The sequence below is a fragment of the Somniosus microcephalus genome, unplaced genomic scaffold, assembly GCF_052327205.1.
Source record: "Somniosus microcephalus isolate GS21.2 unplaced genomic scaffold, FLI_Smic_1.0 unresolved_chr7, whole genome shotgun sequence".
Classification (NCBI taxonomy): Eukaryota; Metazoa; Chordata; class Chondrichthyes; order Squaliformes; family Somniosidae; genus Somniosus; species Somniosus microcephalus.
In genome coordinates this window covers 6399086-6470222 of record NW_028225185.1, presented here as the reverse complement: position 1 = coordinate 6470222, position 71137 = coordinate 6399086, and the positions used below count along the sequence as shown (strand labels likewise).

The 71137-nt window shown below is 58.0% G+C and overlaps 1 protein-coding gene across 1 annotated transcript; it reads right to left on the bottom strand.

The window, feature by feature from the left end:
* Positions 1-15204: 15204 nt before the first annotated feature.
* On the bottom strand, positions 15205-50381 carry LOC147086431 (otoancorin-like). The gene is made up of 8 exons (XM_085978249.1): positions 50354-50381; positions 50057-50244; positions 49030-49185; positions 41453-41595; positions 38989-39125; positions 32205-32302; positions 28767-28917; positions 15205-16818 (listed from the first exon to the last, which is right to left on the bottom strand). Exons 1-8 carry the CDS (start codon positions 50379-50381, stop codon positions 16733-16735), a joined length of 987 nt encoding a protein of 328 aa, XP_085834375.1. The 3' UTR covers positions 15205-16732.
* Positions 50382-71137: the final 20756 nt, after the last annotated feature.

Genomic DNA, 71137 nt, shown 5'->3' with positions numbered 1-71137 from the left:
GTGTGTAGGGGCTGGAGGAGGTTACAGAGATAGGGAGGGGTGTAGGGGCTGGAGGGGGTTACAGAGATAGGGAGGGGTGTAGGGGCTGGAGGCGGTTACAGAGATGGGGATGGGTGTAGGGCTGGAGGAGGTTACAGAGATATGGAGGGGTGTAGGGCTGGAGGGGGTTACAGAGATAGGGAGGGGTGTAGGGCTGGAGGGGGTTACAGAGATAGGGAGGGGTGTAGGGGCTGGAGGCGGTTACAGAGATGGGGATGGGTGTAGGGCTGGAGGGGGTTACAGAGATAGGGAGGGGTGTAGGGCTGGAGGAGGTTACAGAGATAGGGAGGGGTGTAGGGGCTGGAGGCGGTTACAGAGATGGGGATGGGTGTAGGGCTGGAGGGGGTTACAGAGATAGGGAGGGGTGTAGGGGCTGGAGGAGGTTACAGAGATAGGGAGGGGTGTAGGGGCTGGAGGGGGTTACAGAGATAGGGAGGGGTGTAGGGGCTGGAGGGGGTTACAGAGATAGGGAGGGGTGTAGGGCTGGAGGAGGTTACAGAGATAGGGAGGGGTGTAGGGGCTGGAGGCGGTTACAGAGATGGGGATGGGTGTAGTGCTGGAGGGGGTTACAGAGATAGGGAGGGGTGTAGGGCTGGAGGGGGTTACAGAGATAGGGAGGGGTGTAGGGGCTGGAGGCGGTTACAGAGATGGGGATGGGTGTAGGGCTGGAGGAGGTTACAGAGATATGGAGGGGTGTAGGGGCTGGAGGCGGTTACAGAGATAGGGAGGGGTGTAGGGCTGGAGGGGGTTACAGAGATAGGGAGGGGTGTAGGGGCTGGAGGGGTTTACAGAGATAGGGAGGGGTGTAGGGGCTGGAGGCGGTTACAGAGATAGGGAGGGGTGTAGGGCTGGAGGGGGTTACAGAGATAGGGATGGGTGTAGGGGCTGGAGGGGGTTACAGAGATAGGGAGGGGTGTAGGGCTGGAGGGGGTTACTGATGTGCCTCAATGAATCCGAGACTCAACGTTAACGGAGCAAAGCAAGGCTTTTATTAACTCAGAAAGTAATACACAGTGGAGAAGTGTCTCTCATCCAGAGATCTGCTGTACTGCCTGTGAGACACGCTGGGGCCTGCTTAAGTAGGGGCCAGGTATGGGCGGAGCCCTACACACAATACAATACAGGTAAGGAAATGAAACTGAAACTAAACTCCCCTGTTTGTCACTGTCACAGGCACAATCAAACACAGAGAATACAGAGTGCCTGATGAATGGCATATTTCATCACATTCACCCCTTCTACAGATTTAGTCTGTTCGGGGGTTTGATAGTCCTCTGTGACCGACGTAGCTGTTGTGGTGCCGCGGGTGTCGGCTGGGTGTACCCGGTGGCCTCCTGGGTCTCTGCCGGGGGCGCCGCCAGGGTTGTTGAAGGGGTAGTGTAAGATTCGAAATTTTCCATAATTTAATCACGCAACAAAACAGGGTTAATAAGACAGTTTATTGACCAAGAGAAAGCTTGTACAGAAAAACCTTTGATAAAAAGGGGCATACAAAATGGCCGCCGGACCTCGTGATCAGTTTCTGGGACCATTTGATTTCTGTTACTGCAAGCCAGACAGGCTTGTGGATTGAGGACAGTAAACCCGCGAAAGCCAGTATCGGGAAACCGAAACTCAGGGAACTGAGCATACATATTAATTGGATTCTAAGTACAAGACAGTTTCAGGTAACAGGATGGGGCCCATCAAGAAATGGGCGGACAATTGAATGAACACTTAAACCCATTTACTGTACAAAGGAAAGACCGTTTAACAGCCATCAAGGGCAATCTCCAGACCGATCAATATGCGAACCGAGTTACGGTGACAAAGTAAAAGACATTATCGGCCAGGAAGGCCAGTTAAGCTATCACCGGCTCCCGTTACAAGACAAAGCGCCCCTGCAGAGATTTCTGCCCGCCAAAAATATTACAAAGACTGGACTATGATTTGGCGGGAGATAAGACTGTCCCAAAAGGGTATAACTATGGATTGAAAAGTCCATCAGGACGCTTCGCTTCACGATCCAGGCTTCACGCTTGGGGAACACGATTCAGCAATTGCGATTCAAAACTTCGGGACGGACTCTTCGGTTAAGCACTTCGGTTTCGGAACGTGGTCGGTGTTCGGCCAGGCAAGGCTCGGCCACGACGAGAAGACGACGAGGGTGGCCCGGGTACTTTTGTCGGGAGATCATCGACGGCCCAGGCCGAAGAAGAAGACACCCTCTGGAAAACCGACGATCCAGGCCGGAGAAAAAGGACATCCCGGGCCTAGCCCTCCAGGGCCTCAACATACCATTCGACCAGGGATCGGTGACTGAGTCCCCCATGGACATCCAGTTCTTCAACAACTGTTAACGGATTCAGTCATGACGAGCGCTCATCGAGGCTGTGTCCGCTGCCTCATCGCCTGAGAGAGAGAAAAACAAGCTGCGCCAGAAGTTTCCAAATCCACGTGACGACGGAAAGCTGTGCCGAACGGGCTGCGAACCCCCCTCTTTTGCGAATCTGAAAGTGGTGAGCATGATTCCGAGTTCCTCAAGTCGAAACTTAGTCTAGGTCTAAGGGAGGGGGTAAGGGTAATCGTAATGTGTTTCCCCTTTTACGATGTGCCGTGTGTTCCCCATTTCCATAGAGTTAAGTTTATAGATATGTGTATGCTTGTAGTTACATTAATCTGTGCTTATGACATGTATTTTATAATGCTGCAAATTGTTTAATAATAAAAGCATCCATTTCGTGCTATTCAACCTGGTCTATTGAGTCTTTCTCTGCACTACAGTTCTCTGCATCTAAGTCCAAGGTCTAGAACCGTAGGGGAGAGTGGGTCGAACCACTCAAGGGTAATTATTGCACGAAGCCTGGCAGGAGACCAGAACGAGCAAGAGAAACCCCCTACAGTAGTTGGTGGGGGCACCGTTGGTCGATGTTCTTCCGGGGGTGGTGAAAGGATAGTGGGTGGGTAAGAGTTGCTGTGATCGTTGTTGCTGTTGTTGTCGTGGTTGTTGTCGTTACCGGCTGGGGCGACGTCTTTTATGGACACGGTGTCCTCCCTTCCGTCGGCGTGCCGGACATACGCGTATTGGGGGTTGGCGTGGAGTAGGTGCACTGACTCCACGAGAGGGTCCGTCTTGTGGCCCCTCACATGCCTTCGTACAAATACCGGACCTGGGGTGGAGAGCCATGACGGCATGGATACGCCTGAGGTGGATTTCCGGGGAAAGACAAACATTCGTTCATGAGGCGTGGCATTAGTGGCAGTACACAATAGCGACCGTATCGAATGGAGCACATCTGGGAGGACTTCCTGCCAGCGGGAGATAGGGAGGCCCTTGGTCCTTAGAGCTAGAGTGACTGCTTTCCATACTGTCCCGTTCTCTCGCTCCACCTGGCCGTTACCCTGGGGGTTGTAGCTGGTGGTACGGCTCGTGGCGATCCCCCTGGACAGCATGTACTGGCGTAGCTCTTCACTCATGAAGGACGCCCCCCTATCCGTATGGATGTAGCTCGGCATACCGAACAGGCAGAACAGGCTGTTGAGGCATTTAATGACCGTGGCGCTGGTCATGTCTGGGCAGGGGAAGGCGAATGGGAAACGGGAGTATTCGTCCACAATGTTCAGGAAGTAAACATTGCGGTCGACTGACGGGAGGGGGCCCTTGAAATCTAAGCTGAGCCACTCAAAGGGCCGTGTAGCTTTGATTAAGTGGGCTCTCTCAGGGCGGTAGAACCGAGGCTTGCACTCAGCGCAAGTGCGGCAGTTCCTGGTCAGAGACCGAACTTCCTCAATCGAGTAGGGTAAGTTGCGGGACTTTATGAAGTGGAACAGCCGTGTGACCCCTGGGTGGCAGAGGTCGTTGTGGAGGGTCTGTAGCCGATCCCCGGTGGCGCTGGCACACATCCCTCGTGAGAGGGCGTCGGGGGATTCGTTAAGGGCCCCTGGCCGGTAAATGATGTCATACTCGAAGGTGGAGAGCTCGATCCGCCACCTGAGAATCTTATCATTTTTAATCTTCCCCTTCTGTTTATTATTAAACATAAACGCTACCGACCGCTGGTCGGTAAGTAGGGTGAAGCGTTTGCCGGCTAGGTAGTGGCGCCAGTGGCGCACTGCCTCCACGATGGCTTGGGCCTCCTTTTCCACGGAGGAGTGCCTGATCTCGGGCCCTTGGAGGGTCCTCGAGAAGAAAGCTACGGGCCGCCCCGCCTGGTTGAGGGTGGCCGCCAAGGCAAAGTCAGGCGCATCACTTTCCACTTGAAAGGGAGTGTTCTCGTCCACTGCCTGTAGCGTGGCCCGTTCAATATCCCGCTTAATGCTTTTGAAGGCGGCGTGGGCCTCAGCAGAGAGCGGAAAAGAGGATGCTTTCAAGAGGGGGCGGGCTTTGTCGGAGTAGTTGGGGACCCATTGGGCATAATAAGAAAATAACCCCAGGCACCTTTTCAGGGCTTTGGGAGTGTTGGGCAGGGGCAGCTCCCGTAGGGGGCGCAATCGGTCGGGGTCTGGTCCGATTTCCCCATTCTCCACCACGCTGCCTAGTATGCAGGGGCGCGTGGTGTTGAAAACGCACTTGTCCTCGTTGTAAGTGAGGTTGAGTTTTTGTGCGGTTTTCAGGAACCTCTCGAGGTTTGAGTCGTGATCCTGCTGGTTGTGACCGCAGAGGGTGACGTTGTCGAGGTAGGGGAAGGTTGCCTGCAAGTGGTGGTCATCGACCATGCGGTCCATCTCCCTCTGGAAGACCGAGACCCCATTCGTCACCCCAAAGGGGACTCTGAGGAATTGGTAGAGGCGTCCGTTCGCCTCGAAGGCGGTGTACGGGCGGTCCTCTGGTCTGATAGGGAGCTGGTGGTACGCTGACTTGAGGTCGATGGTGGAGAACACCCGGTATTGGGCGATTTGGTTCACCATTTCTGATATGTGGGGTAGCAGGTAGGCGTCTAGTTGGGTGTACATGTTGATCGTTTGGCTATAGTCGATCACCATCCGTTTCTTCTCGCTACCCCTCACCACCACCACTTGGGCGCGCCACGGGCTGTTGCTGCGTTCAATAACGTGCTCCCTCAGCAGCCTGTCTACCTCGGTCGCGATAAACCGCCTGTCCTCCCAGCTGTACCTCCTGCTTTTGGTCGCTATTGGCCGGCAGTTGGGAGTAAGGTTCGCGAATAGCGAAGGCGGCTTTACCTTCAGGGTAGCCAGACCGCACACTGTGAGGGGCGGCTGGGACCCACCGTAATTGAGCGTGATGCTTTGGTGGTGGCACTGGAAATCCAGGCCCAAGATCACGCTCGCACATAGACTCTTCATGATTAGTAATTTAAAATTATCGTATACAGTTCCGTTAACGGACAATTGTACCGTGCAGTAACCCATAATGGTCGATGTCTGGGTTTTATCAGCCATAGAGATGGTGCCCCGAGCAGGGACCACCGTTAGAGAGAGTTGTTGTACTAGTTCAGGGTGAATAAAACTCTCCGTGCTTCCACTGTCAATTAAACATTTAACCCCGCACCCGTTTACCTCGATGTCCACCATTGATTTGGATAGCGGGTGCGGTCTGGTCTGGTCCACTGTGACCGATGCCACTGTAGGGCCCTGATCGAGACAAGATGGCGTCCACGCTGTCTGCTCACAAGATGGCGGACCCCACGAGGTCGGGCAAGATGGTGTCCAAGATGGCCGCTCCCACGGCGCACACGCGGCGGTGGCGGGTTTTCCAGTGGGGTTCCCTCTGCACACCTTCCCGAAGTGCCCCTTCTTACCGCACTTAAAGCAGGTGGTGCCTTTCGCCGGGCACAGGTTTCTGGTGTGTTTCGGCTGCCCGCAGAAGTAGCAGTTGGGGTCCCGACGCGTCGCGGCTGTCGTAGGGCTTCTGGGGGGAGAGCGGGGCCCCGACGGTGTCGGGCTGCCGGGCGGGGAAGATGCCTTCCAAGATGGCGGCGCCCTTGGTGCACACGTGGCGGTGTGGGCGGCGCGGGCTGAAGAGTAGGCGTCCGAGTTTCTCTGGGCCACATCCAGGGATCGCGCTGTGTCCACAGCCTGTTTCAGGGCCAATCCCGTTTTTTCCAGTAGTCTCTGCCGGATGTAAGTGGAGCTGAGGCCTGTGATAAAGGCATCACGAACAAGCTCGTCGGTGTACACTGCGGCTTTTACATCTTGGCACTTGCAGTCTTTGCCAAGTGTTTTCAGGGTGACTAGGAACTCATCCAGCGATTCCCCAGGTCGCTGTGTGCGAGTAGCGAGCAGATGCCTAGCGTACACCTTGTTCGTAGGCTGCTGGTAATGCGCCTTTAGGATGTCGCAGGCGGCCGGGTACGTGTCGGCGTCTTGGATGAGGGGGTAAACCCGGTGGCTTACCCAATTCCGCAGGATTCCGAGTTTCATACTTTCAGCGTCCGTAGCGCCTGTGATGGCTGCGGAATTGTCCAGGAAGAATTCCATACACTTAAACCAGTGTCCGAATCGTGCCGATGCGTCCGAAGCATGCGGGTCCAAATCCAAACGTTCGGGTTTCAAGAGTTGATCCATTGCGTTGAAAATTGAGTTAATAAAACTGATGTGCCTCAATGAATCCGAGACTCAACGTTAACGGAGCAAAGAAAGGCTTTTATTAACTCAGAAAGTAATACACAGTGGAGAAGTGTCTCTCATCCAGAGATCTGCTGTACTGCCTGTGAGACACGCTGGGGCCTGCTTAAGTAGGGGCCAGGTATGGGCGGAGCCCTAGACACAATACAATACAGGTAAGGAAATGAAACTGAAACTAAACTCCCCTGCTTGTCACAGTCACAGGCACAATCAAACACAGAGAATACAGAGTGCCTGATGAATGGCATATTTCATCACAGTTACAGAGATAGGGAGGGGTGTAGGGGCTGGAGGGGGTTACAGAGATAGGGAGGGGTGTAGGGGCTGGAGGAGGTTACAGAGATGGGGAGGGGTGTAGGGGCTGGAGGGGGTTACAGAGATAGGGAGAGGTGTAGGGGCTGGAGGGGGTGACAGAGATAGGGAGGGGTGTAGGGGCTGGAGGGGGTTACAGTGATAGGGAGGGGTGTAGGGGCTGGAGGGGGTTACAGAGATGGGGAGGGGTGTAGGGCTGGAGGGGGTTACAGAGATAGGGAGGGGTGTAGAGGCTGGAGGGGGTTACAGAGATAGGGAGAGGTGTAGGGGCTGGAGGGGGTTACAGAGATGGGGAAGGGTGTAGGGCTGGAGGGGGTTACAGAGATAGGGAGGGGTGTAGAGGCTGGAGGGGGTTACAGAGATAGGGAGGGGTGTAGGGGCTGGAGGAGGTTACAGTGATGGGGAGGGGTGTAGGGGCTGGAGGAGGTTACAGAGATGGGGAGGGGTGTAGGGCTGGAGGAGGTTACGGCGATAGGGAGGGGTGTAGGGCTGGAGGAGGTTACAGAGATGGGGAGGGGTGTAGGGGCTGGAGGGGGTTACAGAGATAGGGAGGGGTGTAGGGCTGGATGAGGTTACAGAGATAGGGAGGTGTGTAGGGCTGGAGGAGGTTACAGAGATGGGGAGGGGTGTAGGGGCTGGAAGGGGTTACAGAGATAGGGAGGGGTGTAGGGGCTGGAGGATGTTACAGAGATAGGGAGGGGTGTAGGGGCTGGAGGATGTTACAGAGATAGGGAGGGGTGTAGGGGCTGGAGGAGGTTACAGAGATAGGGAGGTGTGTAGGGCTGGAGGAGGTTACAGAGATAGGGGGGGGTGTAGGGCTGGAGGATGTTACAGAGATGGGGAGGGGTGTAGGGGCTGGAGGAGGTTACAGAGATAGGGAGGGGTGTAGGGGCTGGAGGATGTTACAGAGATAGGGAGGGGTGTAGGGGCTGGAGGATGTTACAGAGATAGGGAGGGGTGTAGGGGCTGGAGGAGGTTACAGAGATAGGGAGGGGTGTAGGGCTGGAGGAGGTTACAGAGATAGGGAGGGGTGTAGGGCTGGAGGAAGTTACAGAGATAGGGAGGGGTGTAGGGGCTGGAGGGGGTTACAGAGATGGGGAGGGGTGTAGGGCTGGAGGAGGTTACAGAGATAGGGAGGGGTCTAGGGGCTGGAGGATGTTACAGAGATGGGGAGGGGTGTAGGGGCTGGAGGGGGTTACAGAGATGGGAAGGGGTGTAGGGGCTGGAGGGGGATACAGAGATGGGGAGGAGGGCTTAATCCTGCAGTAATGTGTGTGTGAGAGACACCTCCCGGCGGAGAGCAGAACCCCCGGCAACAAGCGGGGACGGGACCTGGGATCTTTCTGATTTTAGAAACAATAATCCAGGACAAAATTAAGAGTCACTTGGACATGTATGCATTAATTAAGGGAAGCCAGCACGGATTTATTAATAGCAAACCGTGTTTAGCCAAGTTGATCAAGTTATTTGATGAGGTAACAGAGAGGGTTGATGAGGGCAATGCAGTATTGAGGGAGCGCTGCACTGTCGGAGGGGCAGTACTGAGGGAGCGCCGCAGTGTCGGAGGGTCAATACTGAGGGAGCGCCGCACAGTCGGAGGGGCAGTACTGAGGGAGCGCCGCACTGTCGGAGGGGCAGTAATGAGGGAGCGCCGCACTGTCGGAGGGTCAGTACTGAGGGAGCGCCGCACTGTCGGAGGGGCAGTACTGAGGGAGCGCCGCACTGTCGGAGGGGCGGTACTGAGGGAGTGCCGCACTGTCGGAGGGGCAGTACTGAGGGAGCGCCGCTCTGTCGGAGGGGCAGTACTGAGGGAGTGCCGCACTGTCGGAGGGGCAGTACTGAGGGAGCGCCGCACTGTCGGAGGGGCAGTACTGAGGGAGCGCCGCACTGTCGGAGGGGCAGTACTGAGGGAGCGCCGCACTGTCGGAGGGGCAGTACTGAAGGAGCGCCGCACTGTCGGAGGGGCGGTACTGAGGGAGTGCAGCAGTGTCGGAGGGGCGGTACTGAGGGAGCGCCGCACTGTCGGAGGGGTGGTACTGAGGGAGTGCCGCACTGTCGGAGGGGCAGTACTGAGGGAGCGCCGCACTGTCGGAGGGGCGGTACTGAGGGAGCGCCGCACTGTCGGAGGGGCGGTACTGAGGGAGCGCCGCACTGTCGGAGGGGCGGTACTGAGGGTGTGCAGCAGTGTCGGAGGGGCGGTACTGAGGGAGCGCCGCACTGTCGGAGGGGCGGTACTGAGGGAGCGCCGCACTGTCGGAGGGGCAGTACTGAGGGAGCGCCGCACTGTCGGAGGGGCAGTACTGAGGGAGCGCCGCACTGTCGGAGGGGCTGTGCTGAGGAATATCATGAGGTTGTGAAAGGCGCCGTAGAAATGCAAGATAGGAGTGAAATTGGTGATGAGGGGCAAACTCTAGCCTCCCAGGACAATGTTATTTTGAGTCATCACCTGTAGTGATTTAGTACCTCGCCTGGCAGTGTGAAAGGGCTGAGGGATCCCAGGAAGGATGAATAAAATCAATGCACATTCCTTTCTCAGCACCGAGTAATTGTGCTGCCAGAGTCGCTGAAGGTCCCCGATGATCCGATCATCAGCTGGGCGAGGTCACGCTGAGTTGACACAAGCACCTTCCTTTAGTTACACAATTTTCCTCCTTCTTAATTTAATGCTCCCTCGACACTGTCCCATCAAACACTCCCAGGGCAGGTACAGCACGGGTTAGATACAGAGTAAAACTCCCTCTACACTGTCCCATCAAACACTCCCAGGGCAGGTACAGCACGGGTTAGATACAGAGTAAAGCTCCCTCTACCCTGTCCCATCAAACACTCCCAGGGCAGGTACAGCACGGGTTAGATACAGAGTAAAGCTCCCTCTACCCTGTCCCATCAAACACTCCCAGGGCAGGTACAGCACGGGTTAGATACACAGTAAAGCTCCCTTTACACTGTCCCATCAAACACTCCCAGGGCAGGTACAGCACGGGTTAGATACAGAGTAAAGCTCCCTCTACACTGTCCCATCAAACACTCCCAGGGCAGGTACAGCACGGGTTAGATACAGAGTAAAGCTCCCTCTACACTGTCCCATCAAACACTCCCGGGGCAGGTACAGCACGGGTTAGATACAGAGTAAAGCTCCCTCTACACTGTCCCATCAAACACTCCCAGGGCAGGTACAGCACGGGTTAGATACAGAGTAAAGCTCCCTCTACACTGTCCCATCAAACACTCCCAGGGCAGGTGCAACACGGGTTAGATACAGAGTAAAGCTCCCTCTGCACTGTCCATCAAACACTCCCAGGGCAGGTACAGCACGGGTTAGACACAGAGTAAAGCTCCCTCTACACTGTCCCATCAAACACTCCCAGGGCAGGTACAGCACGGGTTAGATACAGAGTAAAGCTCCCTCTACACTGTCCCCATCAGCACTCCCAGGGCAGGTACAGCACGGGTTAGATACAGAGTAAAGCTCCCTCTACACTGTCCCATCAAACACTCCCAGGGCAGTTACAGCACGGGGTTAGATACAGAGTAAAGCTCCCTCTACACTGTCCCATCAAACACTCCCAGGGCAGGTACAGCACGGGTTAGATACAGAGTAAAGCTCCCTCTACACTGTCCCATCAAACACTCCCAGGGCAGGTACAGCATGGGTTAGATACAGAGTAAAGCTCCCTCTACACTGTCCCATCAAACACTCCCAGGGCAGGTACAGCACGGGTTAGATACAGAGTAAAGCTCCCTCTACACTGTCCCATCAAACACTCCCAGGGCAGTTACAGCACGGGGTTAGATACAGAGTAAAGCTCCCTCTACACTGTCCCATCAAACACTCCCAGGGCAGGTACAGCACGGGTTAGATACAGAGTAAAGCTCCCTCTACACTGTCCCATCAAACACTCCCAGGGCAGGTACAGCACGGGTTAGATACAGAGCAAAGCTCCCTCTACACTGTCCCATCAAACACTCCCAGGGCAGGTACAGCACGGGTTAGATACAGAGTAAAGCTCCCTCTACACTGTCCCATCAAACACTCCCAGGGCAGGTACAGCACGGGTTAGATACAGAGTAAAGCTCCCTCTACACTGTCCCATCAAACACTCCCAGGGCAGGTACAGCACGGGTTAGATACAGAGTAAAGCTCCCTCTACACTGTCCCATCAAACACTCCCAGGGCAGGTACAGCACGGGTTAGATACAGAGTAAAGCTCCCTCTACACTGCCCCGTCAAACACTCTTCTGTCCTCGGTGATGCACAGCAGTTAGCGGTTACACCCTTAAAGAGACCGGCCCCGTTGAACATTCCTGCCCGCTAGCAGCAGAATAATACACTGCCACTGTACATGTAAACGGTGCATCATCCAAGCGATTGGGAGCAATGCCACGGGAGGTGCTGGCAGTGGTGGTTAAACTCCGATCTGAATCCTGGCCCCCGTGCCTCTGCTGGTGAACGGCATCGAGATTATCCACGTGCCGCATGTCGGCGGCATGATTCAAGCTCTCAAAGACCCAGCGCTACACGGACTGGCTGCCCGGTCGGGAGCAGCGGTAGTAGGAGGAGGTGGAGGAGGAATGGGCGGGAGAGGGCGCCGGAGTGGGGGGAGCTGGCCGCGGGACCCGGACTCCGCGAGTCGACGCTCGTCGCCTCCACCTCAGCATGTTGCTGGGACTCGCGCGGGTCGGGAAGGTGTGTGTGTGTGTGTGTGTGTGTGTGTGCGCGCGTCCCGTGTACCCAACGTTAACGCGCGGGCTGAGGGCGCAACGTGAACTCTGCCGGACCCGAGTTGTCTGTGACCGATCAGTCAAGGAGTCGTATCGTGTGGAGACCCGCGCACAATAAAAATTTCCTCCCGCGAATCCCTCCCCGGGTTACGGTTCCGTGGGGACGCACTGCGCTTCCGCAGCCTGCCAGTGAAAAGGCTGTTCAGCCATGGGGGGAAGCACGATCCTGTCCACGCGCACTTGCATGTGTTCAGGGTCAGAAACTGGACGGGAGTGAATCGTTCCCTTTTACCCGTTGTGTACTGTACATGTACAGGAGACACTGAGACACACACGGCCCGTACAGTACCAGACAGGAGTGAATCGTCCTCTTTTACCCGCTGTGTGTACTGTACATGTACAGGAGCTGACACTGAGACACACACACGGACTGTACAGTCCCAGACGGGAGTGAATCGTTCCCTTTTACCCGCTGTGTACTGTACATGTACAGGAGCTGACACCGAGACACACACACGGGCCGTACAGTCCCAGACGGAAGTGAATCATTCTCTTTTACCCACTGTGTGTACTGTACATGTACAGGAGCTGACACTGAGACACACACACGGACCGTACAGTACCAGACGGAAGTGAATCATTCTCTTTTACCCGCTGTGTGTACTGTACATGTACAGGAGCTGACACTGAGACACACACGGACCATACAGTCCCAGACGGGAGTGAATCGTTCCCTTTTACCCACTGTGTGTACTGTACATGTACAGGAGCTGACACTGAGACACACACACGGACTGTACAGTCCCAGACGGGAGTGAATCGTTCCCTTTTACCCGCTGTGTACTGTACATGTACAGGAGCTGACACTGAGACACACACACGGGCCGTACAGTCCCAGACGGAAGTGAATCATTCTCTTTTACCCGCTGTGTGTACTGTACATGTACAGGAGCTGACACTGAGACACACACACGGACCGTACAGTCCCAGACGGGAGTGAATCATTCCCTTTTACCCGCTGTGTACTGTACATGTACAGGAGCTGACACTGAGACACACACACGGGCCGTACAGTACCAGACGGGAGTGAATCGTTCCCTTTTACCCGCTGTGTACTGTACATGTACAGGAGCTGACACTGAGACACACACACGGGCCGTACAGTACCAGACTGGAGTGAATCATTCCCTTTTACCCGCTGTGGGTACTGTACATGTACAGGAGCCGACACTGAGACACACACACAGGCCGTACAGTCCCAGACGGAAGTGAATCGTTCTCTTTTACCCGCTGTGTACTGTACATGTACAGAGACACTGAGACACACACGGGCCGTACAGTCCCAGACGGGAGTGAATCGTTCCCTTTTACCCGCTGTGTGTACTGTACATGTACAGGAGCTGACACTGAGACACACACACGGGCCGTACAGTACCAGATGGGAGTGAATTGTTCCCTTTTACCCGCTGTGTGTACTGTACATGTACAGGAGCTGACACTGAGTCACACACACGGGCCGTACAGTACCAGACGGGAGTGAATCGTTCCCTTTTACCCGCTGTGTGTACTGTACATGTACAGGAGCTGACACTGAGACACACACACGGGTCGTACAGTACCAGACGGGAGTGAATCGTTCCCTTTTACCCGCTGTGTGTACTGTACATGTACAGGAACCGGCACTGAGACACACACGGGCCGTACAGTACCAGACGGGAGTGAATCGTTCCCTTTTACCCGCTGTGTGTACTGTACATGTACAGGAGCTGACACTGAGACACACACACGGATCATACAGTCCCAGACGGGAGTGAATCGTTCCCTTTTACCCGCTGTGTGTACTGTACATGTACAGGAGCTGACACTAAGACACACACACGGGCCGTACAGTACCAGATGGGAGTGAATCGTTCCCTTTTACCCGCTGTGTACTGTACATGTACAGGAGCTGACACTGAGACACACACGGGCCGTACAGTACCAGACGGGAGTGAATCTTTCCCTTTTACCCGCTGTGTGTACTGTACATGTACAGGAGCTGACACTGAGACACACACACGGGTCGTACAGTACCAGACGGGAGTGAATCGTTCCCTTTTACCCGCTGTGTGTACTGTACATGTACAGGAACCGGCACTGAGACACACACGGGCCGTACAGTACCAGATGGGAGTGAATCGTTCCCTTTTACCCGCTGTGTGTACTGTACATGTACAGGAGCTGACACTGGGACACACACACGGGCCGTACAGTCCCAGACGGAAGTGAATTGATCTCTTTTACCCGCTGTGTGTACTGTACATGTACAGGAGCTGACACTGAGACACACACACGGGCCGTACAGTCCCAGACGGGAGTGAATCGTTCCCTTTTACCCGCTGTGTGTACTGTACATGTACAGGAGCTGACACTGAGACACACACACGGGCCGTACAGTCCCAGACGGGAGTGAATAGTTCCCTTTTACCCACTGTGTGCACTGTACATGTACAGGAGCTGACACTGAGACACACACACGGGCCGTACAGTCCCAGACGGAAGTGAATCGATCTCTTTTACCCGCTGTGTGTACTGTCCATGTACATAAGCTGACACTGAGACACACACACGGGCCGTACAGTCCCAGACGGGAGTGAATCGTTCCCTTTTCCCCGCTGTGTACTGTACATGTACAGGAGCTGACACTGAGACACACACACGGGCCGTACAGTCCCAGACGGGAGTGAATCGTTCCCTTTTCCCCGCTGTGTACTGTCCATGTACAGGAGCTGACACTGAGACACACACACGGGCCGTACAGTCCCAGACGGGAGTGAATCGTTCCCTTTTACCCGCTGTGTGTACTGTACGTGTACAGGAGCTGTCACTGAGACACACACATGGGCCGTACAGTCCCAGACGGGAGTGAATCGTCTGTGAAACCTGTCCTCATAATTGAACTCTCTAAGCCCCGGTTTCATTTTGACAGCGAGTTGTCCAAAAGTGCAGACTGTATGCACAGGCCATTCAACCCCTCGAGCCTGTTCCGCCATTAATAGTTCATCAGGTTCCCAACCTAATGCGGAACCTGTGGAATTCTTTACCACAGAAGGCAGTTGAGGCCAATTCATTAAATATATTCAAGGAGTTGGATATATTTCTTAAGGCTAAAGGGATCAAGGGATATGGGGAGAAGGCAGGGACAGGGTACTGAATTTGGATGATCAGCCATGATCTCATTAAATGGCAGAACAGGCTCGAGGGGCCGAATGGCCGACTCCTGCTCCTATCTTCTATGTTCCTACGACCTAACTGAGGCCTGGTACAGAAAGGCCCGTCCTCCTCGTGTGGCACTTGGTGCTTCTCTCTACAAAACCCCACGGGGAATGGGTGAGGCGACGGAGGATGATCTGCGGTCCGGGACCGCAGCGAGTGTCGACGTCTTCAGGAGAGAAAAGGTTAAGACAAGAAAAAAAGAGAGAGAGAGGCTCCAAATCCGGGAGATATGGACAGTTCAGTTCGGCTCAAGGGAGCATTCTTCTCGAACGTAAAGCCCAAGATGATCAATTGAAAAACAATCCTGGCACGTGAAAGTGAAACGTAGATGGTTTTAATTGAAGGGTAGCGAATGAGTGCAGATTGCCCTTTGCTTGTCTGGTGCAGCAGTAGAGACAGGACAGATTAGCGTAGAGGTTCATTAACGGTGATTAAGTAACAAGCAACAACTTATATTTACACAGCGCACTCAATCTCGCGACACATCCCAAGGCGCTTCACAAGAGCGCTATCAATAAAAACAAAGGTTCACTAGATTGATTCCTGGGATGAGAGAATCACAGAATCATGGAATGGCTACAGTAGGAGGCCCGTCGAGTCCGTGCCGGCTCTCTGCAGGAGCACTTCAGCCAGTCCCACTCCCCCGCCCTTTCCCCGTAGCCCTGCAAATTTATTTTCTTTCAGGTACCTCTCCAACTCCCCTTTCAAAGCTGTGATTGAATCTGTCTCCACCGCCCTTTCAGGCAGCGCATTCCAGATCCTAATCACTCGCTGAGTAATAAAGTTTTTCCTCCTGTCGCCTTTGGTTCTTCTGCCAATCACCTTAAATCTGTGTCCTCTGGTTCTCGACCCTTCCGCCAATGGGAACAGTTTCTCTCTATCTACTCCGTCCGGACCCCTCATGATTTTGAACACCTCTATCAAATCTCCTCTCAATCTTCTCTGCTCTAAAGAGAACAACCCCAGCTTCTCCAGTCTTTCCACGTAACTGAAGTCCCTCATCCCTGGAATCATTCTCGTCAATCTTTTTACAGGTTGTCCTATGAGGAGAGATTGTGCAGATTGGGCCGATACTCTCTGGAGTTTAGAAGAATGAGAGGTGATCTCATTGAAACATACAAGATTCTGAGGGGGATTGACAGGGTAGATGCTGAGAGGCTGTTTCCCCCTGGCTGGAGAGTCTAGAACCAGGGGTCACAGTCTCAGGATAAGGGGTCGGCCATTGAGGACTGAGATGAGGAGGAATTTCTTCACTCAGAGGGCGGTGAATCTTTGGAATTCTCTGCCCCAGAGGGCTGTGGAGGCTCAGTCGTTGAGTATATTCAAGGCCGAGATCGAGAGATTTTTGGACTCTCGGGGAATCGAGGGATATGGGGATCGGGCGGGAAAGTGGAGTTGAGGTCGATGATCAGCCGTGATCTTATTGAATGGTGGAGCAGGCTCGAGGGGCCAAATGGCCGACTCCTGCTCCTAATTCTTATGATCTTATGACCCCGAGCCACATCAGGAGATATTAGGGCAGGTGACCAAAAGCTTGGTCAAAGAGGTCGGTTTTAAGGAGCGTCTTAAAGGAGGAGAGAGAGGCGGAGAGGTTTAGGGAGGGAATTCCAGAGCTCGGGGCCCGAGGCAGCTGAAGAAATATATATATTGCAAAAATCCCTCTGCTTTCACCGAGAGTTTCTTCACACACAGACACTCGGTCAGGGACGGCATTGCGCAGGAGCCGCCAGCAATCAGCCGGCAGCACGACATGGTGCTTTGAAGGGCTGCAGCAGTCCGAACGAGCAGGGCGCGGAGCTTCTCGGCCTTCTATTTTTCTTCAGGGAGGCGAAGGAAGGCTTCACAGAGACAGCAGCAGGATCATCGGGAGAGTGCGGGTCACGAGGGATGATCTGAAGAAGCCCAGGCTCGGAGTGCAGGACGCAGCTGGGAAATAAAGAGAGAGGCAGGTTAGCCAAACGGTTCCCCCTCTTTGTTCGGCATTCAGCACCGATTGCAAAGTATTACACAGTAATTACAGCCCAGAAACAGGCCATTCGGCCCCACTGCTCCATGCCGGTGTTTATTCCGCACACCAGCCTCCTCCCACCCCTCTTCATCTCACCCCATCAACACCAGCCTCCTCCCACCCCTCTTCATCTCACCCCATCAACACCAGCCTCCTCCCACCCCTCTTCATCTCACCCCATCAACACCAGCCTCCTCCCACCCCTCTTCATCTCACCCCATCAACACCAGCCTCCTCCCACCCCTCTTTATCTCACCCCATCAACACCTGCCTCCTCCCACCCCTCTTCATCTCACCCCATCAACACCAGCCTCCTCCCACCCCTCTTCATCTCACCCCATCAACACCAGCCTCCTCCCACCCCTCTTCATCTCACCCCATCAACACCAGCCTCCTCCCACCCCTCTTCATCTCACCCCATCCACACCAGCCTCCTCCCACCCCTCTTCATCTCACCCCATCAACACCAGCCTCCTCCCACCCCTCTTCATCTCACCCCATCAACACCAGCCTCCTCCCACCCCTCTTCATCTCACCATATCAACACCAGCCTCCTCCCACCCCTCTTCATCTCACCCCATCAACACCAGCCTCCTCCCACCCCTCTTCATCTCACTCCGTCAACACCAGCCTCCTCCCACCCCTCTTCATCTCACCCCATCAACACCAGCCTCCTCCCACCTCTCTTCATCTCACCCCATCAACACCAGCCTCCTCCCACCCCTCTTCATCTCACCCCATCAACACCAGCCTCCTCCCACCCCTCTTCATCTCACCCCATCAACACCAGCCTCCTCCCACCCCTCTTTATCTCACCCCATCAACACCAGCCTCCTCCCACCCCTCTTCATCTCACCCCATCAACACCAGCCTCCTCCCACCCCTCTTCATCTCACCCCATCAACACCAGCCTCCTCCCACCCCTCTTCATCTCACCCCATCAACACCAGCCTCCCTCCACCCCTCTTCATCTCACCCCATCCACACCAGCCTCCTCCCACCCCTCTTCATCTCACCCCATCAACACCAGCCTCCTCCCACCCCTCTTCATCTCACCCCATCAACACCAGCCTCCTCGCACCCCTCTTCATCTCACCATATCAACACCAGCCTCCTCCCACCCCTCTTCATCTCACCCCATCAACACCAGCCTCCTCCCACCCCTCTTCATCTCACTCCGTCAACACCAGCCTCCTCCCACCCCTCTTCATCTCACCCCATCAACACCAGCCTCCTCCCACCCCTCTTCATCTCACCCCATCAACACCAGCCTCCTCCCACCCCTCTTCATCTCACCCCATCAACACCAGCCTCCTCCCACCCCTCTTCATCTCACCCCATCAACACCAGCCTCCTCCCACCCCTCTTCATCTCACCCCATCAACACCAGCCTCCTCCCACCCCTCTTCATCTCACCCCATCAACACCAGCCTCCTCCCACCCCTCTTCATCTCACCCCATCAACACCAGCCTCCTCCCACCCCTCTTCATCTCACCCCATCAACACCAGCCTCCTCCCACCCCTCTTCATCTCACCCCATCAACACCAGCCTCCTCCCACCCCTCTTCATCTCACCCCATCAACACCAGCCTCCTCCCACCCCTCTTCATCTCACCCCATCAACACCAGCCTCCTCCCACCCCTCTTCATCTCACCCCATCAACACCAGCCTCCTCCCACCCCTCTTCATCTCACCCCATCAACACCAGCCTCCTCCCACCCCTCTTCATCTCACCCCATCAACACCAGCCTCCTCCCACCCCTCTTCATCTCACCCCATCAACACCAGCCTCCTCCCACCCCTCTTCATCTCACCCCATCCACACCAGCCCCCTCCCACCCCTCTTCATCTCACCCCATCAACACCAGCCTCCTCCCACCCCTCTTCATCTCACCCCATCAACACCAGCCTCCTCCCACCCCTCTTCATCTCACCCCATCAACACCAGCCTCCTCCCACCCCTCTTCATCTCACCCCATCAACACCAGCCTCCTCCCACCCCTCTTCATCTCACCCCATCCACACCAGCCTCCTCCCACCCCTCTTCATCTCACCCCATCAACACCAGCCTCCTCCCACCCCTCTTCATCTCACCCCATCAACACCAGCCTCCTCCCACCCCTCTTCATCTCACCCCATCAACACCAACCTCCTCCCACCCCTCTTCATCTCACCCCATCAACACCAGCCTCCTCCCACCCCTCTTCATCTCACCCCATCAACACCAGCCTCCTCCCACCCCTCTTCATCTCACCCCATCAACACCAGCCTCCTCCCACCCCTCTTCATCTCACCCCATCAACACCAGCCTCCTCCCACCCCTCTTCATCTCACCCCGTCAACACCAGCCTCCTCCCACCTCTCTTCATCTCACCCCATCAACACCAGCCTCCTCCCACCCCTCTTCATCTCACCCCATCAACACCAGCCTCCTCCCACCCCTCTTCATCTCACCCCATCAACACCAGCCTCCTCCCACCCCTCTTCATCTCACCCCATCAACACCAGCCTCCTCCCACCCCTCTTCATCTCACCCCATCAACACCAGCCTCTTCCCACCCCTCTTCATCTCACCCCATCAACACCAGCCTCCTCCCACCCCTCTTCATCTCACCCCATCAACATCAGCCTCCTCCCGCCCCTCTTCATCTCACCCCATCAACACCAGCCTCCTCCCACCCCTCTTCATCTCACCCCATCAACACCAGCCTCCTCCCACCCCTCTTCATCTCACCCCATCAACACCAGCCTCCTCCCACCCCTCTTCATCTCACCCCATCAACACCAGCCTCCTCCCACCCCTCTTCATCTCACCCCATCAACACCAGCCTCCTCCCACCTCTCTTCATCTCACCCCATCAACACCAGCCTCCTCCCACCTCTCTTCATCTCACCCCATCAACACCAGCCTCCTCCCACCCCTCTTCATCTCACCCCATCAACACCAGCCTCCTCCCACCCCCTCTTCATCTCACCCCATCTACACAACCCTCTATTCCCTTCTCCCTCATGTGTTTATCCAGCCTCCCCTTAAATACATCTACGCTCTTCGCCTCAACCACTCCCTGTGGCAGTGAGTTCCACATTCTCACCACTCTCTGGGTAAAGAAGTTTCTCCTGAATTCCCGATTGGATTTATTTGTGACTGGCCTAGAAATTCCCTTGGGTTTGCGCCCATTTAGGGGCGCAAGAGTGGGTTGCGCCGGAAGTTGCGTCGCCGCTGAAATTAGGTGGGCCTTTAAATCGGCGTAAGCCGGTAGCGCTGCGCCGGCACCGATGACGTCATCGGTGTGCGCAGCGCCCCGGTACCGCCCGAAACCACGCCGATCCCCATCTTCAGTAGCGGCCGCCTCTTCCCTGGCGGCCGCTAACAACGTTTTGAAAACCTGGCCGTGCTGCAGCCTCAGATGCGCTATTTAAAGCGGAGGTGCGGCCGGCCGCTTTTTTGGCGGCCGCCTGCCCGCACCTCCTTCCCCGGCCTCCTCCACCCCCCCCCCCGCGGCATTGCCGGCTGGTTTCCGTGGAGCCCGGCACTTCGCCGTTGTGCCGGGCTCTTTTGCCGGCACTTTCAACGGGGCTCCGGCCGTTGCAGGCACCTCCCCCTTAAGAGAAGGGGGAGGCCTGCAGTACAGCAGCCTGCCGCTCCGCATCGGGTGGCGCAGCGGGACCGGGAATGCTGAAATTCACTTTCAGCGCCCCAAGCGGGGCGGGCACATCCTGTACCAGTGCCCGCTTCCGCTTTGGGGCGCTGAAAGTGAATTTGGGGCGGGCACAACTGGCTCGGTGGCGGGCGCTAAACTTCTGGCGCAAACATGCTGGCGGGGCGTCACCGAATTTATAGGCCGTTGTCTTCTATTGACGGCCCCTAGTTCTGGTCTCCCCCACAAGTGGAAACATCTTCTCTACGTCTACCCTAGCGAACCCTTTTCATAATCTTAAAGACCTCGATCAGGTCACCCCTCAGTCTTCTCTTTTCTAGAGAAAAGAGCCCCGGCCTGTTCAGTCTTTCCTGATGGTTGTAACCTCTCAGTTGTGGCGTACCGATCACAGAACGGACACAATCCGCTTTCCGGTCCGTAGACTATAAATCAGGCGTCATGCCTTTAAGAAGGATCACACCTTTAAGAAACTCAATCTGCAACATAGTTAAGCCCAGAGCGGGGGAGGAGCAGTCGGAGCTGTGCACTGGGAAAGAGAGTTGCACTTTGTGTAGTCTCTGACTCCATTTTGTGTTCAGCATGCAGCCTCAACAATTAATAGATTATGAAAGTAAATTAGCAAAAAATATAAAAACAGACAGTAAAAGTTTCTATAGTTATATAAAAAGAAAAAGGGTGGCTAAAGTAAATGTTGGTCCCTTAGAGGATGAGACCGGGAAATTAATGGTGGGAAACATGGAGATGGCAAAAACACTGAACAATTATTTTGTATCAGTCTTTACAGTAGAGGACACTAAGAATATCCCAACACTGGACAAACAGGGGGCTCTAGGGGGGGAGGAACTAAATACAATTAAAATCACTAAGGAAGTGGTACTTGGTAAAATAATGGGACTCAAGGCGGATAAATCCCCTGGACCTGATGGCTTGCATCCCAGGGTCTTGAGGGAAGTAGCGGTAGGGATTGTGGATGCATTGGTAATAATTTTCCAAAACTCACTGGACTCAGCAAAGGTCCCGGCAGATTGGAAAACTGCTAATGTAACACCATTATTTAAAAAGGGTAGTAGGCAGAAGGCTGGAAACTATAGACCTGTTAGCCTAACATCTGTGGTTGGTAAAATGTTAGAGTCCATTATTAAGGAGACAGTAACGGGACATTTGGATAAACATAATTTAATAGGGCAAACTCAGCATGGTTTCATGAAGGGGAAGTCATGTTTAACAAATTTGCTTGAGTTTTTTGAGGAAGTAACATACAGGGTGGATAAAGGGGAACCAGTGGACGTAGTGTATTTAGACTTCCAAAAGGCATTTGACAAGGTGCCACACAAAAGATTATTGCTCAAGATAAAAAATCACGGGATTGGGGGTAATATTCTGGCATGGGTGGAGGATTGGCTCTCTAACAGAAAGCAGAGAGTTGGGATAAATGGTTCGTTCTCAGATTGGCAACCAGTAACTAGTGGTGTTCCGCAGGGGTCAGTGCTGGGTCCCCAACTCTTTACAATCTACATTAACGATTTGGAGGAGGGGACCGAGTGTAACATATCAAAGTTTGCAGATGATACAAAGATGGGACGGAAAGTAGTGAGTGAGGAGGACATAAAAAACCTGCAAAGGGACATAGACAGGCTAAGTAAGTGGGCAGAGATTTGGCAGATGGAATACAATACTGGAAAGTGTGAGGTTATGCACTTTGGCAGGAAAAATCATAGAGCAAGTTATTATCTTAATGGCAAGAAACTGGAAAGTACTGTAGTACAAAGGGATCTGGGGGTCCTGGTGCACGAAACTCAAAAAGTTAGTATGCAGGTGCAGCAAGTGATCAAGAAGGCCAATGGAATGTTGGCTTTTATTGCTAGGGGGTTGGAATATAAAAACAGGGAGGTATTGCTGCAGTTGTACAAGGTATTGGTGAGGCCGCACCTGGAATACTGCATACAGTTTTGGTGTCCATACTTAAGAAAAGACATACTTGCTCTCGAGTCAGTACAAAGAAGGTTCACTCGGTTAATCCCGGGGATGAGGGGGTGGTCATATGAGGAGAGGCTGAGTAGATTGGGACTCTACTCATTGGAGTTCAGAAGAATGAGAGGCGATCTTATTGAAACATATAAGATTGTGAAGGGGCTTGATCGGGTGGATGCGGTGAGGATGTTCCCAATGATGGGTGAAACTAGAACTAGGGGGCATAATCTTAAAATAAGGGGCTGCTCATTCAAAACTGAGATGAGGAGAAACTTCTTCACTCAGAGGGTGGTAGGTTTGTGGAATTTGCTGCCCCAGAAAGCTGTGGAAGCTACATCATTAAATAAATTTAAAACAGAAATAGATAGTTTCCTAGAAGTAAAGGGAATAAAGGGTTACGGGGAGCGGGCAGGAAATTGGACATGAGTCTGGGTTCAGAATGGTCATGGCCCTGTGGGTAGTGGAGCGGGCCCAGGGGCCGTGTAGCCTTGTTCTGCTCCTACTGTGTTCTAATTCTGTTAGATTTCAGGAGATGGTTTTATTCCTGTTCCTGGCTGGGGTGGAGATCGCCTTTACAGAAGGTAAGTACTGTAGAAAATATAGGGACAGAGTGATCTCCTGGAAGAATTTCGATCGCCTAGATGGGTCGGAGAGGAATTTCCCAGATTTTTTTCTCCCAAATTGGCCATTGGGTCTTTATCTGGTTTTTCGCCTCTCCCAGGAGATCACATGGGTTCGGGTGGATGCAGAGTGATAGAAGATTTGAGGTTAGGATCAGATCAGCCATGATCTTATTGAATGGTGGAGCAGGCTCGAGGGGCCGATTGGCCTACTCCTGCTCCTATTTCTTATGTTCTTCTGTTAAACCTTTTCTGTTGAACCTCTCCGAGTTCAGTATTTTTTGGTAGGAGTACGTAGACTCCTAAATTGGTGACCCCGACGCTCAGGACGACTCCTAAGCGTAACCATGGCTGACACAAACGCAGTTTCTGTGAAGCTGCCGGAGTTCTGGGAGAACCTGGCCACCACCTGGTTCCTTCAAGCCGAATCGCAATTCCGACTCCGCGGCATCACCGCCGACGCAACGATGTACGACTACCTCCTCGCCTCCCTGGGCAGCTCCACAATCACGAAAGTCTGGACAACACTACAAAACCCGGAGGAAGGCAAGTACGCACATCTCAAGGCCGCGCTCATTAAAAAATTCACAGCCTCCCAATTCATGCACAACTGCCACCTCCTCGACCTCCCGGGCCTCGGTGACTCCACGCCGTCAGACTTGCTCTCACATATGCTTGCTCTGACCGACGAGAAACCGCCCGGCTCCCTCTTCCACATGCTCTTTATCCGCCAACTACCTCCCAGCATCCGCCCGGCGATCGTGGCGTCCAGCCTCACGGACCTCGAGGTCCTGGCCGACGAAGCCGATAAGCTCTTGTCCGCCAGCTCCAACCATGCCGTCACCCCCGACCTGGCCTCCGCAGCGTCGGCGCGCGCTCCACCCTCTATCGCGCGGCCACACAGCTCGGCCATGAGGTCCCCCAGGCCCCCACGTCCCCCAAGCCCTCCGACCCAGGGCTACTGCTACTTCCATACCCGGTTCGGCGCACGGGCACGCCGCTGCAGCCATCCCTGCACATTTCCAACCGCCCCCACACCGGCCTACACGATGGCCGTGGGGCAAGCAGGCGCGCTACTGTACGTTACGGACAGCGCCTCCGGACATATGAACATAAGAAATAGGAGCAGGAGTAGGCCAATCGGCCCCTCAAGCCTGCTCCGCCATTCAATAAGATCATGGCTGATCTGATCCTAACCGCCAATCTACTATCACAGAATAGTAGTTTCCTATGCGACACGGGCGCGCAGCGCAGCATCATCCCCGCGTCCGCCCTCGAGATCCAGCGAGGCGGCCACGGCCCTGCACTGGCTGCCGCCAACGGCACCGACATCCGGATGTACGGCACCCGCACCATCACCATCGACCTCGCAGGCCGCCGCTACCACTGGGAGTTTATCACCGCCAAGGTGCTCTCCCCGCTCCTCGGTGCAGATTTCCTGTGCGCCCACGGCCTGTTGGTCGACATGCCTCGGCGCCGCCTCGTGGACATGAACACCATGTCACCTGTCCCGGGCGCCATGGCCCCCCCCCCCAACCCGCCGAAATGGCGTGGCAGTGCCGCGCCCGCTCAACGGACGACTACTCAGCACTCCTGGCTGAGTTCCCAGCCCTCACCAACCCGACCTTCTCCGCGAAGGTTGCTAAGCACGAGGTAGAACACTTCATCCCCACCACAGGCCCACTGGTGTATGCCCATGCCCGCAGGCTGGACCCGGCCAAGCTGGAGATCACGATGGAACAGCTCGGCATCATCCGCCGCTCCAACAGCCCCTGGGCCTCCCCACTCCACATCGTCACCAAACCCGACGGGGGATGGCGCCCCTGCGGGGACTACCGGCGCCTAAACAACGCCACCACGCCGGATCGGTACCCCATACCGCACATTCAAAACTTCTCGGCTAGACTGGCCGGCCGCTCAGTCTTCTCCAAAGTCGACCTGATGCGCGGTTACCATCAGGTGCCAGTCCACCCCACAGACGTTCCCAAGACGGCCATAATCACCCCTTTTGGGCTATTCGAGTTCCACCGAATGCCCTTCGGCCTCAAAAACGCGGCCCAGGCCTGGTCCCGGTCCTCCGGGACCTGAAGTTCCTCTTTGTCTACCTGGATGACATCCTGGTAGCTAGTTCCTCCAAGCAGGAACACACCGAGCACCTCCGCACCCTGTTCCAGCGGCTCAGTGAGCACGGGCTCATCATCAGCCCAGCCAAGTGCCAATTCGGCCTCAGCAGGATCGAATTCCTCAGCCACCACATCACGCAGGACGGAGACATTCCCCTGCCCGCCAAGGTGCAAGCCGTCCAGCAGTTCCCCCGGCCTACCACCATCAAAGGCCTCCAGGAGTTCTTGGGGATGATCAACTTTTACAACCGCTTCATTCCCAGAGCGGCCTCCCTCATGCAGCCCCTATACGAAGCCCTCCGGGGTAAGAAAGACAGAATGGCGATCGAGTGGTCGGCGGACATGTTGACCGCTTTCGACTCGACCAAAAAGGCACTCGCCGACGCCACCATGCTTGCTCACCCACAGCCCAACGCCAGGGTGGCCCTCACCACGGACGCCTCAGACCACGTGGTCGGCGCCGTGTACGAACAGTGGGTCGATGGGGCCTGGCAACCGCTGGCCTTTTTCAGCCGCCAACTGCGCCCCCCAGAGGCCAAATACAGCGCCTTTGACCGCGAGCTCCTCGCACTGTACCTGGCAGTCCGCCATTTTAGATTTCTTCTGGAGGGCCGCCCCTTCACCGCGTTTGTCGACCACAAACCCCTGACATTCGCGATGGCGAAATCTGCGGACCCGTGGTCAGCCAGGCAACAACGCCAGCTCGCCGCGGTGTCCAAATTCACCACGGACATCCGGCACATCTCCGGTCGAGACAACGTGGTGGCCGACTGCCTATCCCGCCCCGCCGTCCACGGCGCCCACCTGGCAGTGGACTATGCTCAACTGGCAGCGGAGCAACGCACCGACCCCGATCTGCTCTCCGCGCCCACAACCCTCCCAGGGCTGCGACTGACCGACGTCGCCTGTGGCCCGTCCGCCGTCACAGTCAAATGCGACACCTCCTTGGCGCAACCCCGCCCCGTAGTCCCGGCGTCCTGGCGAAAACGGGTGTTCGACATCATCCACGGCCTCTCACACCCCGGCACCCGCGCGTCCATTAGACTGGTAGCCAACTGATTTGTCTGGCGCGGCCTGCGCAAAGATGTGCGCGTCTGGTCCAGATCCTGCATAGCTTGCCAGCGTGCCAAAATCCACCAACACGTCAAAGCCCCACTCGAGGAGTTCACCGTGCCAGAAAGAAGGTTCAACCACGTCCACATCGACCTCGTCGGCCCCCTGCCCCCATCACAAGGTCACACGCACCTGCTGACAATCGTGGACCGTACCACCCGCTGGCCCGAGGCCATTCCACTGACGTCCACCACCACCGCCGACATCGCGAGGGCGTTCATCGGTACCTGGGTCGCTCGGTTCGGCGTCCCCTCCGGCATGACGTCAGATAGAGGCCCGCAGTTCACCTCTGATCTGTGGGCCGCCATCGCCCGAAACCTCGGGGTGGCCATTCACCGCACCACGGCTTACCACCCCCAAGCCAACGGACTGTGCGAGCGATTCCACAGGTCCATGAAGGCGTCCCTCCGTGCCAGCCTCGAGGACGAGGCTTGGATCGACCGCCTCCCGTGGGTGCTACTCGGCCTATGCTCCGCTGTCAAGGAAGACCTGCAAGCCTCGGCGGCGGAACTCATGTACGGCCAGCCGCTGCACGTACCCGGAGAGTTCCTGCCCACCGCCACGACCCCCTGGTTGGCTGACCAGCAACGCCGCGCTTTCGCCAACCGAGCACAACAGTTCGCTCCGGTACCCACCGGCCGGCACGGCGAACCAGCAACCCGCGTACCACCTAGCCTGCACATGGCCAAATTTGTTTTCGTGTGCCATGACGCCCACCGAGGACCTCTACGGCCCCCATACGACGGACCCTACAAGGTACTCCAGACGGGGAACAAGTTCTTCCTCCTCGAAGTGGGCGGCAGAACTGACAAGGTGTCGGTCGACTGGCTCAAGCTGGCGCACCTAGAGCCCGACGAACCCGTTCAAGTGGACCAACCCCCACCGCGGGGCAGACCGCCTAAGAGCCCGACGCGTCCGACCGCCCCGCTCCTGACACCAACCGCCAAGAGCCGTTCCGGCCGTGCCATCAAGCCGCCACGCCAGTTCGTACACTCCCTACTAGCGGATTCTGGGGGGAGCTGTGTGGCGTACCGATCACAGAACGGACACAATCCGCTTTCCGGTCCGTAGACTATAAATCAGGCGTCATGCCTTTAAGAAGGATCACACCTTTAAGAAACTCGATCTGCAACATAGTTAAGCCCAGAGCGGGGGAGGAGCAGTCGGAGCTGTGCACTGGGAAAGAGAGTTGTACCTTGTGTAGTCTCTGTCTCCATTTTGTGTTCAGCATGCAGCCTCAACAATTAAACCTTTTCTGTTGAACCTCTCCGAGTTCAGTATCTTTTGCTAGGAGTACGTAGACTCCTACACAGTTCTGGTATCATCCTTGTAAATCGTTTTTGCACCTTATCCAGTGCCTCTATATCCTTTTTATAATATGGAGACCAGAACTGTGCACAGTGCTCCAAGTGTGGTCTGACTAAATGAACAAGATTCAGAGTTTGCAAAGGAGTTTGCATTTCCGTCACATTCAGGAAAAGAGATCTCATCAACAGGACGAAACAGGCTGAAGGATGTAAACTCCTTGGAGCATCTCCTCCTGCCCACATCCCCGTCGATGCTACTTTGGTAGGAAGATTGGAAAAGCAAAATATTCTTTCCAAGGTGAGAGACCAGTAAATGTTGGGATTCAGAGGGACCTGGGTGTCCTTATACACCAATCACGGAAAGTTAACATGCAGGTGCAGCAAGTAATTAGGAAGGCAAATGGCGTGTTGGCCTTTATTGCGAGTTGTTTGGAGTACAAGAGTGAGGAAGTCTTGCTCCAATTGTACAGGGCCTTGGTGAGACCACACCTGGAGTACCGTGCACAGTTTTGGTCTCCTTACCTAAGGAAGGATATACTTGCCTTGGAGGCGGTGCAACGAAGGTTCACTAGATTGATTCCTGGGATGAGAGGGCTGTCCTATGAGGAGAGATTGTGTAGAATGGGCCTATACTCTCTGGGGTTTAGAAGAATGAGAGGTGATCTCATTGAAACATACAAGATTCTGAGGGGGATTGACAGGGTAGATGCTGAGAGGTTGTTTCCCCCTGGTTGGAGTGTCTAGAACCAGGGGTCACAGTCTCAGGATAAGGGGTCGGCCATTTAGGACTGAGATGAGGAGGAATTTCTTCACTCAGAGGGCGGTGAATCTTTGGAATTCTCTGCCCCAGAGGGCTGTGGAGGCTCAGTCGTTGAGTATATTCAAGGCTGAGATCGATGGATTTTTGGACTCTCGGGGAATCGAGGGATATGGGGATCGGGCGGGAAAGTGGAGTTGAGGTCGATGATCAGCCGCGATCTTATTGAATGGCGGAGCAGACTCGAGGGGCCGAATGGCCGACTCCTGCTCCTAATTCTTTTGTTTTTTTATGCATCCGGTTCAGTTGCCTACCTGCAGTGGTCGGTGTCTTTATCTGAGAGGGGATGCCCAGTGCCTCCATCACGGCCGACCTCTGTTCCTCGCTTGCCCGCTCCATCTGCGCCACAGTTACGGCCGCGGCGTTGTCTGGCCCCAGCCGATTCAGCTGGGAGACCGAGAACCCCTGCGCGGAACACAATGGGTCGTCAGTGCCCGCCTGACTTCGATCATCTCCCTCCAACCCTCCCCGCCACCCCGCCCCGCCCACGAGCGCCTCCCCCGCCACTCTCCCGCGAGCACTTGCTTGTCCCGCCGCCGCCTCGCCCAGTGGCCGCTCTGACGGCGCGAAGCTATTCGACCGAGGGGGGAATCACTGAATGTAGACAACAAAAACAACTTGCCTTTATACAGCGCCTTTAACGTAGTAAAACGTCCCACGGCGCTTCACAAGAGCGATTATCAGACAAAATTTGACACCGAGCCACAAAAGCTTGGCCAAAGAGGTCGGTTTTAAGGAGCGTCTTAAACGAGGAGAGAGGCGGAGAGGTTTAGGGAGGGAATTCCAGAGCTCGGGTACCGGGCGGCTGAAGGCACGGCCGCCAATGGTGGAGCGATGGAAATCGGGGGATGCGCGAGAGGCCAGAATTGGAGGAGCGCAGAGATCTGGGAGGGTTGTGGGGCTGGAGGGGGTTACAGAGATAGGGAGGGGTGTAGGGCTGGAGGAGGTTACAGAGATAGGGTGGGGTGTGGGGCTGGAGGGGGTTACAGAGATAGGGAGGGGTGTAGGGGCTGGAGGGGGTTACAGAGATAGGGAGGGGTGTAGGGGCTGGAGGGGGTTACAGAGATAGGGAGGGGTGTAGGGGCTGGAGGGGGTTACAGAGATGGGGAGGGGTGCAGGGGCTGGAGGGGGTTACAGAGATAGGGAGGGGTGTGGGGCTGGAGGGGGTTACAGAGATAGGGAGGGGTGTAGGGGCTGGAGGAGGTTACAGAGATAGGGAGGGGTGTAGGGGCTGGAGGAGGTTACAGAGATGGGGAGGGGTGTAGGGGCTGGAGGAGGTTACAGAGATGGGGAGGGGTGTAGGGCTGGAGGGGGTTACAGAGATGGGGAGGGGTGTGGGGGCTGGAGGGGGTTACAGAGATAGGGAGGGGTGTAGGGCTGGAGGAGGTTACAGAGATAGGGAGGGGTGTAGGGCTGGAGGAGGTTACAGAGATAGGGAGGGGTGTAGGGGCTGGAGGGGGTTACAGAGATGGGGAGGGGTGTAGGGCTGGAGGAGGTTACAGAGATAGGGAGGGGTGTAGTGGCTGGGAGAGGTTACAGAGATGGGGAGGGGTGTAGGGCTGGAGGAGGTTACAGAGATAGGGAGGGGTGTAGGGCTGTAGGAGGTTACAGAGATGTGGAGGGGTGTAGGGGCTGGAGGAGGTTACAGAGATGTGGAGGGGTGTAGGGGCTGGAGGCGGTTACAGAGATGGGGAGGGGTGTAGGGGCTGGAGGCGGTTACAGAGATGGGGAGGGGTGTAGGGGCTGGAGGAGGTTACAGAGATAGGGAGGGGTGTAGGGCTGGAGGAGGTTACAGAGATAGGGAGGGGTGTAGGGCTGGAGGGGGTTACAGAGATAGGGAGGGGTGTAGGGGCTGGAGGGGGTTACAGAGATGGGGAGGGGTGTAGGGGCTGGAGGGGGTTACAGAGATGGGGAGGGGTGTAGGGGCTGGAGGAGGTTACAGAGATGGGGAGGGGTGTAGGGCTGGAGGAGGTTACAGAGATAGGGAGGGGTGTAGGGGCTGGAGGCGGTTACAGCGATAGGGAGGGGTGTAGGGGCTGGAGGAGGTTACAGAGATAGGGAGGGGTGTAGGGGCTGGAGGAGGTTACAGAGATAGGGAGGGGTGTAGGGGCTGGAGGAGGTTACAGAGATAGGGAGGGGTGTAGGGGCTGGAGGAGGTTACAGAGATAGGGAGGGGTGTAGGGGCTGGAGGAGGTTACAGAGATAGGGAGGGGTGTAGGGGCTGGAGGAGGTTACAGAGATGGGGAGGGGCGAGGAGGCCATGGAGGGATTCGAAGACGAGGATGAGAATTTTGAAATCGAGGCGTTGCTGGACCGGGAGACATTGTAGGTCAGCGAGCACAGGGCGGTGATGGTAGTAGCGAAAGGCGATCAGGAGTGAGGAACCCAGGCCGATTGTTAAGTCACCCTGGGGGCCCAGGATGGACGCGCCCCAGCGGAGACGCCTCCGGGCGGAGATCAGCTCCCCCGGCAACAAGCGGGGATGGGAACCTGGGATCTTCCTGGTCCGCACGACTCGCCTGGGGAGCGGAGCCATTCGTGGGCACGTGTCTGGCAGCAGTTAGGAACTGAATGGAGGTCTTCCCATGAAGGAAGGCGATCTGCTCGAAGTTTTTAGGATATTAAGGGGAACCGATAGGGGTGGAGAGAGAGAAACTATTTCTGCTGGTTGGGGAGTCTCGGACTAGGGGGCAGAGTCTAAAAATTAGAGCCAGACCTTTCAGGAGTGAAATTAGGAAACACTTCTACACACAAAGGGTGGTAGAAGTTTGGAACTCTGTCCCGCAAACGGCAATTGGTGCTAGATCAATTGTTAATTTTAAATTGGAGATTGGTAGCTTTTTGTTCTTCTAAGGCAGTCCCTCGGAACCGAGGATGACTCGCTTCCACACTAAAAATGAGTTCTCAGGTGACTGATGAGTCCAATGCAGGACCTACAGTCTCTGTCACAGGTGGGGCAGACGGTGGTTGAAGGGGTGGGTGGGTGGGGTGCTTGGGTTGACGTGCGCTCCTTCCGCTGCCTGCACTTGGCTTCCCGCTTGCTCCCAGCGAAGAGACTCAAGGTGTTCGGCGCCTTCCCGGATGCTTCTCCTCCACTTTGTGCGGTCTTGGGGCCAGGGATTCCCAGGTGTCGGTGGGGATGTTGCACTTTTTCAAGGAGGCTTTGAGGGTGTCCTCGAAGCGTTTCCTCCGCCCACCTGGGGCTCTCTTGCCGTGCCGGAGCTCCGAGTAGAGCGCTTGCTTTGGGAGTCTCGTATCGGAGCTGATCGAGCGTGGTCAAAGCTTCGATGCTGGGGATGTTGGCCTGAGTGAGAACACTGACGTTGGTGCGCCTATCCTGCCGATGGCAGCGTTGGTGGTACCTCTCCAGTGCTTTGAGGTGCCTGCTGTACATGGTCCATGTCTCTGAGGCATACAGGAGGGCAGGTATCACTACTGCTCTGTAGACCATGAGCTTGGTGCTGGGTTTGAGGTCCTGGTCTTCAAACACACTCTTTTGTTAACCAAAGATATTGAGGGATACGGGTCAAAGGGGGGTAGATGGAGTTAGGTCGTAGATCAACCATGATCTCAGTGAATGGCAGAACAGGCTCGAGGAGCTGAATGGCCTCCTCCTGTTCCTGTCCCACTCCCAATTCCCCCACAAACAACACCCTAGCTTCCCCAAGGGAATAGAATCTGGGAACACTCACCAGGAATCGGTCGGGCGGGATGAGGCGGACAGCCGCGGTGCTGAGGAACGGTATCGTCTTGGGCGCCAAGCTCTTCAAATCCTCAGCGCTGGCTCCGGCTGCAAGGGGCGGAGAGAGGCAGCAGATTATATTGTGCAGCGAGGCACCTTGAGGGGCAGAAGGGTGGACACCGGCCTCTCACATCAGTGCCTGGGCCTAAATCCAGACTCGGTTAAACGCCTCGTCCCAAAGCGCTTTACACCCAACGAAGTAGTGTTTTTTTAAGTGTAGTCACTGTTGTAATGTAGGAAATGCGGCAGCCAATTGGCACACAGCAAGATCCCACAAAGAGCAATGTGATAAATGACCTTTTTTTTTTTTGAGTGATGCATAAATATTGGGCCCTGCTCTTCTTCCAACAGTGGCCGTGGGATCTTTTACGTCCACCTGAGAGGGCAGACGGGGCCTCGGTTTAACGTCTCATCCGAAAGACGGCACCTCTGACAGTGCGGTGCTCCCTCAATACTGCCCCTCCGACAGTGCGGCGCTCCCTCAGTACTGCCCCTCCGACAGTGCGGCGCTCCCTCAGTACTGCCCCTCCGACAGTGCGGCGCTCCCTCAGTACTGCCCCTCCGACAGTGCAGCGCTCCCTCAGTTCCGCTCCTCCGACAGTGCGGCGCTCCCTCAGTACCGCCCCTCTGACAGTGCGGCACTCCCTCAGTTCCGCCCCTCCGACAGTGCGGCGCTCCCTCAGTACCGCCCCTCCTACAGTGCGGCACTCCCTCAGTACTGCCCCTCCGACAGTGCGGCGCTCCCTCAGTACCGCCCCTCCGACAGTGCGGTGCTCCCTCAGTACCGCCCCTCCGACAGTGCAGCGCTCCCTCACTACTGCCCCTCCGACAGTGCGGCGCTCCCTCAGTCCCGCACCTCCGACACTGCGGCGCTCCCTCAGTACTGTCGCTCCGACAGTGCGGCGCTCCCTCAGTACTGCCCCTCCGACAGTGCGGCGCTCCCTCAATACTGCCCCTCCGACAGTGCGGCGCTCCCTCAGTACTGCCCCTCCGACAGTGCGGCGCTCCCTCAGTACTGCCCCTCCGACAGTGCGGCGCTCCCTCAGTACTGCCCCTCCGACAGTGCGGCGCACCCTCAGTACTGCCCCTCCGACAGTGCGGTGCTCCCTCAGTACCGCCCCTCCCACAGTGCGGCGCTCCCTCAGTACTGCCCCTCCGACAGTGCGGCGCTCCCTCAGTACTGCCCCTCCGACAGTGCGGCGCTCCCTCAGTGCTGCCCCTCCGACAGTGCGGCGCTCCCTCAGTACTGACCCTCCGACAGTGCGGCGCTCCCTCAGTACTGCCCCTCCGACAGTGCGGCGCTCCCTCAGTACCGCCCCTCCCACAGTGCGGCGCTCCCTCAGTACTGCCCCTCCGACAGTGCGGCGCTCCCTCAGTACCGCTCCTCCGACAGTGCGGCGCTCCCTCAGTACCGCCCCTCCGACAGTGCGGCATTCCCTCAGTACTGCCCCTCCGACAGTGCGGCGCTCCCTCAGTACTGCCCCTCCGACAGTGCGGCGCTCCCTCAGTACTGCCCCTCCGACAGTGCGGCGCTCCCTCAGTACTGCCCCTCCGACAGTGCGGCGCTCCCTCAGTACTGCCCCTCCGACAGTGCGGCGCTCCCTCAGTACTGCTCCTCCGACAGTGCGGCGCTCTCTCAGTACTGCCCCTCCGACAGTGCGGCGCTCCCTCAGTACTGCCCCTCCGACAGTGCGGCGCTCCCTCAGTACTGCCCCTCCGACAGTGCGGTGCTCCCTCAGTACTGCCCCTCCGACAGTGCGGCGCTTCCTCAGTACCACCCCTCCGACATTGTGGCGCTCCCTCAGTACTGCCCCTCCGACAGTGCGGCGCTCCCTCAGTACTGCCCCTCCGACAGTGCGGCGCTTCCTCAGTACCACCCCTCCGACATTGTGGCGCTCCCTCAGTACTGCCCCTCCGACAGTGCGGCGCTCCCTCAGTACTGCCCCTCCGACAGTGCGGCGCTCCCTCAATACTGCCCCTCCGACAGTGCGGCGCTCCCTCAGTACTGCCCCTCCGACAGTGCGGCGCTCCCTCAGTACTGCCCCTCCGACAGTGCGGCGCTCCCTCAGTACTGCCCCTCCGACAGTGCGGCGCACCCTCAGTACTGCCCCTCCGACAGTGCGGTGCTCCCTCAGTACTGCCCCTCCGACAGTGCGGCGCACCCTCAGTACTGCCCCTCCGACAGTGCGGCGCTCCCTCAGTACTGCCCCTCCGACAGTGCGGCGCTCCCTCAGTACCGCCCCTCCCACAGTGCGGCGCTCCCTCAGTACTGCCCCTCCGACAGTGCGGCGCTCCCTCAGTACCGCTCCTCCGACAGTGCGGCGCTCCCTCAGTACCGCCCCTCCGACAGTGCGGCATTCCCTCAGTACTGCCCCTCCGACAGTGCGGCGCTCCCTCAGTACTGCCCCTCCGACAGTGCGGCGCTCCCTCAGTACTGCCCCTCCGACAGTGCGGCGCTCCCTCAGTACTGCCCCTCCGACAGTGCGGCGCTCCCTCAGTACTGCTCCTCCGACAGTGCGGCGCTCTCTCAGTACTGCCCCTCCGACAGTGCGGCGCTCCCTCAGTACTGCCCCTCCGACAGTGCGGCGCTCCCTCAGTACTGCCCCTCCGACAGTGCGGTGCTCCCTCAGTACTGCCCCTCCGACAGTGCGGCGCTTCCTCAGTACCACCCCTCCGACATTGTGGCGCTCCCTCAGTACTGCCCCTCCGACAGTGCGGCGCTCCCTCAGTACTGCCCCTCCGACAGTGCGGCGCTGCCTCAGTACTGCACCTCTGACAGTGCGGTGCTCCCTCAGTACTGCCCTTCTGACAGTGCGGCGCTCCCTCAGTACCGCCCCTCCGACAGTGCGGCGCTCCCTCAGTAGCACCCCTCTGACAGTGCAGCGCTCCCTCACTACTGCCCCTCCGACAGTGCGGCGCTCCCTCAGTCCCGCACCTCCGACACTGCGGCGCTCCCTCTGTATTGTCGCTCCGACAGTGCGGCGCTCCCTCAGTACTGCCCCTCCGACAGTGCGGCGCTCCCTCAATACTGCCCCTCCGACAGTGCGGCGCTCCCTCAGTACTGCCCCTCCGACAGTGCGGTGCTCCCTCAGTACCGCCCCTCCCACAGTGCGGCGCTCCCTCAGTACTGCCCCTCCGACAGTGCGGCGCTCCCTCAGTACTGCCCCTCCGACAGTGCGGCGCTCCCTCAGTGCTGCCCCTCCGACAGTGCGGCGCTCCCTCAGTACTGACCCTCCGACAGTGCGGCGCTCCCTCAGTACTGCCCCTCCGACAGTGCGGCGCTCCCTCAGTACCGCCCCTCCCACAGTGCGGCGCTCCCTCAGTACTGCCCCTCCGACAGTGCGGCGCTCCCTCAGTACCGCTCCTCCGACAGTGCGGCGCTCCCTCAGTACCGCCCCTCCGACAGTGCGGCATTCCCTCAGTACTGCCCCTCCGACAGTGCGGCGCTCCCTCAGTACTGCCCCTCCGACAGTGCGGCGCTCCCTCAGTACTGCCCCTCCGACAGTGCGGCGCTCCCTCAGTACTGCCCCTCCGACAGTGCGGCGCTCCCTCAGTACTGCTCCTCCGACAGTGCGGCGCTCTCTCAGTACTGCCCCTCCGACAGTGCGGCGCTCCCTCAGTACTGCCCCTCCGACAGTGCGGCGCTCCCTCAGTACTGCCCCTCCGACAGTGCGGTGCTCCCTCAGTACTGCCCCTCCGACAGTGCGGCGCTTCCTCAGTACCACCCCTCCGACATTGTGGCGCTCCCTCAGTACTGCCCCTCCGACAGTGCGGCGCTCCCTCAGTACTGCCCCTCCGACAGTGCGGCGCTTCCTCAGTACCACCCCTCCGACATTGTGGCGCTCCCTCAGTACTGCCCCTCCGACAGTGCGGCGCTCCCTCAGTACTGCCCCTCCGACAGTGCGGCGCTCCCTCAATACTGCCCCTCCGACAGTGCGGCGCTCCCTCAGTACTGCCCCTCCGACAGTGCGGCGCTCCCTCAGTACTGCCCCTCCGACAGTGCGGCGCTCCCTCAGTACTGCCCCTCCGACAGTGCGGCGCTGCCTCAGTACTGCACCTCTGACAGTGCGGTGCTCCCTCAGTACTGCCCTTCTGACAGTGCGGCGCTCCCTCAGTACCGCCCCTCCGACAGTGCGGCGCTCCCTCAGTAGCACCCCTCTGACAGTGCAGCGCTCCCTCAGTACTGCCCCTCCGACAGTGCGGCGCTCCCTCAGTACTGCCCCTCCGACAGTGCGGCGCTCCCTCAGTACTGCCCCTCCGACAGTGCGGCGCTCCCTCAGTACTGCTCCTCCGACAGTGCGGCGCTCTCTCAGTACTGCCCCTCCGACAGTGCGGCGCTCCCTCAGTACTGACCCTCCGACAGTGCGGCGCTCCCTCAGTACTGCCCCTCCGACAGTGCGGCGTTCCCTCAGTACTGCCCCTCCGACAGTGCGGCGCTGCCTCAGTACTGCACCTCTGACAGTGCGGTGCTCCCTCAGTACTGCCCTTCTGACAGTGCGGCGCTCCCTCAGTACTGCCCCTCTGACAGTGCGGCGCTCCCTCAGTAGCACCCCTCTGACAGTGCAGCGCTCCCTCACTACTGCCCCTCCGACAGTGCGGCGCTCCCTCAGTCCCGCACCTCCGACACTGCGGCGCTCCCTCTGTACTGTCGCTCCGACAGTGCGGCGCTCCCTCAGTACTGCCCCTCCGACAGTGCGGCGCTCCCTCAATACTGCCCCTCCGACAGTGCGGCGCTCCCTCAGTACTGCCCCTCCGACAGTGCGGCGCTCCCTCAGTACTGCCCCTCCGACAGTGCGGCGCTCCCTCAGTACTGCCCCTCCGACAGTGCGGCGCACCCTCAGTACTGCCCCTCCGACAGTGCGGTGCTCCCTCAGTACCGCCCCTCCCACAGTGCGGCGCTCCCTCAGTACTGCCCCTCCGACAGTGCGGCGCTCCCTCAGTACTGCCCCTCCGACAGTGCGGCGCTCCCTCAGTGCTGCCCCTCCGACAGTGCGGCGCTCCCTCAGTACTGACCCTCCGACAGTGCGGCGCTCCCTCAGTACTGCCCCTCCGACAGTGCGGCGCTCCCTCAGTACCGCCCCTCCCACAGTGCGGCGCTCCCTCAGTACTGCCCCTCCGACAGTGCGGCGCTCCCTCAGTACCGCTCCTCCGACAGTGCGGCGCTCCCTCAGTACCGCCCCTCCGACAGTGCGGCATTCCCTCAGTACTGCCCCTCCGACAGTGCGGCGCTCCCTCAGTACTGCCCCTCCGACAGTGCGGCGCTCCCTCAGTACTGCCCCTCCGACAGTGCGGCGCTCCCTCAGTACTGCCCCTCCGACAGTGCGGCGCTCCCTCAGTACTGCTCCTCCGACAGTGCGGCGCTCTCTCAGTACTGCCCCTCCGACAGTGCGGCGCTCCCTCAGTACTGCCCCTCCGACAGTGCGGCGCTCCCTCAGTACTGCCCCTCCGACAGTGCGGTGCTCCCTCAGTACTGCCCCTCCGACAGTGCGGCGCTTCCTCAGTACCACCCCTCCGACATTGTGGCGCTCCCTCAGTACTGCCCCTCCGACAGTGCGGCGCTCCCTCAGTACTGCCCCTCCGACAGTGCGGCGCTTCCTCAGTACCACCCCTCCGACATTGTGGCGCTCCCTCAGTACTGCCCCTCCGACAGTGCGGCGCTCCCTCAGTACTGCCCCTCCGACAGTGCGGCGCTCCCTCAATACTGCCCCTCCGACAGTGCGGCGCTCCCTCAGTACTGCCCCTCCGACAGTGCGGCGCTCCCTCAGTACTGCCCCTCCGACAGTGCGGCGCTCCCTCAGTACTGCCCCTCCGACAGTGCGGCGCACCCTCAGTACTGCCCCTCCGACAGTGCGGTGCTCCCTCAGTACCGCCCCTCCCACAGTGCGGCGCTCCCTCAGTACTGCCCCTCCGACAGTGCGGCGCTCCCTCAGTACTGCCCCTCCGACAGTGCGGCGCTCCCTCAGTGCTGCCCCTCCGACAGTGCGGCGCTCCCTCAGTACTGACCCTCCGACAGTGCGGCGCTCCCTCAGTACTGCCCCTCCGACAGTGCGGCGCTCCCTCAGTACCGCCCCTCCCACAGTGCGGCGCTCCCTCAGTACTGCCCCTCCGACAGTGCGGCGCTCCCTCAGTACCGCTCCTCCGACAGTGCGGCGCTCCCTCAGTACCGCCCCTCCGACAGTGCGGCATTCCCTCAGTACTGCCCCTCCGACAGTGCGGCGCTCCCTCAGTACTGCCCCTCCGACAGTGCGGCGCTCCCTCAGTACTGCCCCTCCGACAGTGCGGCGCTCCCTCAGTACTGCCCCTCCGACAGTGCGGCGCTCCCTCAGTACTGCCCCTCCGACAGTGCGGCGCTCCCTCAGTACTGCTCCTCCGACAGTGCGGCGCTCTCTCAGTACTGCCCCTCCGACAGTGCGGCGCTCCCTCAGTACTGCCCCTCCGACAGTGCGGCGCTCCCTCAGTACTGCCCCTCCGACAGTGCGGCGCTCCCTCAGTACTGCCCCTCCGACAGTGCGGCGCTCCCTCTGTACTGTACTGGGAGTGCAATTCTGGTCTCTGGTGTGGGCCCCGAACCCACAACCATCGGACTCACAGCAGAGTCGAGGACGATGGACAATGTCCGCACGCTCGATAAAGCCCAAATCTTCCCTATGGAGGGATGCTCCTCGAACGGACTGTGTGACTGGAGGGATTTTGTACTGACAATCTCCCTGGCGGTTCCGGATCGCTGCTCTTACCGGCCATGGTTCCAAGCTCCGACATCTCAGCTGCTGACCAGTCCTTCATGGGCCCAAAAACCTCGGCCACTCTGTCCTTCAGGGAGTCCAATGTCACTGCAGGGCAACTCAGAGTCCCCAGGCTCGCAGCTGCCAATCTGTCTTGCAAGAAAGAAAGAATTTCCATTGTAGTCCTGGTTAACGTGAGAGAGTAAAGCTCCCTCTACACTGTCCCATCAAACACACCCAGGGCAGGTACAGCAGGGGTTAGATACAGAGTAAAGCTTCCTCTACACTGTCCCATCAAACACTCCCAGGGCAGGTACAGCATGGGTTAGATACAGATTAAGGCTCCCTCTACACTGTCCCAACAAACACTCCCAGGGCAGGTACAGCAGGGGTTAGATACAGAGTAAAGCTCCCGCTACACTGTCCCATCAAACACTCCCATGGCAGGTACAACATGGGCTAGATACAGAGTAAAGCTGCCTCTACACTGTCCCATCAAACACTCCCAGGAAAGGTACAGCACGGGTTAGACACAGAGTAAAGCTGCCTCTACACTGTCCCATCAAACACTCCCAGGGCAGGTACAGCACGGGTTAGATAGAGAGTAAAGCTCCCTCTACACTGTCCCCATCAAACACTCCCAGGGCAGGTACACACGGGTTAGATACAGAGTAAAGCTCCCTCTACACTGTCCCACCAAACACTCCCAGGGCAGATACAGCACGGGGATAGATACAGAGTAAAGCTCCCTCTACACTGTCCCATCAAACACTCCCAGGGCAGGTACAGCACGGGGTTAGATACAGAGTAAAGCTCCCTCGACACTGTCCCATCAAACACTCCCAGGACAGGTACAGCACGGGTTAGATACAGAGTAAAGCTCCCTCTACACTGTCCCATCAAACACTCCCAGGACAGGTACAGCACGGGTTAGATACAGAGTAAAGCTCCCTCTACACTGTCCCATCAAACACTCCCAGGGCAGGTACAACACGGGGTTAGATACAGAGTAAAGCTCCCTCTACACTGTCCCCATCAAACACTCCCAGGGCAGGTACAGCACGGGTTAGATACAGAGTAAAGCTCCCTCTACACTGTCCCCATCAAACACTCCCAGGGCAGGTACAGCACGGGTTAGATACAGAGTAAAGCTCCCTCTACACTGTCCCATCAAACACTCCCAGGGCAGGTACAGCACGGGTTAGATACAGAGTAAAGCTCCCTCTACACTGTCCCATCACACACTCCCAGGGCAGGTACAGCACGGGTTAGATACAGAGTAAAGCTCCCTCTACACTGTCCCATCAAACACTCCCAGGACAGGTACACACGGGTTAGATACAGAGTAAAGCTCCCTCTACACTGTCCCATCAAACACTCCCAGGGCAGGTACAGCACGGGTTAGATACAGAGTAAAGCTCCCTCTACACTGTCCCATCAAACATTCCCAGGGCAGGTATAGCACGGGTTAGATACAGAGTAAAGCTCCTTCTACACTGTCCCATCAAACACTCCCAGGGCAGGTACAGCACAGGTTAGATACAGAGTAAAGCTCCCTCTACACTGTCCCCATCAAACACTCCCAGGGCAGGTACAGCACGGGTTAGATACAGAGTAAAGCTCTCTCTACACTGTCCCCATCAAACATTCCCAGGGCAGGTACAGCACGGGTTAGATACAGAGTAAAGCTCCCTCTACACTGTCCCCATCAAACACTCCCAGGGCAGGGACTGCACGGGTTAGATACAGAGTAAAGCTCCCTCTACACTGTCCCATCAAACACTCCCAGGGCAGGTACAGCACGGGTTAGATACAGAGTAAAGCTCCCTCTACACTGTCCCGTCAAACACTCCCAGGGCAGGTACAGCACGGGTTAGATACAGAGTAAAGCTCCCTCTACACTGTCCCATCAAACACTCCCAGGGCAGGTACAGCACGGGTTAGATACAGAGTAAAGCTCCCTCTACACTGTCCCATCAAACACTCCCAGGGCAGGTAAGGGAAGTCTGAGGGAGGTGAGGAGTCTCCGCGTTTTGATGTCCTGGGAAAGAATGGGTTGGAATCGGAGACGGTTCAACGAGTCTGGATTTGAACAATGAGGATGGAGGGAGGGGGGCAGACTGTGTGGGGGAGGGGGGATTGGAGCGTAGAAGGAACAAGAGAAGAAAACGTCAATTGAAAGATGAGTGGAGATTGTAAATTCCTCATCTTACTCTTCCCTGATGCTCACTGCATTCAAATCGAGTCTCATCACGCAAGTCTCTAACTCAAGTCTTTGCAACGGGCTCGACGGGACGAATGTTCTTCTTCCGTGCTGTAACCTCTCTACGATTCTATTTGCAGGATCTGTAATCTGACCCTCCCCGGCCATCCTCCCAGTCAGGCGACGCTTTTTAAAAGCAGCGTCAAAGTTCTCGAGGCCGCGCGCTTTCCCCGCATAAGGCAGAACCCGACCGGAGAGGAAGGAGGCGCTCACCTGATCGCTTCCCCTCCTAGCTGGGAGATGAGAGAGGCGTTCATTCCACACATAAAATTCCCAAGACCACTGAGTTCCACGGATCCCAGGGAAGCGGCTGTAATCCCGCGAAGGTCCAGGAATCGACCCAACACGGCGCTCTGCTGCGGGTCCGAGAGGCAAAACGGAATCAGTAACAGTGATCAGCAGCAGGAACCCTGGCTGATTTTCCCTCTCTCTCTAACCCAGGGGTCACTGGGCAGTGATCAGGAGCAGGAACCCTGGCTGATTTCCCCTCTCTCTCTAACCCAGGGGTCACTGGGCAGTGATCAGGAGCAGGAACCCTGGCTGATTTCCCCTCTCTCTAACCCAGGGGTCACTGGGCAGTGATCAGGGGCAGGAACCCTGGCTGATTTCCCCTCTCTCTCTAACTCAGGGGTCACTGGACAGTGACCAGGAGCAGGAACCCTGGCTGATTTCCCCTCTCTCTCTAACCCAGGGGTCACTGGACACTGATCAGGAGCAGGAACCCTGGCTGATTTCCCCTCTCTCTAACCCAGGGGTCACTGGACAGTGATCAGGAGCAGGAACCCTGGCTGATTTCCCCTCTCTCTAACCCAGGGCTCACTGGGCAGTGATCAGGAGCAGGAACCCTGGCCGATTTCCTCTCTCTCTAACCCAGGGCTCACTGGGCAGTGATCAGGAGCAGGAACACTGGCCGATTTCCTCTCTCTCTAACCCAGGGGTCACTGGACAGTGATCAGGAGCTGGAACCCTGGCTGATTTCCTCTCTCTCTAACCCAGGGGTCACTGGACAGTGATCAGGAGCAGGAACCCTGGCTGATTTCCCCTCTCTAACCCAGGGGTCACTGGGCAGTGATCAGCAGCAGGAACCCTGGCTGATTTTCCCTCTCTCTCTAACCCAGGGGTCACTGGGCAGTGATCAGGAGCAGGAACCCTGGCTGATTTCCCCTCTCTCTAACCCAGGGGTCACTGGGCAGTGATCAGGAGCAGGAACCCTGGCTGATTTCCCCTCTCTCTAACCCAGGGGTCACTGGACAGTGATCAGGAGCAGGAACCCTGGCTGATTTCCCCTCTCTCTAACCCAGGGGTCACTGGGCAGTGATCAGGAGCAGGAACCCTGGCTGATTTCCCCGCTCTCTAACCCAGGGGTCACTGGACAGTGATCAGGAGCAGGAACCCTGGCTGATTCTCCCTCTCTCAGTAACCCAGGGGGTCACTGGACAGTGATCAGGAGCAGGAACCCTGGCTGATTTCCCCTCTCTCTAACCTAGGGGTTACTGGACAGTGATCAGGAGCATGAACCCTGGCTGATTTCCCCTCTCTCTAACCCATGGGTCACTGGCCAGTGATCAGGAGCAGGAACCCTGGCTGATTTCCCCCTCTCTCTAACCCAGGGCTCACTGGACAGTGATCAGGAGCAGGAACCCTGGCTGATTTCCCCTCTCTCTAACCCAGGGCTCACTGGGCAGTGATCAGGAGCAGGAACCCTGGCTGATTTCCCCCTCTCTCTAACCCAGGGGTCACTGGACAGTGATCAGGAGCAGGAACCCTGGCTGATTTCCCCTCTCTCTAACCCAGGGGTCACTGGACAGTGATCAGGAGCAGGAACCCTGGCTGATTTCCCCTCTCTCTAACCCAGGGGTCACTGGACAGTGATCAGGAGCAGGAACTGTAATGTATGTACCTTTAAGGGAGAGAACTACTTTTTACAGCTCCTGTATACTGTAGTACCGGCAGTGACCACACCAGTATATAAACCCTGAGTAGTGATCTGTACAGATAGTTCTAGAGTAACCCTCATTCAGTAAACACCTGTTGAATCGTTCCCTGCAGTCTGTTGTCTGATTATTGAAGGACACCACATTAAGATACACGGACATAACATTGGCGACGAGGCAGATTCGAACCTACCTGCAACTCTGCATCACCTCCCAGGGATTTGCTCCTGGAGAACAGTGGAAGAAGGTCTAGTCCAGAAGCACGGGCGTCGACCACGGGCAGCCGCCCAGTCATCCAGCGGAGATTTGAGCATCGCAGGGGAGGCTGTCGAGAGCCAGGCTTGGCTTTCCAGTCACGGTGGTCCAGCGAAACGGGCTGGCAACAGGTAGTGCGCAGACCCTTCCCGGACAGCGACGGGTTAGAGCCCGACCAAGCAGCACAGAAAAAGGCCGAGCAGCGTCGACGGGGGAGAGAGAGAGGGCAGAGCGCACAGGGCGCAGCCGGTGTTCAGGACCGAGCGGCGTCAACGGGGGAGAGAGACGAGAGAGAGCAGAGCGCAGCCGGTGTTCACGGGCCGAGCAGCGTCAACGGGGGAGAGAGGCGCGCAGGAAAACACGAGGCGCTTCCATTGCCACGAGGACTGCAGAGAGCGGCGTTGGCAGCAGCGCGGGAGACGCCATTTTAAGCCGTAGCGGGGAAAAAAGGAAAGCGCGGGAGACGCCATTTTAAGCCAGTCTAACCACACCCAAAAATGCCGAAGAGTGGCAGTATCACAGCGTTCGACAATGAAGTCAAAGATTGGACGACATATGTCGAACGCATAGAAGTATACTGCAAGGCGAATGAAGTGCCAGATGACAAGAAAGCGCTGGTATTGTTGAATTCAATGGGTGCAAAAACGTATGGCTTACTGCGAAACCTAGTAACCCCAGAGAAGCCAGTAGAAAAGGATTTTGAAAACATAGTGTCAATCCTACAGGACCACTTAAACCCCACAACGCTGCTGATAGCAGAAAGATTTAAGTTTCACAAAAGGAACCAGCATAAAGATGAAAGTAATGCTGAGTATTTAACGGAACTGCGCAAGCTATCGAAACACTGCCAGTTTGGAACGGGACTAGCAGATACTTTAAGGGACAAGTTTGTGTGTGGGCTTCAAAGTGAAGGAACCCAGAAACGGCTTCTATCAGAAAAGGATCTTACGCTGGACAAGGCTTTCAGCATTGCAGTGTCACACGAAGCAGCAGCACGGGGCGCTGCAGAGATACAACGGAGACCGCAAGAATATGGCACAAATGAAATGTCATACGGAACAGTGAAGTGCTATCGCTGCGGCAGAACAACACGCGACCATAATGATTGCTGGTTCAAGGACAAAGTGTGCAGACAGTGTGGAAAAGTAGGACACATAGCAAGCATCTGCAGGTCGGGAAAGAAAACCAGCAGCAAGAAATCTCCACAGGAGAAGTACAAGAAGGTACATAAGGTGACGGAGAGTAGTTCAGACGAACAGAGGAGTGATACAGACTCCGGAAGCAAGGAGCTGGGTTGTCTGAAACTACATAATGTGATCAAAACGGAGGATCACCAAACTATCTGGGTCACGCTCAAGATAGCAGGAGTCCAAGTGAAAATGGAATTGGACACAGGATCAGCCCTAACAGTCATAAACCGAAGGGACTACAAGCGGCTATTCTCACATATACCCTTGAGAGATACAAAGATTGTCTTGAAGATGTACACGGGGCAAAAAGTCTACCCCAAAGGAAAAATAAGGGTGAACGTCATATATAACGGCAAGGAAACACCAAAAATGGACCTATATGTATTGCCAGATGGAGGACCACCACTACTAGGACATGAATGGATCCGGAAGATACAGCTAGATTGGCATTCCATACAGGCACTGACTGTGGCTGACAAAAAGGATGACGACGTCACACCTGGGCGACTGTCAAAGATCCTAACTGACGCGAAAGAAGTGTTCCAGCAAGGACTCGGAACACTAAAAGGCATGACAGCAATGATTAAAATTGAAGAAAACGCAAGCCCAAAATTTTTTAAGGCCAGACCGGTACCTTATGCGATCCGCCCAGCCGTCAAAGCAGAGCTGGAGAGTCTGGAACGTTCAGGTGTACTGTCCAAGGTAGACTGGAGCGAGTGGGCTACACCCATTGTCCCTGTGATGAAAAAGTCGTTGAGCAGCACGCCTGGGGAACCAAGGAAGGTTCGCATCTGTGGGGACTTTAAGGTAACAGTGAACCCGGTCCTTCACACCGTACAATATCCACTTCCGCAGATTGAAGATATTTTCGCCTCGCTATCTGGAGGGAAACGCTTCACTAAGATTGATCTGGCCCAGGCGTATCTGCAAATGGAGGTAGAAGAAGCATCAAAAAAATACCTCACAATCAGCACCCATAAAGGTCTCTACCAATACAACCGGCTGGTATTCAGGGTAGCATCAGCTCCGGCTATTTGGCAGAGGGCAATGGAACAAGTCCTGCAAGGGATCCCAGGGACCCAGTGTTATTTGGACGACATCCTGGTCACGGGCGAAAATGACAGTGATCACCTTGCCAACCTGGAGCAGGTGCTCACTAGATTGCAGGAATATGGGCTCCGAGCTAACCGCCCCAAATGCGAGTTTTTTAGAAAACAGATCTCGTATTGTGGCCACGTTATCGATAAAGAGGGGTTACATAAGTCCCCAGAGAAGATTGAGGCAGTAGTCAAGGCTCCAGCACCGGAAAATGTGTCACAACTGAGGTCGTTCCTCGGGCTGGTAAACTACTACCATAAGTTCTTGCCAAATTTGTCTACAATACTACACCCACTGAACACCCTACTGCAAACTGGAGTGCCATGGAAGTGGAGTGACGAATGTAAACGAGCTTTCCGGAAGAGCAAAACACTAATCACATCGAAAGAGGTATTGGCCCATTTCAACCCAGCACTACCAATTCAGTTGGCGTGTGATGCGTCACCCTACGGCATTGGAGCGGTGCTGTCGCACAAATTCTCGGACGGCTCAGAGAGGCCAATAGCCTTTGCGTCACGATCACTAACCTCAGCCGAGCGTAACTACGCCCAGATTGACAGGGAGGCCCTCAGCCTAGTGTGGGGAGTGAAAAAGTTCAATCACTATCTGCACGGGCAGAAGTTCACCTTGCTGACTGACCACCAACCACTTGTCTCCATCTTTAATCCAAAGAAGGGTGTTCTGAACAACGGCTACAAAGATGGTCCCTTTTTCTAGGGGCGCACCAATATGAAATCGAGTATAAGGGCACGAAACAGCATGGAAACGCTGATGGGCTAACACGCCTGCCACTGCCTACTGCGTAGGAAGCACCAGCAGTGGATCCTGTTGAAATATTTCATTCGACTATAATTGAATGCTTGCCAGTAACTAACGCTGGTATAGAGAAGGAGACCCGAAATGACCCGACACTGTCTCAGGTATATGATTTGACGGTGAAGGGATGGCCAGCACATGGCGACTCACTGTTGCCAGCATTCTCATCCAGAAGAGAACAGCTGTCAGTATGCCAGGGGACCTTGATGTGTGGATCCCGAGTGGTAATTCCACCCAAGTTAAGGGAGAGAGTGCTCAATGAGCTTCACGAAAGTCATCTGGGAGGGGTGAAAATGAAAAGCCTTGCTAGGGCTTATGTGTGGTGGCCGGGGATCGATCAGCAAATCGAGGACCTGACAAAGAGCTGCTCAGGATGCCAGAAGGTCCAAAATGCACCACAACATGCCCTTCTACACCCATGGGAGTGGCCCTCATCTCCATGGCAACGGGTGCATATTGATTTTGCTGGTCCATTCATGGACTCAATGTTTTTAATAGCCGTGGATGCGCACTCGAAATGGCCTGAGGTCATCAAAATGTCCTCCACCACCACAGAGAAAACTATTGCAGTCCTACGGACCATTTTTGCCAGGAATGGCTTGCCAGAACAGATTTGCTCCGACAACGGACCACAGTTTGTGTCCGAAGAGTTCCGGAGGTTCTTGAAAAAGAATGGGGTAAGGCATTACACATCCGCCCCGTATCATCCAGCCACAAATGGATTGGCTGAGAGGTTCGTACAAACCTTTAAGAAGGCAATAAAGGCTATGTACAATGACAACATTCCGCTGCAGCACAAGGTGGACAATTTCCTGTTCGCCTACCGGAATGCGACACATGCAGTCACCAACCAGGCCCCAGCCATGATGTTCTTTAACCGAAGGTTAAGATCTCGCCTGGATTTGCTCAGACCAAACGTACGAAGAGATGTTGAGAGTAAGCAATTCCAGCACATCCATGAGAAGCCAACAAGGAGCTTCAATGTAGGGCAACCAGTCTTGGCCCGCGACTATCGAACAGAAAAATGGCAGCCAGGAACGATATGCACACGGCAGGGCCCACTAATGTACACAGTGGACGTTGGGGAGAGCATCGTGAGACGCCATGCTGACCAGGTCCTAGAGTCACAGGAACGAGTCAACCCCATGCCTCGCCCATACGTACCTGGTGATGAACCCGACGTACAGGTCGCATCTACCCCAGAAACAGTAGCATCGGAAGCTGATGAACCAACCGACGACAGGGGGCCAGAATCACCTCCGCACCAAGAGCAAGACACTCGGGAAAGGCGCTATCCGGAAAGGATCAGGAAGCCTCCCCAAAGACTGAATTTATAAATAGACTATTTTCAGCTAATGTTGCATGTTAAAAGTGTTAATTGTAATTAGTTTGATATTTAATTGTTAAATGAGTGTTATGGTACTGTTAATCTAAAAGGGGAGGAATTGTAATGTATGTACCTTTTAAGGGAGAGAACTACTTTTTACAGCTCCTGTATACTGTAGTACCGGCAGTGACCACACCTGTATATAAACCCTGAGTAGTGATCTGTACAGTTAGTTCTAGAGTAACCCTCATTCAGTAAACACCTGTTGAATCGTTCCCTGCAGTCTGTTGTCTGATTATTGAAGGACACAACATTAAGATACACGGATCTAACAGGAACCCTGGCTGATTTCCCCTCTCTCTAACCCTGGGGTCGCTGGACAGTGATCAGGAGCAGGAACCCTGGCTGATTTCCCCTCTCTCTAACCCAGGGGTCGCTGGACAGTGATCAGGAGCAGAACCCTGGCTGATTTCCCCTCTCTCTAACCCTGGGGTCACTGGACAGTGATCAGGAGCAGGAACCCTGGCTGATTTCCCCTCTCTCTAACCCTGGGGTCGCTGGACAGTGATCAGGAGCAGGAACCCTGGCTGATTTCCCCTCTCTCTAACCCTGGGGTCGCTGGACAGTGATCAGGAGCAGAACCCTGGCTGATTTCCCCTCTCTCTAACCCAGGGGTCACTGGACAGTGATCAGGAGCAGGAACCCTGGCTGATTTCCCCTCTCTCTAACCCTGGGGTCGCTGGACAGTGATCAGGAGCAGGAACCCTGGCTGATTTCCCCTCTCTCTAACCCAGGGGTCACTGGACAGTGATCAGGAGCAGGAACCCTGGCTGATTTCCCCTCTCTCTCTAACCCAGGGGTCACTGGACAGTGATCAGGAGCAGGAACCCTGGCTGATTTCCCCTCTCTCTAACCCAGGGGTCACTGGACAGTGATCAGGAGCAGGAACCCTGGCTGATTTCCCCTCTCTCTAACCCTGGGGTCACTGGACAGTGATCAGGAGCAGGAACCCTGGCTGATTTCCCCTCTCTCTCTAACCCAGGGGTCACTGGGCAGTGATCAGGAGCAGGAACCCTGGCTGATTTCCCCTCTCTCTAACCCAGGGGTCACTCGACAGTGATGTTACTGCTGTTGTTTGACTGTGTGTTTGAGGGACAGAGGGGTCGTTACCTGCTCCTGGGTCCAGGCAGGACAAGCCGAGATGCTCGCCAGCGTATCAATGGAGCTCAGATCCAAGAGCTGTAGCTCAGTCGCGGACAGCGAGGTTACGATGCACTTCAGATTCGCAATGTCTTCCTGTTTAAAGCTAGACGTGGATCCCCACACCTACAAGGCACAAAGCGGTGGCTGTCATTCATGGAGAAATGGCTCATGAAGTAACACTGGGCGGCCAGCTGGTGGCGCCGTCCAAGGAGTATAAATACTCGGGCGTGGGCCCAGCTTGCTCAGGACGTTTTTGTAAGCAGGAACTAGTGATTGTAACTAGAAACTCATGGTTGTGAAATAGTTGATTAAAGCCTTGTTTTATACTCAACCAAGTGATTCGTAGTCTTTTTACATCAATGGCCGTGACTAACCCCGCACTGACGGTCCAATAAGACATTGCTGAATCCACACACTGCCGTGTCTCAGTGGGTAGCAGTCTCTATCTCTCTCTCTCACCTCGGAGTCAGGAGGTTGTGAGTTCGAGTCCCACTCCAGAGACTCGAGCACAAAATCTAGGCCGACTCTTCCAGTGCCAGTACTGAGGGAGCGCCGCACTGTCGGAGGGGCGGTACTGAGGGAACGCTGCACTGTCGGAGGGGCGGTACTGAGGGAGTGCCACTCTGTCGGAGGGGCGGTACTGAGGGAGCGCCGCTCTGTCGGAGGGGCGGTACTGAGGGAGCGCCGCTCTGTCGGAGAGGCAGTACTGAGGGAGCGCCGCACTGTCGGAGGGGCGGTACTGAGGGAGCGCCGCACTGTCGGAGGGGCGGTACTGAGGGAGCGCCGCACTGTCGGAGGTGCCGTCTTTCGGATGAGACATTAAACCGAGGCGCTGTCTGCTCTCAGGTGGATGTAACAGATCCCACGGCCACTATTGGAAGAAGAGCAGGGGGGAGTTCTCCCCGGTGTCCTGGGGCCAATATTTATCCCTCAACCAACATCACTAAAACATCGCCCCTGCCCCGGCCCAGCCTCCTCGCGTGGTGCCGGTTACCTCCACAGCCTTGTCCTTTAGAGCCGCTCGCTGCTCCTGCGAGAAGCCGGTGACCGATGCCAACACCTCGACCGTGTCCTCGAAGGTCTGCGCTGACATACACGCCAGCTGCTCCGCCGTCCACTGAGCGTTGGCCTCCCCCAGCTCCCGGATCTGCGCGGCCGTGGGTCTCGCGCTGCACGAAGCGACTTCAATCAGCAAATAGAAGTGATGGTTAACTGTTGCCCATGACAACGCTTCACAAACAGCACAGAAAAATAGCCGAGACCCTGCACCTAATGTCCCACTCTCCCAAACTCAGAGCCACCGACCGCACTGTGTCCATGTCTACAAGACAGCTGATGCTCCCTTCGCTCCTCTCTCTCTCTCTTTCTGTCTCTCCATCTCACTTCTCTCTGTCTCTCGCCGCTGTCTCCCTCTCTCCCTATTTCTCTCTCTATCTCTCCCTCTCCCATTCTCTCTCTCTTGCGTCCCTTTCTTTCTGTCTCCCGCTCTCTCTGTCTCCCGCCCTTTCTGTCTCTCTATATCTCCCTCTTTCTTTCTGTCTCTCTCTCTCTGTGTCTCTCTATCTCCCTCTCTCTCTCTAGCTCTCTCTCTTTCTGTCTCTCTCTCTCTCACTCTGTCTCTCTCTCTCTCTCTCTCTCCCTCTGTCTCTCTCCCTTTCCCTCTCTCTCTCTCTCTCTATCGGCCTCTCTCTCTCTCTTGCGTCCCTCTCTTTCCCTCCCTCTCTTTCTCAGTCTGTCAGTCTTCTCTCTCGGACCGTACACATTCCAGTTGACACCAGTCCAGTCGATGTGTCTGATTTTGAACGGGTCTTTTCCTGACTGGAATGCTGTATGGGCCTGGCAGAGACCTGCAGCATCCCTTCCTCTGCGGCACCCCGTGCGAGAATGCAATGATCTACAGGGCAACTCCACAGAGGAGAAAGTAACGAGGGCAATTTCCTTTACCCGTTTCCTCCCCGACCCCCTCTTGAAGGACACGGGTCCAATGGGAACCAGCTGCCTGCGGCTTCCTCACTGAGTTTACAAACAGCACCTTGCATCTATACCATGCCGTTAACGTAGTAAAATGTCCCAGGGCGCTTCACAGGAGCGATTATCGGACAAAATTTGACACCGAGCCACAACAGGAGATATTAGGGCAGGTGACCAAAAGCTTGGTCAAAGAGGTCGATTTTAAGGAGCGTCTTAAAGGAGGAGAGAGAGGCGGAGAGGTTCAGGGAGGGAATTCCAGAGCTCGGGGCCCAGGCGGCTGAAGGCACGGCCGCCAATGGTGGAGTGATGGAAATCGGGGGATGCGCGAGAGGCCAGAATTGGAGGAACGCAGAGATCTGGGAGGGTTGTAGGGGCCGGAGGAGGTTACAGAGATAGGGAGGGGTGTAGGGGCTGGAGGGGGTTAGAGATAGGGAGGGGTGTAGGGGCTGGAGGAGGTTAGAGATAGGGAGGGGTGTGGGGCTGGAGGAGGTTAGAGATAGGGAGGGGTGTGGGGCTGGAGGAGGTTACAGAGATGGGGAGGGGTGTAGGGCTGGAGGAGGTTACAGAGATAGGGAGGGGTGTAGGGGCTGGAGGAGGTTACAGAGATAGGGAGGGGTGTAGGGGCTGGAGGAGGTTACAGAGATAGGGAGGGGTGTAGGGGCTGGAGGAGGTTACAGAGATAGGGAGGGGTGTAGGGCTGGAGGAGGTTACAGAGATAGGGAGGGGTGTAGGGCTGGAGGAGGTTACAGAGATGGGGAGGGGTGTAGGGGCTGGAGGGGGTTACAGAGATAGGGAGGGGTGTGGGGCTGGAGGGGGTTACAAAGATGGGGAGGGGTGTATGGCTGGAGGGGGTTACAGAGATAGGGAGGGGTGTAGGGCTGGAGGGGGTTACAGAGATAGGGAGGGGTGTAGGGGCTGGAGGAGGTTACAGAGATGGGGAGGGGTGCAGGGGCTGGAGGAGGTTACAGAGATAGGGAGGGGTGTAGGGGCTGGAGGAGGTTACAGAGATGGGGAGGGGTGTAGGGGCTGGAGGGCGTTACAGAGATGGGGAGGGGTGTAGGGCTGGAGGAGGTTACAGAGATGGGGAGGGGTGTAGGGGCTGGAGGGGGTTACAGAGATGGGGAGGGGTGTAGGGCTGGAGGAGGTTACAGAGATGGGAAGGGGTGTAGGGCTGGAGGAGGTTACAGAGATAGGGAGGGGTGTAGGGGCTGGAGGAGGTTACAGAGATAGAGAGGGGTGTAGGGCTGGAGGAGGTGACAGAGATAGGGAGGGGTGTAGGGGCGAGGAGGCTGTGGAGGGGATTTGAACATGAGGATGAGAATTTTAAAATCGAGGCGTTGCCGGACTGGGAGCCAATGCAGGTCAGTGAGCACAGGGGGTGATGGGTGAACGGGACTGGGTGTGAGTTAGGACACTGGGCAGTGAGCACAGGGGGTGATGGGTGAACGGGACTGGGTGTGAGTTAGGACACGGGGCAGTGAGCACAGGGGGTGATGGGTGAACGGGACTGGGTGTGAGTTAGGACACGGGGCAGTGAGCACAGGGGGTGATGGGTGAACGGGACTGGGTGTGAGTTAGGAAACGGGGCAGTGAGCACAGGGGGTGATGGGTGAACGGGACTGGGTGTGAGTTCGGACACGGGGCAGTGAGCACAGGGGGTGATGGGTGAACGGGACTGGGTGTGAGTTAGGACACGGGGCAGTGAGCACAGGGGGTGATGGGTGAACGGGACTGGGTGTGAGTTAGGACACGGGGCAGTGAGCACAGCGGGTGATGGGTGAACGGGACTGGGTGTGAGTTAGGACACGGGGCAGTGAGCACAGGGGGTGATGGGTGAACGGGACTGGGTGTGAGTTAGGACACTGGGCAGTGAGCACAGGGGGTGATGGGTGAACGGGACTGGGTGTGAGTTAGGACACGGGGCAGTGAGCACAGGGGGTGATGGGTGAACGGGACTGGGTGTGAGTTAGGACACGGGGCAGTGAGCACAGGGGGTGATGGGTGAACGGGACTGGGTGTGAGTTAGGACACGGGGCAGTGAGCACAGGGGGTGATGGGTGAACGGGACTGGGTGTGAGTTAGGACACGGGGCAGTGAGCACAGGGGGTGATGGGTGAACGGGACTGGGTGTGAGTTAGGACACGGGGCAGTGAGCACAGGGGGTGATGGGTGAACGGGACTGGGTGCGAGTTAGGACACGGGGCAGTGAGCACAGGGGGTGATGGGTGCACGGGACTGGGTGTGAGTTAGGACACGGGGCAGTGAGCACAGGGGGTGATGGGTGAACGGGACTGGGTGTGAGATAGGACACGGGGCAGTGAGCACAGGGGGTGATGGGTGAACGGGACTGGGTGTGAGTTAGGACACGGGGCAGTGAGCACAGGGGGTGATGGGTGAACGGGACTGGGTGTGAGTTAGGACACGGGGCAGTCAGCACAGGGGGTGATGGGTGAACGGGACTGGGTGTGAGTTAGGACACGGGGCACTGAGCACAGGGGGTGATGGGTGAACGGGACTGGGTGTGAGTTAGGACACGGGGCAGTGAGCACAGGGGGTGATGGGTGAACGGGACTGGGTGTGAGTTAGGACACGGGGCAGTGAGCACAGGGGGTGATGGGTGAACGGGACTGGGTGTGAGTTAGGACACGGGGCACTGAGCACAGGGGGTGATGGGTGAACGGGACTGGGTGTGAGTTAGGACACGGGGCAGCGAGCACAGGGGGTGATGGGTGAACGGGACTGGGTGTGAGTTAGGACACGGGGCAGTGAGCACAGGGGGTGATGGGTGAATGGGACTGGGTGTGAGTTAGGACACGGGGCAGTGAGCACAGGGGGTGATGGGTGAACGGGACTGGGTGTGAGTTAGGACACGGGGCAGCGAGCACAGGGGGTGATGGGTGAACGGGACTTGGTGTGAGTTAGGACACGGGGCAGTGAGCACAGGGGGTGATGGGTGAACGGGACTCGGTGCGAGTTAGGACACGGGGCAGTGAGCACAGGGGGTGATGGGTGAACAGGACTCGGTGCGAGTTAGGACATGGGGCAGTGAGCACAGGGGTTGATGGGTGAACGGGACTGGGTGCGAGTTAGGACACGGGGCAGTGAGCACAGGGGGTGATGGGTGAACGGGACTGGGTGTGAGTTAGGACACGGGGCAGTGAGCACAGGGGGTGATGGGTGAACGGGACTCGGTGTGTGTTAGGACACGGGGCAGTGAGCACGGGGTGATGGGTGAACGGGACTGGGTGTGAGTTAGGACACGGGGCAGTGAGCACAGTGGGTGATGGGTGAACGGGACTGGGTGTGAGTTAGGACACGGGGCAGTGAGCACAGGGGGTGATGGGTGAATGGGACTCGGTGTGAGTTAGGACACGGGGCAGTGAGCACAGGGGGTGATGGGTGAACGGGACTGGGTGTGAGTTAGGACACGGGGCAGTGAGCACAGGGGGTGATTGGTGAACAGGACTGGGTGTGAGTTAGGACACGGGGCAGTGAGCACAGAGGGGTGATGGGTGAACGGGACTTGGTGTGAGTTAGGACACGGGGCAGTGAGCACGGGGGGTGATGGGTGAACGGGACTGGGTGTGAGTTAGGACACGGGGCAGTGAGCACAGGGGGTGATGGGTGAACGGGACTCGGTGCGAGTTAGGACACGGGGCAGTGAGCACAGGGGGTGATGGGTGAACAGGACTCGGTGCGAGTTAGGACATGGGGCAGTGAGCACAGGGGTTGATGGGTGAACGGGACTGGGTGCGAGTTAGGACACGGGGCAGTGAGCACAGGGGGTGATGGGTGAAGGGGACTGGGTGTGAGTTAGGACACGGGGCAGTGAGCACAGGGGGTGATGGGTGAACGGGACTGGGTGTGAGTTAGGACACGGGGCAGTGAGCACAGGGGGTGATGGGTGAACGGGACTCGGTGTGTGTTAGGACACGGGGCAGTGAGCACGGGGTGATGGGTGAACGGGACTGGGTGTGAGTTAGGACACGGGGCAGTGAGCACAGTGGGTGATGGGTGAACGGGACTGGGTGTGAGTTAGGACACGGGGCAGTGAGCACAGGAGGTGATGGGTGAACGGGACTGGGTGTGAGTTAGGACACGGGGCAGTGAGCACAGGGGGTGATGGGTGAATGGGACTCGGTGTGAGTTAGGACACGGGGCAGTGAGCACAGGGGGTGATGGCTGAACGGGACTGGGTGTGAGTTAGGACACGGGGCAGTGAGCACAGGAGGTGATGGGTGAACGGGACTGGGTGTGAGTTAGGACACGGGGCAGTGAGCACAGGGGGTGATTGGTGAACAGGACTGGGTGTGAGTTAGGACACGGGGCAGTGAGCACAGAGGGGTGATGGGTGAACGGGACTTGGTGTGAGTTAGGACACGGGGCAGTGAGCACGGGGGGTGATGGGTGAACGGGACTGGGTGTGAGTTAGGACACGGGGCAGTGAGCACAGGGGGTGATGGGTGAACGGGACTCGGTGCGAGTTAGGACACGGGGCAGTGAGCACAGGGGGTGATGGGTGAACAGGACTCGGTGCGAGTTAGGACATGGGGCAGTGAGCACAGGGGTTGATGGGTGAACGGGACTGGGTGCGAGTTAGGACACGGGGCAGTGAGCACAGGGGGTGATGGGTGAAGGGGACTGGGTGTGAGTTAGGACACGGGGCAGTGAGCACAGGGGGTGATGGGTGAACGGGACTGGGTGTGAGTTAGGACACGGGGCAGTGAGCACAGGGGGTGATGGGTGAACGGGACTCGGTGTGTGTTAGGACACGGGGCAGTGAGCACGGGGTGATGGGTGAACGGGACTGGGTGTGAGTTAGGACACGGGGCAGTGAGCACAGTGGGTGATGGGTGAACGGGACTGGGTGTGAGTTAGGACACGGGGCAGTGAGCACAGGAGGTGATGGGTGAACGGGACTGGGTGTGAGTTAGGACACAGGGCAGTGAGCACAGGGGGTGATGGGTGAATGGGACTCGGTGTGAGTTAGGACACGGGGCAGTGAGCACAGGGGGTGATGGGTGAACGGGACTCTGTGCGAGTTAGGACACGGGGCAGTGAGCACAGGGGGTGATGGGTGACCGGGACTGGGTGTGAGTTAGGACACGGGGCAGTGAGCACAGTGGGTGATGGGTGAACGGGACTGGGTGTGAGTTAGGACACGGGGCAGTGAGCACAGGGGGTGATAGGTGAACGGGACTGGGTGTGAGTTAGGACATGGGGCAGTGAGCATAGGGGGCGATGGGTGAACGGGACTGGGTGTGAGTTAGGACACGGGGCAGTGAGCACAGGGGGTGATGGGTGAACGGGACTGGGTGTGAGTTAGGACACGGGGCAGTGAGCACAGGGGGGATGGGTGAACGGGACTCGGTGTGAGTTAGGACACGGGGCAGTGAGCACAGGGGGTGATGGGTGAACGGGACTGGGTGCGAGTTAGGACACGGGGCAGTGAGCACAGGGGGTGATGGGTGAACGGGACTGGGTGTGAGTTAGGACACGGGGCAGTGAGCACAGGGGGTGATGGGTGAACGGGACTGGGTGTGAGTTAGGACACGGGGCAGTGAGCACAGGGGGTGATGGGTGAACGGGACTGGGTGTGAGTTAGGACACGGGGGCAGTGAGCACAGGGGGTGATGGGTGAACGGGACTGGGTGCGAGTTAGGACACGGGGCAGTGAGCACAGGGGGTGATGGGTGAACGGGACTGGGTGTGAGTTAGGACACGGGGCAGTGAGCACAGGGGGTGATGGGTGAACGGGACTGGGTGTGAGTTAGGACACGGGGCAGTGAGCACAGGGGGTGATGGGTGAACGGGACTGGGTGTGAGTTAGGACACGGGGCAGTGAGCACAGGGGGCGATGGGTGAACGGGACTGGGTGCGAGTTAGGACACGGGGCAGTGAGCACAGGGGGTGATGGGTGAATGGGACTGGGTGTGAGTTAGGACACGGGGCAGTGAGCACAGGGGGTGATGGGTGAACGGGACTGGGTGTGAGTTAGGACACGGGGCAGTGAGCACAGGGGGTGATGGGTGAACAGGACTCGGTGCGAGTTAGGACATGGGGCAGTGAGCACAGGGGCTGATGGGTGAACGGGGCTGGGTGTGAGTTAGGACATGGGGCAGTGAGCACAGGGGGTGATGGGTGAACGGGACTGGGTGTGAGTTAGGACACGGGGCAGTGAGCACAGGGGGTGATGGGTGAACGGGGCTGGGTGTGAGTTAGGACACGGGGCAGTGAGCAGAGGGGGTGATGGGTGAACGGGACTTGGTGTGAGTTAGGACACGGGGCAGTGAGCACAGGGGGTGATGGGTGAACGGGACTGGGTGTGAGTTAGGACACGGGGCAGTGAGCACAGGGGGTGATGGGTGAACGGGACTGGGTGTGAGTTAGGACACGGGGCAGTGAGCACAGGGGGTGATGGGTGAACGGGACTGGGTGCGAGTTAGGACACGGGGCAGTGAGCACAGGGGGTGATGGGTGAACGGGACTGGGTGTGAGTTAGGACACGGGGCAGTGAGCACAGGGGGCGATGGGTGAACGGGACTGGGTGCGAGTTAGGACACGGGGGAGCGAGCACAGGGGGTGATGGGTGAACGGGACTGGGTGTGAGTTAGGACAGGGGGCAGTGAGCACAGGGGGTGATGGGTGAACGGGACTGGGTGTGAGTTAGGACACGGGGCAGCGAGCACAGGGGGTGATGGGTGAACGGGACTGGGTGTGAGTTAGGACACGGGGCAGTGAGCACAGGGGGTGATGGGTGAACGGGACTGGGTGTGAGTTAGGACACGGGGCAGCGTGCACAGGGGGTGATGGGTGAACGGGACTGGGTGTGAGTTAGGACACGGGGCAGTGAGCACAGGGGGTGATGGGTGAACGGGACTGGGTGTGAGTTAGGACACGGGGCAGTGAGCACAGGGGGTGATGGGTGAACGGGACTGGGTGTGAGTTAGGACACGGGGCAGTGAGCACAGGGGGTGATGGGTGAATGGGACTGGGTGTGAATTTGGACACGGGGCAGTGAGCACAGGGTGTGATGAGTGAACGGGACTGGGTGTGAGTTAGGACACGGGGCAGTGAGCACAGGGGGTGATGGGTGAATGGGACTGGGTGTGAGTTAGGACACGGGGCAGTGAGCACAGGGGGTGATGGGTGAACGGGACTGGGTGTGAGTTAGGACACGGGGCAGTGAGCACAGAGGGGTGATGGGTGAACGGGACTTGGTGTGAGTTAGGACACGGGGCAGTGAGCACAGGGGGTGATGGGTGAATGGGACTGGGTGTGAGTTAGGACACGGGGCAGTGAGCACAGGGGGTGATGGGTGAACGGGACTGGGTGTGAGTTAGGACACGGGGCAGTGAGCACAGGGGGTGATGGGTGAACAGGACTCGGTGCGAGTTAGGACATGGGGCAGTGAGCACAGGGGCTGATGGGTGAACGGGGCTGGGTGTGAGTTAGGACATGGGGCAGTGAGCACAGGGGGTGATGGGTGAACGGGACTGGGTGTGAGTTAGGACACGGGGCAGTGAGCACAGGGGGTGATGGGTGAACGGGGCTGGGTGTGAGTTAGGACACGGGGCAGTGAGCAGAGGGGGTGATGGGTGAACGGGACTTGGTGTGAGTTAGGACACGGGGCAGTGAGCACAGGGGGTGATGGGTGAACGGGACTGGGTGTGAGTTAGGACACGGGGCAGTGAGCACAGGGGGTGATGGGTGAACGGGACTGGGTGTGAGTTAGGACATGGGGCAGCGAGCACAGGGGGTGATGGGTGAACGGGACTGGGTGTGAGTTAGGACACGGGGCAGCGAGCACAGGGGGTGATGGGTGAACGGGACTGGGTGTGAGTTAGGACACGGGGCAGTGAGCACAGGGGGTGATGGGTGAACGGGACTGGGTGTGAGTTAGGACACGGGGCAGTGAGCACAGGGGGTGATGGGTGAACGGGACTGGGTGTGAGTTAGGACACGGGGCAGTGAGCACAGGGGGTGATGGGTGAACGGGACTGGGTGTGAGTTAGGACACGGGGCAGTGAGCACGGGGTGATGGGTGAACGGGACTGGGTGCGAGTTAGGACACGGGGCAGTGAGCACAGGGGGTGATGGGTGAACGGGACTGGGTGTGAGTTAGGACACGGGGCAGCGAGCACAGGGGGTGATGGGTGAAAGGGACTGGGTGTGAGTTAGGACACGGGGCAGCGAGCACAGGGGGTGATGGGTGAACGGGACTGGGTGTGAGTTAGGACACGGGGCAGTGAGCACAGGGGGTGATGGGTGAACGAGACTGGGTGTGAGTTAGGACACGGGTCAGTGAGCACAGGGGGTGATGGGTGAACGGGACTGGGTGTGAGTTAGGACACGGGGCAGTGAGCACAGGGGGTGATGGGTGAATGGGACTGGGTGTGAGTTAGGACACGGGGGCAGTGAGCACGGGGTGATGGGTGAACGGGACTGGGTGTGAGTTAGGACACGGGGCAGTGAGCACAGGGGGTGATGGGTGAACGGGACTGGGTGTGAGTTAGGACACCGGGCAGTGAGCACAGGGGGTGATGGGTGAACGGGACTGGGTGTGAGTTAGGACACGGGGCAGTGAGCACAGGGGGTGATGGGTGAACGGGACTGGGTGTGAGTTAGGACACGGGGCAGTGAGCACCGGGGGTGATGGGTGAACGGGACTGGGTGTGAGTTAGGACACGTGGCAGTGAGCACAGGGGGTGATGGGTGAACGGGACTGGGTGTGAGTTAGGACACGGGGCAGTGAGCACAGGGGGTGATGGGTGAATGGGACTGGGTGTGAGTTAGGACACGGGGCAGTGAGCACAGGGGGTGATGGGTGAACGGGACTGGGTGTGAGTTAGGACACGGGGCAGTGAGCACAGGGGGTGATGGGTGAACAGGACTCGGTGCGAGTTAGGACATGGGGCAGTGAGCACAGGGGCTGATGGGTGAACGGCGCTGGGTGTGAGTTAGGACATGGGGCAGTGAGCACAGGGGGTGATGGGTGAACGGGACTGGGTGTGAGTTAGGACACGGGGCAGTGAGCACAGGGGGTGATGGGTGAACGGGGCTGGGTGTGAGTTAGGACACGGGGCAGTGAGCAGAGGGGGTGATGGGTGAACGGGACTTGGTGTGAGTTAGGACACGGGGCAGTGAGCACAGGGGGTGATGGGTGAACGGGACTGGGTGTGAGTTAGGACACGGGGCAGTGAGCACAGGGGGTGATGGGTGAACGGGACTGGGTGTGAGTTAGGACATGGGGCAGTGAGCACAGGGGGTGATGGGTGAACGGGACTGGGTGTGAGTTAGGACACGGGGCAGCGAGCACAGGGGGTGATGGGTGAACGGGACTGGGTGTGAGTTAGGACACGGGGCAGTGAGCACAGGGGGTGATGGGTGAACGGGACTGGGTGTGAGTTAGGACACGGGGCAGTGAGCACAGGGGGTGATGGGTGAACGGGACTGGGTGTGAGTTAGGACACGGGGCAGTGAGCACAGGGGGTGATGGGTGAACGGGACTGGGTGTGAGTTAGGACACGGGGCAGTGAGCACGGGGTGATGGGTGAACGGGACTGGGTGCGAGTTAGGACACGGGGCAGTGAGCACAGGGGGTGATGGGTGAACGGGACTGGGTGTGAGTTAGGACACGGGGCAGCGAGCACAGGGGGTGATGGGTGAAAGGGACTGGGTGTGAGTTAGGACACGGGGCAGCGAGCACAGGGGGTGATGGGTGAACGGGACTGGGTGTGAGTTAGGACACGGGGCAGTGAGCACAGGGGGTGATGGGTGAACAGGACTCGGTGTGAGTTAGGACACGGGGCAGTGAGCACAGGGGGTGATGGGTGAACGGGACTGGGTGTGAGTTAGGACACGGGGCAGTGAGCACAGGGGTTGATGGGTGAACGGGACTGGGTGTGAGTTAGGACACGGGGCAGTGAGCACAGGGGGTGATGGGTGAACGGGACTGGGTGTGAGTTAGGACACGGGGCAGTGAGCACAGGGGGTGATGGGTGAACGGGACTGGGTGTGAATTAGGACACGGTGCAGTGAGCACAGGGGGTGATGGGTGAACGGGACTGGGTGTGAAATAGGACACGGGGCAGTGAGCACAGGGGGTGATGGGTGAATGGGACTGGGTGTGAGTTAGGACACGGGGCAGTGAGCACGGGGTGATGGGTGAACGGGACACGGTGCGAGTTAGGACACGGGGCAGTGAGCACAGGGGGTGATGGGTGAACGGGACTGGGTGTGAGTTAGGACACGGGGCAGTGAGCACAGGGGGTGATGGGTGAACGGGACTGGGTGTGAGTTAGGACACGGGGCAGTGAGCACAGGGGGTGATGGGTGAACGGGACTGGGTGTGAGTTAGGACACGGGGCAGTGAGCACAGGGGGTGATGGGTGAACGGGACTGGGTGTGAGTTAGGACACGGGGCAGTGAGCACAGGGGGTGATGGGTGAATGGGACTCGGTGTTAGTTAGGAGACGGGGCAGTGAGCACAGGGGGAGTTGGGTGAACGGGACTGGGTGTGAGTTAGGACACGGGGCAGTGAGCACGGGGTGATGGGTGAACGGGACTGGGTGTGAGTTAGGACACGGGGCAGTGAGCACAGGGGGTGATGGGTGAACGGGACTGGGTGTGAGTTAGGACACGGGGCAGTGAGCACAGGGGGGTGATGGGTGAACGGGACTGGGTGTGAGTTAGGACACGGGGCAGTGAGCACAGGGGGTGATGGGTGAACGGGACTGGGTGTGAGTTAGGACACGGGGCAGTGAGCACAGGGGGTGATGGGTGAACGGGACTGGGTGTGAGTTAGGACACGGGGCAGTGAGCACAGGGGGTGATGGGTGAACGGGACTCGGTGTGAGTTAGGACACGGGGCAGTGAGCACAGGGGGTGATGGGTGAACGGGACTGGGTGTGAGTTAGGACACGGGGCAGTGAGCACAGGGGGTGATGGGTGAACGGGACTGGGTGTGAGTTAGGACACGGGGGCAGTGTGCACAGGGGGTGATGGGTGAACGGGACTGGGTGTGAGTTAGGACACGGGGCAGTGAGCACAGGGGGTGATGGGTGAACGGGACTGGGTGTGAGTTAGGACACGGGGCAGTGAGCACAGGGGGTGATGGGTGAACGGGACTGGGTGTGAGTTAGGACACGGGGCAGCGAGCACAGGGGGTGATGGGTGAACGGGACTGGGTGTGAGTTAGGACACGGGGCAGTGAGCACAGGGGGTGATGGGTGAATGGGACTGGGTGTGAGTTAGGACACGGGGCAGTGAGCACAGGGGGTGATGGGTGAACGGGACTGGGTGTGAGTTAGGACACGGGGCAGCGAGCACAGGGGGTGATGGGTGAACGGGACTTGGTGTGAGTTAGGACACGGGGCAGTGAGCACAGGGGGTGATGGGTGAACGGGACTCGGTGCGAGTTAGGACACGGGGCAGTGAGCACAGGGGGTGATGGGTGAACAGGACTCGGTGCGAGTTAGGACACGGGGCAGTGAGCACAGGGGGTGATGGGTGAACAGGACTCGGTGTGAGTTAGGACACGGGGCAGTGAGCACAGGGGGTGATGGGTGAACGGGACTGGGTGTGAGTTAGGACACGGGGCAGTGAGCACAGGGGGTGATGGGTGAACGGGACTGGGTGTGAGTTAGGACACGGGGCAGTGAGCACAGGGGGTGATGGGTGAACGGGACTGGGTGTGAGTTAGGACACGGGGCAGTGAGCACAGGGGGTGATGGGTGAACGGGACTGGGTGTGAGTTAGGACACGGGGCAGTGAGCACAGGGGGTGATGGGTGAACGGGACTGGGTGTGAGTTAGGACACGGGGGCAGTGTGCACAGGGGGTGATGGGTGAACGGGACTGGGTGTGAGTTAGGAAACGGGGCAGTGAGCACAGGGGGTGATGGGTGAACGGGACTGGGTGTGAGTTAGGGCACGGGGCAGTGAGCACAGGGGGTGATGGGTGAACGGGACTGGGTGTGAGTTAGGACACGGGGCAGTGAGCACAGTGGGTGATGGGTGAACGGGACTCGGTGCGAGTTAGGACACGGGGCAGTGAGCACAGGGGGTGATGGGTGAACGGGACTGGGTGTGAGTTAGGACACGGGGCAGTGAGCACAGGGGGTGATGGGTGAATGGGACTGGGTGTGAGTTAGGACACGGGGCAGTGAGCACAGGGGGTGATGGGTGACCGGGACTGGGTGTGAGTTAGGACACGGGGCAGTGAGCACAGAGGGTGATGGGTGAACGGGACTGGGTGTGAGTTAGGACACGGGGCAGTGAGCACAGGGGGTGATGGGTGAACGGGACTGGGTGTGAGTTAGGACACGGGGCAGTGAGCACAGGGGGTGATGGGTGAACGGGACTGGGTGTGAGTTAGGACATGGGGCAGTGAGCATAGGGGGCGATGGGTGAACGGGACTGGGTGTGAGTTAGGACACGGGGCAGTGAGCACAGGGGGTGATGGGTGAACGGGACTGGGTGTGAGTTAGGACACGGGGCAGTGAGCACAGGGGGCGTTTGGGTGAACGGGACTGGGTGTGAGTTAGGACACGGGGCAGTGAGCACAGAGGGTGATGGGTGAACGGGACTGGGTGTGAGTTAGGACATGGGGCAGTGGGCACAGGGGGTGATGGGTGAACGGGACTGGGTGTGAGTTAGGACACGGGGCAATGAGCACAGGGGGTGATGGGTGAACGGGACTCGGTGTGAGTTAGGACACGGGGCAGTGAGCACAGCGGGTGATGGGTGAACGGGACTGGGTGCGAGTTAGGACACGGGGCAGTGAGCACAGGGGGTGATGAGTGAACGGGACTGGGTGCGAGTTAGGACACGGGGCAGTGAGCACAGGGGGTGATGGGTGAACGGGACTCTGTGCGAGTTAGGACACGGGGCAGTGAGCACAGGGGGTGATGGGTGACCGGGACTGGGTGTGAGTTAGGACACGGGGCAGTGAGCACAGTGGGTGATGGGTGAACGGGACTGGGTGTGAGTTAGGACACGGGGCAGTGAGCACAGGGGGTGATGGGTGAACGGGACTGGGTGTGAGTTAGGACACGGGGCAGTGAGCACAGGGGGTGATGGGTGAACGGGACTGGGTGTGAGTTAGGACACGGGGCAGTGAGCACAGGGGGTGATAGGTGAACGGGACTGGGTGTGAGTTAGGACATGGGGCAGTGAGCATAGGGGGCGATGGGTGAACGGGACTGGGTGTGAGTTAGGACACGGGGCAGTGAGCACAGGGGGTGATGGGTGAACGGGACTGGGTGTGAGTTAGGACACGGGGCAGTGAGCACAGGGGGTGATGGGTGAACGGGACTCGGTGTGAGTTAGGACACGGGGCAGTGAGCACAGGGGGTGATGGGTGAACGGGACTGGGTGCGAGTTAGGAAACGGGGCAGTGAGCACAGGGGGTGATGGGTGAACGGGACTGGGTGTGAGTTAGGACACGGGGCAGTGAGCACAGCGGGTGATGGGTGAACGGGACTGGGTGTGAGTTAGGACACGGGGCAGTGAGCACAGGGGGTGATGGGTGAACGGGACTGGGTGTGAGTTAGGACACGGGGGCAGTGAGCACAGGGGGTGATGGGTGAACGGGACTGGGTGCGAGTTAGGACACGGGGCAGTGAGCACAGGGGGTGATGGGTGAACGGGACTGGGTGTGAGTTAGGACACGGGGCAGTGAGCACAGGGGGTGATGGGTGAACGGGACTGGGTGTGAGTTAGGACACGGGGCAGTGAGCACAGGGGGTGATGGGTGAACGGGACTGGGTGTGAGTTAGGACACGGGGCAGTGAGCACAGGGGGCGATGGGTGAACGGGACTGGGTGCGAGTTAGGACACGGGGGAGCGAGCACAGGGGGTGATGGGTGAACGGGACTGGGTGTGAGTTAGGACAGGGGGCAGGGAGCACAGGGGGTGATGGGTGAACGGGACTGGGTGTGAGTTAGGACACGGGGCAGCGAGCACAGGGGGTGATGGGTGAACGGGACTGGGTGTGAGTTAGGACACGGGGCAGTGAGCACAGTGGGTGATGGGTGAACGGGACTGGGTGTGAGTTAGGACACGGGGCAGCGTGCACAGGGGGTGATGGGTGAACGGGACTGGGTGTGAGTTAGGACACGGGGCAGTGAGCACAGGGGGTGATGGGTGAACGGGACTGGGTGTGAGTTAGGACACGGGGCAGTGAGCACAGGGGGTGATGGGTGAACGGGACTGGGTGTGAGTTAGGACACGGGGCAGTGAGCACAGGGGGTGATGGGTGAATGGGACTGGGTGTGAGTTTGGACACGGGGCAGTGAGCACAGGGTGTGATGAGTGAACGGGACTGGGTGTGAGTTAGGACACGGGGCAGTGAGCACAGGGGGTGATGGGTGAATGGGACTGGGTGTGAGTTAGGACACGGGGCAGTGAGCACAGGGGGTGATGGGTGAACGGGACTGGGTGTGAGTTAGGACACGGGGCAGTGAGCACAGAGGGGTGATGGGTGAACGGGACTTGGTGTGAGTTAGGACACGGGGCAGTGAGCACAGGGGGTGATGGGTGAATGGGACTGGGTGTGAGTTAGGACACGGGGCAGTGAGCACAGGGGGTGATGGGTGAACGGGACTGGGTGTGAGTTAGGACACGGGGCAGTGAGCACAGGGGGTGATGGGTGAACAGGACTCGGTGCGAGTTAGGACATGGGGCAGTGAGCACAGGGGCTGATGGGTGAACGGGGCTGGGTGTGAGTTAGGACATGGGGCAGTGAGCACAGGGGGTGATGGGTGAACGGGACTGGGTGTGAGTTAGGACACGGGGCAGTGAGCACAGGGGGTGATGGGTGAACGGGGCTGGGTGTGAGTTAGGACACGGGGCAGTGAGCAGAGGGGGTGATGGGTGAACGGGACTTGGTGTGAGTTAGGACACGGGGCAGTGAGCACAGGGGGTGATGGGTGAACGGGACTGAGTGTGAGTTAGGACACGGGGCAGTGAGCACAGGGGGTGATGGGTGAACGGGACTGGGTGTGAGTTAGGACATGGGGCAGCGAGCACAGGGGGTGATGGGTGAACGGGACTGGGTGTGAGTTAGGACACGGGGCAGCGAGCACAGGGGGTGATGGGTGAACGGGACTGGGTGTGAGTTAGGACACGGGGCAGTGAGCACAGGGGGTGATGGGTGAACGGGACTGGGTGTGAGTTAGGACACGGGGCAGTGAGCACAGGGGGTGATGGGTGAACGGGACTGGGTGTGAGTTAGGACACGGGGCAGTGAGCACGGGGTGATGGGTGAACGGGACTGGGTGCGAGTTAGGACACGGGGCAGTGAGCACAGGGGGTGATGGGTGAACGGGACTGGGTGTGAGTTAGGACACGGGGCAGCGAGCACAGGGGGTGATGGGTGAAAGGGACTGGGTGTGAGTTAGGACACGGGGCAGCGAGCACAGGGGGTGATGGGTGAACGGGACTGGGTGTGAGTTAGGACACGGGGCAGTGAGCACAGGGGGTGATGGGTGAACGAGACTGGGTGTGAGTTAGGACACGGGTCAGTGAGCACAGGGGGTGATGGGTGAACGGGACTGGGTGTGAGTTAGGACACGGGGCAGTGAGCACAGGGGGTGATGGGTGAATGGGACTGGGTGTGAGTTAGGACACGGGGGCAGTGAGCACGGGGTGATGGGTGAACGGGACTGGGTGTGAGTTAGGACACGGGGCAGTGAGCACAGGGGGTGATGGGTGAACGGGACTGGGTGTGAGTTAGGACACCGGGCAGTGAGCACAGGGGGTGATGGGTGAACGGGACTGGGTGTGAGTTAGGACACGGGGCAGTGAGCACAGGGGGTGATGGGGTGAACGGGACTGGGTGTGAGTTAGGACACGGGGCAGTGAGCACCGGGGGTGATGGGTGAACGGGACTGGGTGTGAGTTAGGACACGGGGCAGTGAGCACAGGGGGTGATGGGTGAACGGGACTGGGTGTGAGTTAGGACACGGGGCAGTGAGCACAGGGGTTGATGGGTGAACGGGACTGGGTGTGAGTTAGGACATGGGGCAGTGAGCACAGGGGGTGATGGGTGAACGGGACTGGGTGTGAGTTAGGACACGGGGCAGTGAGCACAGGGGGTGATGGGTGAAAGGGACTGGGTGTGAATTAGGACACGGGGCAGTGAGCACGGGGTGATGGTGTGAACGGGACACGGTGCGAGTTAGGACACGGGGCAGTGAGCACAGGGGGTGATGGGTGAACGGGACTCGGTGCGAGTTAGGACACGGGGCAGTGAGCACAGGGGGTGATGGGTGAACGGGACTGGGTGTGAGTTAGGACACGGGGCAGTGAGCACAGGGGGTGATGGGTGAACGGGACTGGGTGTGAGTTAGGACACGGGGCAGTGAGCACAGGGGGTGATGGGTGAACGGGACTGGGTGTGAGTTAGGACACGGGGCAGTGAGCACAGGGGGTGATGGGTGAACGGGACTGGGTGTGAGTTAGGACACGGGGCAGTGAGCACAGGGGGTGATGGGTGAACGGGACTGGGTGTGAGTTAGGACACGGGGCAGTGAGCACAGGGGGTGATGGGTGAATGGGACTCGGTGTGAGTTAGGAGACGGGGCAGTGAGCACAGGGGGTGATGGGGTGAACGGGGACTGGGTGTGAGTTAGGACACGGGGCAGTGAGCACGGGGTGATGGGTGAACGGGACTGGGTGTGAGTTAGGACACGGGGCAGTGAGCACAGGGGGTGATGGGTGAACGGGACTGGGTGTGAGTTAGGACACGGGGCAGTGAGCACAGGGGGTGATGGGTGAACGGGACTGGGTGTGAGTTAGGACACGGGGCAGTGAGCACAGGGGGTGATGGGTGAACGGGACTGGGTGTGAGTTAGGACACGGGGCAGTGAGCACAGGGGGTGATGGGTGAACGGGACTGGGTGTGAGTTAGGACACGGGGCAGTGAGCACAGGGGGTGATGGGTGAACGGGACTCGGTGTGAGTTAGGACACGGGGCAGTGAGCACAGGGGGTGATGGGTGAACGGGACTGGGTGTGAGTTAGGACACGGGGCAGTGAGCACAGGGGGTGATGGGTGAACGGGACTGGGTGTGAGTTAGGACACGGGGGCAGTGTGCACAGGGGGTGATGGGTGAACGGGACTGGGTGTGAGTTAGGACACGGGGCAGTGAGCACAGGGGGTGATGGGTGAACGGGACTGGGTGTGAGTTAGGGCACGGGGCAGTGAGCACAGCGGGTGATGGGTGAACGGGACTGGGTGTGAGTTAGGACACGGGGCAGTGAGCACAGGGGGTGATGGGTGAACGGGACTCGGTGCGAGTTAGGACACGGGGCAGTGAGCACAGGGGGTGATGGGTGAACGGGACTGGGTGTGAGTTAGGACACGGGGGCAGTGAGCACAGGGGGTGATGGGTGACCGGGACTGGGTGTGAGTTAGGACACGGGGCAGTGAGCACTGGGTGTGATGGGTGAACGGGACTGGGTGTGAGTTAGGACACGGGGCAGTGAGCACTGGGGGTGATGGGTGAACGGGACTCGGTGCGAGTTAGGACACGGGGCAGTGAGCACAGGGGGTGATGGGTGAACGGGACTGGGTGTGAGTTAGGACACGGGGCAGTGAGCACAGGGGGTGATGGGTGACCGGGACTGGGTGTGAGTTAGGACACGGGGCAGTGAGCACTGGGGGTGATGGGTGAACGGGACTGGGTGTGAGTTAGGACACGGGGCAGTGGGCACAGGGGGTGATGGGTGAACGGGACTGGGTGTGAGTTAGGACACGGGGCAGTGAGCACAGGGGGTGATGGGTGAACGGGACTCGGTGTGAGTTAGGGCACGGGGCAGTGAGCACAGGGGGTGATGGGTGAACGGGACTGGGTGTGAGTTAGGACACGGGGCAGTGAGCACAGGGGGTGATGGGTGAACGGGACTGGGTGTGAGTTAGGACACGGGGCAGTGAGCACAGGGGGTGATGGGTGAACGGGACTGGGTGTGAGTTAGGACACGGGGGCAGTGAGCACAGGGGGTGATGGGTGAACGGGATTGGGTGTGAGTTAGGACACTGGGCAGTGAGCACAGGGGGTGATGGGTGAACGGGACTGGGTGTGAGTTAGGACACGGGGCAGTGAGCACAGGGGGTGATGGGTGAACGGGACTGGGTGTGAGTTAGGACACGGGGCAGTGAGCACAGGGGGTGATGGGTGAACGGGACTGGGTGTGTGTTAGGACACAGGGCAGTGAGCACAGGGGGTGATGAGTGAACGGGACTGGGTGTGAGTTAGGACACGGGGCAGTGAGCACAGGGGGTGATGGGTGAACGGGACTGGGTGTGAGTTAGGACACGGGTGCAGTGAGCACAGGGGGTGATGGGTGAACGGGACTGGGTGTGAGTTAGGACACGGGGCAGTCAGCACAGGGGGTGATGGGTGAACGGGACTGGGTGTGAGTTAGGACACGGGGCACTGAGCACAGGGGGTGATGGGTGAACGGGACTGGGTGTGAGTTAGGACACGGGGCAGTGAGCACAGGGGGTGATGGGTGAACGGGACTGGGTGTGAGTTAGGACACGGGGCAGTGAGCACAGGGGGTGATGGGTGAACGGGACTGGGTGTGAGTTAGGACAAGGGGCACTGAGCACAGGGGGTGATGGGTGAACGGGACTGGGTGTGAGTTAGGACACGGGGCAGTGAGCACAGGGGGTGATGGGTGAACGGGACTGGGTGCGAGTTAGGACACGGGGCAGTGAGCACAGGGGGTGATGGGTGAACGGGACTGGGTGTGAGTTAGGACACGGGGCACTGAGCACAGGGGGTGATGGGTGAACGGGACTGGGTGTGAGTTAGGACACGGGGCAGTGAGCACAGGGGGTGATGGGTGAACGGGACTGGGTGTGAGTTAGGACACGGGGCAGTGAGCACAGGGGGTGATGGGTGAACGGGACTGGGTGTGAGTTAGGACACGGGGCAGTGAGCACAGCGGGTGATGGGTGAACGGGACTGGGTGTGAGTTAGGACACGGGGCAGCGAGCACAGGGGGTGATGGGTGAACGGGACTGGGTGTGAGTTAGGACACGGGGCAGTGAGCACAGGGGGTGATGGGTGAACGGGACTGGGTGTGAGTTAGGACACGGGGCAGTGAGCACAGGGGGTGATGGGTGAACGGGACTGGGTGTGAGTTAGGACACGGGGCAGCGAGCACAGGGGGTGATGGGTGAACGGGACTTGGTGTGAGTTAGGACACGGGGCAGTGAGCACAGGGGGTGATGGGTGAACGGGACTCGGTGCGAGTTAGGACACGGGGCAGTGAGCACAGGGGGTGATGGGTGAACAGGACTCGGTGCGAGTTAGGACACGGGGCAGTGAGCACAGGGGGTGATGGGTGAACAGGACTCGGTGTGAGTTAGGACACGGGGCAGTGAGCACAGGGGTTGATGGGTGAACGGGACTGGGTGCGAGTTAGGACACGGGGCAGTGAGCACAGGGGGTGATGGGTGAACGGGACTGGGTGTGAGTAAGGACACGGGGCAGTGAGCACAGGGGGTGATGGGTGAACGGGACTCGGTGTGTGTTAGGACACGGGGCAGTGAGCACGGGGTGATGGGTGAACGGGACTGGGTGTGAGTTAGGACACGGGGCAGTGAGCACAGTGGGTGATGGGTGAACGGGACTGGGTGTGAGTTAGGACACGGGGCAGTGAGCACAGGGGGTGATGGGTGAATGGGACTCGGTGTGAGTTAGGACACGGGGCAGTGAGCACAGGGGGTGATGGGTGAACGGGACTGGGTGTGAGTTAGGACACGGGGCAGTGAGCACAGGGGGTGATTGGTGAACAGGACTGGGTGTGAGTTAGGACACGGGGCAGTGAGCACAGGGGGTGATGGGTGAACGGGACTGGGTGTGAGTTAGGACACGGGGCAGTGAGCACAGGGGGTGATGGGTGAACGGGACTGGGTGTGAGTTAGGACACGGGGCAGTGAGCACAGGGGGTGATGGGTGAACGGGACTGGGTGTGAGTTAGGATACGGGGGCAGTGTGCACAGGGGGTGATGGGTGAACGGGACTGGGTGTGAGTTAGGAAACGGGGCAGTGAGCACAGGGGGTGATGGGTGAACGGGACTGGGTGTGAG

Excerpts from the sequence above, each read along its gene's own strand:
- LOC147086431 (XM_085978249.1), bottom strand. The coding sequence starts at position 50,381 with ATGGACACAGTGCGGTCGGTGGCTCTGA. Across the intron at positions 49,186-50,056 it reads TAAAGGACAAGGCTGTGGAG|GTGTGGGGATCCACGTCTAG; the intron begins GTAACCGGCACC and ends TGTGCCTTGTAG. Across the intron at positions 41,596-49,029 it reads CTGCCTGGACCCAGGAGCAG|CAGAGCGCCGTGTTGGGTCG; the intron begins GTAACGACCCCT and ends TCGGACCCGCAG.